A 72,089-nucleotide genomic window follows, 5' to 3' on the forward strand; every position below is an offset into this window, starting at 1 on the left:
AATTGCAATGATTGGTCACTGATGCTCAGGAAACTGACCATGAACTGACCATGTAAAGAGGAGCACACTTTATCTATATGAGAACTAAAAAGTAGCCAGTGTGGTTGCTTCACCGAGTATTGACAAAATGATGGACTAAGACAACTGAAGAGATTCACAGAGTCTCAGTCTCATAAAACAATAAAGCAAAGGAATCAAAATCCATCTAAAACTTTTGGGAAAACAAAAAGGGCATTTAAGTTATGGAGCCCAGTGATCTGAGTTATTTCCACAAAATGACACTGTAGCTTCTCTATGAAGAAAAAAAAAAACACAAGAGTGAAAAGTAAGTCTTACAAGTCACAGCCACCAGTGGCATAGACCTGCCTAGCAGTGCCTGAGCATAAGAGGCCTTTCCTCTCCTCCATTTGTGATGAACAGAATTCCACAATCCCATTGTATATTATTTTGCTCTTCCTAAAGATATAAGTCCTGTTTCGGGACATGTATGCTTCTCATCTGTCCTGCCCTGCTTGTCCCATAACGTGTGGCACTGTTCCTTCAGCAGCCCAATTTCTCTATGTCTCTTTTGACTGACTGTAAGGATACTAATAAAGTAGGGAAGTGTCTAACAAAAAGACCCACTAGCAATTTCAAACACTCTATATCAGATTCCGCCTGAGAGAGCTGTATTCCTGAGCATTATGAATCAATACCGTTAGGATGTTCCCCAATAGATGTAGATAATCTGCTTTCATATTTCCAAATCATCCTCAGGATCTCTGCCCATAACAGCTATAATGAACATACACTCTGTCTTATCATCTCTTACAGTATATCCCATCATACATTGTATCCCTCAGCAATGAATTGATCACCCACCTCGGGTGATCAATGCATTAAACAGGTGAATAGAAGACAATTAAAAAGATATTTTGGACTATAATTGGCAAGAATAAACAATGTAAAAGATGGTAGCAAGGATTAATTTACAGCTTGAAGAAGCTACTGCAGGGCATCCAAAATTAGATTTTAGTGAATGACTGCATCTGTAAATTGATGAATGAATGAATGGTGGACATAAACAATACCATACCCATTATGCAAGGACAGGTAGAACAGAGCAGCGTTCCTTTCCATGTATATGTGTGCCAATCTCTTAAAGCTGTGATTGCTTTATATCCGAATAAGGAAAGGCCGCTTCAGATAAGATTGCTTTCAAGGCAGCATATTCCAAATGAGAAAGGATTCCATGAGTTGGGAAAGACATTTTATTTCCAAGCTTCTAAGAGGGTTCTACAACATTAAGAGCCTTAAAGCAAAAAAAGAAAAGAAAAAAAGGGAAAAAGAAAAGCAAGTTTTTTTAACTATTAAAAAGTAGACAATCCTGAAAAAAAATCTTTGACATCAAAATGTAAAAATGTAGTTGTGATCTCTGGTCTGACTACATTCCTACATACGTAAAACAGATCATGGTGGGTATGGGGTGACTTGCAGCTGAGTAAGTGATGTTCGTTTTCCTTTTGAGTTGTTCAGTCATTTCAAATTCAATTGGAGATCTTCAGAAACCTATCAAAATATTCTTTGGATTACAAAGTCTATCTAAAAAAAATGAACGCAACCAGCAATTACACAAGTACTGAGAATGCACATTTCTTCCTGGGATAAAAGATTCCAAGGTGGCAGTGTTCAGTAAGTTTATACCATTGAATTATATTCAACTGATTTGATTTCAATGCAAAGTAAACAAGGAGTGAGCACACCAGAAAAATCACTTCTTAGTCTATGCATTTTGACTGAGCCATAAAAAACAGTATATAACAGGGAGTCATGAAATAACTACAGTAAAGTAAAAAAAAAAAAAGATAATCAAAATTGTCCACAATCCAAGAAAAAAAAGAGTATGCCATGTGTTTCAACAAAAGGAGAAGGGTTTGCAGTGTGATCCTGTGTGTTGTCTCCCCAAGTATTGCTTTGTCTGAACCTTTTGGTCCACTGTACAAATGAAAAGTCCTTCACAGAAGTTCCAATCCCCAGGAAAGTTGGCGACTGCCGATGTCTGTGACAGAGCACAGAACAAATGGCACCAAGCCTTCAATGTTCAACATGGTCCCTGATCTCATTGTGAGCACATGGCCCAAAGCATCTTCTAAAATAAAGGTCTCTACGGAAATTGCTCTTTCACTCATGAAGACTTGAAATTTCAGATTATCTTAAGACAAAATAAAATTACAGGAGGAAAAATGAGCACTTTCAACTGCCAGTCATCTTACTTTATCCTAATGAAATTTACATAAAGGAAGCCAGAGTAGTGTTGGTTTTGACCACTCACTCTTCCAACTCTACAATGCTCAAGGTAGGGTATCAAGTCTATATCTAGAACATCAAGAGGTCTGACAATCCTCCTAAATTTGTCTCTCATAACTATGAGTTCACAGGTTAAATGTATATTATATAACACTTTGTAAAAATCATAGGCTAATCATAAGCTAGTCTAGATCCCTAATGTCCTTCTTCAAAAGTTATACTTGAGGAAAAGCCAGGATGTAAAACCAGAACGTACAAAAAATAATTTACATGAAGTTACAGAATCTTATCTTAAAAAACTCGGACATATTTGATTTAAATAAACAAACAAAGCAGCAGACTATAACAGATCATAAATAGGGTTATTAAAAGATCACAATTAAATTAGAAATATAAATGGATCATTAGAAACCCTTTTTTTCAATGTTAAGAATCAAACCCAGAATTAAAAAAGAATCTTTTTTTTATTTCAAAGGTTGCTTCTTATATTGAAGCTCATATTAAAGCAACAGTACAATGTTCATAAAATATAAGTGTGATGCTGTAACATTTCCGTACATGTCAGAATACTGATATTTGTATGTATACTAAAATAAGAACTTTAAAATTGTACAAATAGATACATTAAAAATGACATAGAAATAGGGTGCTCCTCACTGAAACAAGACAGTTATATCTGGCACGTATTAGTTTAGGATGAAAGTAGAAGCAAAAAGATTTACAAGAATCAGCAGTAACAAGATTGATGCTCAAGAGACATAATTGTACATTGTATTGTACATACATTGTATGGGTTTAAGCTGGCTGGATATTATATATTTCAAGTTTAAAAATGCACTACAGATAGAGTGTCCATAGTTTAAGGCGAAATTACAGCTCAGAACTGTTGTCCTTTCTAATTTTGTGGAAGCTTCTTTGACAAATTAAAAAATAAAATAAGAGAGACTTAGATGTTCAGAACACATAGACGATTTCCCTTCGTTGTAAGTTCACCGTAGACTTTTCCTTCATTTAAATATTGTGTGTGCCAAGTGGTTTTTCTCTAATGAAGCTGATGAACAACTTCAATATTTGCTTTTTTAGTGGGAAAAGGTACTTCACAGTATTTACCACTTTGATGTCCTTGCAGTTTTTATTAAATGTTTCCTCTCTGTAAAACTCTGCTTGTTTTAAATGAGCCTTCTCTTGTTTTAAAAAAATACCTGTTTACACATCTTCTAGATTCTTGAGAACGCCAGACACAGTTCTTAAGGCCAAATTTGTATCATTATTGTTAAGAGTCGTCATCAAAAGTGTCTTTGGAGCCATACAAGTCTGCTAGTTTCTTAAAGCGAGGTCCCCAGTTCTGTAGATAGTCGTAGTCCAGGTCTGAATCTGTGGTGGCAGACTCTAGGGAGCTCAGGGACCCAGCCACAGAACCCCTGCCCTCATAACCATAGATTTGGATGGAGTCATAGGGAGGGGCTGTGGGGTCATTATCTGCCTCCTGTATTCTTGTGTTGATGAAGTCATCTACATCCACACTGTTGGGTGCAGGTCGCAGCCCAGGTCTAGGCATATACTGATATTCAGGTTTGATGTCTTTGCGAGGAATAAATCCATTGATGCCATCAGGATTCTGCAAGGTGGCAATGTCGAAGGCTTCTGTGTCTTCCTCACCACCCCCTTCATCGTCATAAGTTATGATGTTCTCACGGACATCCTCTTCCTCAAACACAATGAGTGGTTCTTTCTTTTGCCTCCTCAGAGTCACAAATAATACCACAATGACTGTAGGGAAAGAAAAAGAAAGTCAGCAAAGATTAAGCCCAGCCTCCCTGGTTACTCTTCGCAGAGGGGCTCTGCTTCAGATCCTAGAATGCTGAGAAAATTATCACTTTTCCAGAACTCACTAAGAGCTCCAAACTGACCTCTATCTATATGTGCCACCTGCCCTGAGGGTATCATACCCTGTGACCTGACAGGTTGGAATTATCTTAAATGTTTTACAGATTAGTCTCAATGCTATTCGACTGTCCTCTTAATAATCAGTGAGGATTATTGCTTCATTTTTCTACATGCAAATGTGTACATTTTTCTCCATGCAAATGAGTATAGCTGTTTTCCCCCAGATTAGGAATAGAACATTCAGAGAACTCAGAACTTAAACTTTCTAAGATTAAAAAAAAAAGCCTCCTGTCCAAAGGTTCTACTCTGTAATACAGAGTAAACCTTATCATAAAGGATGGGGAAGAGGACAGCTATAAAAACTCTAAGAAAGAAAATATACTACCTATTTGAACATAAAAACAGTGTCTTTTAAAAGCACAGGTGAAGCCATCCTGTCATTTCTACGAAAGAAAGGAATTCCATTAGGCTTGGACACTTACTGGTGAGAGCAAGCAATCATTTATATAGAGCTCTAGACACTTCTTAATTATTTATCGATTCTGTGTCCTCCCCACTCTTATCAGGAAGTTCCAACAATCTTTTGTTGGAAGACTCTCCCACACGTGCAGCAGCAATGAAAACAAGGTTTGCAGAAGCATTTGGCAAATGGATTGAAGGCTTCTTTGAGTTCACATAGTTCTGAGATTGGAGGATGAGAACCTGCACGTCACACAGATTCCACAATGTCGCCAGAACCCCGTGACTTATTGGAGCATAGTCATCATCCTGAAACACTCCTTTTCACATTTATTTGTTTGTTTAGTTTAGTGGGGTTTTTTGTTGTTGTTGTTGCTATTGTCGCTGTTTATTTGTGTTTGTTTTCATCTTTCTCATTCATTTAGGGAACATTTCTTGGTATCCCGTAAGAGACATGAGATAGATCTATTGACTTCTGCAGCATGACATCATAGCATTTATTACTGTATTTTCATTTGTGCATCTAATTCAGCCCAGTATTAAAAGTCCCAAGAAAGTCTTTTATCTTGTCTGGAACACCCATACAATCCAGCATCTTGCCTTAGCTGTTAAACTCTGCTTACAGAATTTGTGCACATTCTCTAGGAATATGTGTCTGGTGTTCTTGGGCAATGTTAGGCATTCTCTAACCTATGTCTATAGAACCTCATGTCCCAATGATAAAATCTACTGTGTGCCTGTATTTTATTGTGAATTCTTTTCTTGAGAAGCTATAAATTCATCCAACATAGAGACTTTGAGCACATATTTTCCTATCTCTCAGGGTTGTCCATAGGGTCTGAGTCCCAGACAACACTCAGTAACTATTGTATTGAACCAACTTCCCTTCCAATTTCCTATGGAAGTGGTCCTATTAATTCTTTCAATGGAAAGCATATAAAATGATGTCCAACTTTCTGGATTTGAAAGTTTTATCATAATACTGATTGGTTCTGAAATGTTGGGTCATGAGCAGCTGATGAGGGCTACCAGGAACAACAGGAGAAACTCATAGGCATCACCATAAGCTGAAGCATGCAGATAGACATTGCAGATAGTTTAGAAGGCCAGAGCTCAGCTTCGGCTGGCTGAGTTTTCTCTTCTTCCGTCATCAGTCCATCATAGCAGCGAATATTCTTTCTCCATCCATTTTTATTACTTATTCATTTATCTGCTTGTTTATTTAGAGAAAGCCTCCCTCAGATAACAGGTTCCTGCCTAAATTCTTTAGCTACAACAACTGTCTCCCGTGTCCCTCCATCTTAGAGATGCAATCTGCCCTACAGTCCGGTGACATAAACTAACATGCTCACCATGACCTTCCTTAGACTCTCTCTGCAAAATGTGTCCCTTCCCATGTTCTGCCTACTATGCAATAGAATTCACGAGAGCCGTCACACCTTGTGGTGTGTTTTAAACTCTGTGAATGGACACAGTACAGTCTTTATAGCCATCCTGCACTGGACACATCCTTTGAAGGATCTGCACTGATTATACCAGATAGCAGGGAAATCCTTACCCAGAAGAATGACAATGCAGGCAAGGATGGCGATGAGGGCACCAGTACTCAGGCCGGCGTTCAGGATGTAGGCCTCAGCATTACAGGACAGCAGTGCTCCATTCACGTCACACCCACAGACCTTGATGGTGAGGGTATTGGTGCTACTCATGGGTGGGATGCCACCGTCGCTGATCACGATGGGCAGGAGGTAGAAGTCCTGCTTCTGTCGACTGAACCCTCCACGTCGGGCATATACCCCTGCAGTGTTATCTGTTTGAAGAAGAGAGACAGGGTGTATTTTCATCGTAGAACCATACCGATCACAGTTGCTCGCAGTTTTCCAGTTTGGAAGACATGTTGTGTGTTACCAAAGCAAAAGTTAGAATGTTTCTCGCTTGTTAATTTGTCTAGATATTTTCAGGAGCCACGGATATAGCATAAAAGGATGACAGAATCATCTCTTCATTTTGGAACAAACTAAAGAAATTGACCTTTTAGGGTTTGTCCTTTGTTAGTTTGTGTTAGTATTTATTAAGGAAATCCGACATCCTTCCACACCCAAATCACAACCCACTCATAAACCACAGGAAGGTAGCTTTAGGAAAGTGGAAATACTTGATTAACCTTGCAGCCCACTCTTGTTTCTTTCAAACTCAAACAAGCCTCAGAAACTAAGTCATTAAACATATCACCCAATAACAATTCTTCTCTCTATAACCCACATTACACAGACCAAAAGTACAAAGCAGAACATTGTGGGTTTTTTTTTCTTTACCTAGACTTAATCATTTTTTCTGGGTTAGGAAATTCTCTTGACCCAAGTGAACCAGTTCAACCCAACATGGAGAACTCATTTCTGTTCAAAGTACTCATTGCACTTTTCTTGTTTATTCTTCCAATCCTTTCTCATATCAAATAATTATTTACTATCACGACAATTGGACTTCTCCTGGCTTAAAAATATATCTCCAAGTCATCTCTTAAGGATGCCTCCTGAACATCTTCATTACCCCTGCTCATTGTGAATCGCCACACTGTATATTCCTATTTCTACAGAAGTACATATTCTACACATCTCTCTTGATTTGTTGACATAACCAAAATGGGATTGGGGATTTCTAGAGAGTGGGGGATTTTATCTGATTCGTCTCTGGCTCTTTACTGTCTGATGTCCAGCAAGTACTGTAACTAGGTCCTAGGAAAAGTTTAACCAAATCCAGATATTGGCCTTCATATTTCTCTAAGTTTTATAACTGTTATTCCCCAATGTTTCCTCATCATGCTCTCTCTGCAGACAAAAATCCAATAGAGGATATATTCCCAAGAGAGGAAAATATTAGTTCACTATAAAAAGAAGTAGAAATTTAATGTGCTCCATGAAAATTGCATAAGAACCTGATATGCTGGTATGGCCAGTCCCATTTTAGGTTAAGAAACAATAATTTATAGCTAAGTGAATGCTACGGCCAACAGTAAAGTCACCTAGCTGGCAAACTTATATTAGGTTGATAGGGTCATAAATTTGTTCCTTTAGTAGGAAAAAATCCAAAAATCTTGAAATAAATTGCTGCATTTAGGCAAAAGAAAAATGTAATTTATTTTACTTGGCCTGTTTGGTAGATCTGATCTCATATAAGGTTGAGCAATCAAGTCTGAGTAGGGATAAAGGTAAGCTGATATTTACTCACTGGCTTTGGTAGTCTTTATGATTATGGTTCCTCAAATTTGCACTGTCAATCTCAACCAAGCCATGGCAGAACAGCTATGCCTCTCATTTTCTTGTTATCTGGCTTTTATGTGATTAATATACTACATAAAACAGTGTGAAAAGTAAACTAGCCAAAGAAAAATTAGTCTCCTGATGTTCTTCTGTTCAGGGTTTCACTACTATGCCTTACTTCATAATTAAATGTATGTGCCTATAACAAATTATTTAAAGACATTGTGTCTTTTCTACTTTTCTGTGTTCAAATAGGATATCCACAAATAAAAATTCACACTCTTTATTCCATGCTAATTACTGGAAATAGCATTATAGATTTATGAAAAAATAAATATTAATAATTCCTAAACATAAGCAACTTGATTAAATGTCTTGATCAAACGAAATATAATCTGGGTGAAATCCCCAGTGAACCCTGATTTGGCATAACTATGCAGGATCTACTCTGGTACCATGATCTCATGGCTGAAGATAATGTGAACCGAGCAATTTTTTCTTTCTCTTTTCATAAACTTTTAGAAACCATAATTTGAGATCTATTTTTCAACCAGTTATCCATGCAAGCTGGCCTTTTCAGATCACAGCAGTCAGGCATCTACACAAGAGTGGAAGAAATTCAAACACTGGTGTGTAACCTAGTTCTGTAAACACAAGCAATATGTGAATCCAAATGAGTCATCTTCTGGAAAACCAGCTGTTCTCTGAGACACTGAAATTATTACAAAAAACCTCCTCAGAATTCCAGGATAACTAAATCAGGTCCAATCTCTCAGTGACATGACAGCAGGATATCTAAAACTTTTTTTAAAATCTCTTCTAGACAGGCTCCAAAGCCACAGAGAAACCCTGTCTCGAAAAACCAAAAAAAAAAAAAAAAAAAAAAAAATCTCTTCTAGAAAGGATGTTTATGCAAACAGAGAATGGTATCAGTTCTAGGGGTAGAAAGGAAATGGACTAGCTTGCTCACCTTTAAAACAAGGAAATCTACTCATACCCCGCATGAAACATGGAGTAGTTACTGAAACCAAATGATGTAAAATGATGTAATATACTCCACTGATGGTCCTCTGGATTAGCTGGTATTCCAGAGGACTCCCAGAATCTGCCAATCAAATGTTAACACCCAGAACCAAGTCCATCCATGGGCCTTAATGAGAGGTTAAGGTTATAGAAATGAGACTTGTCTACCAATCTGACCTAACACTTAAATAATCTAAGCTGCTTAAATCCATAAAATATATTTTCGAAATCCACATTGTCACACCTCCCACAGGAGTAGGAGGAGTTTTTTCCAGATGAATAGTTCTGAGTACTAGCATCAGACCCTATGATGGTAATTCTTGTGATTCATTCAGAACATGGGCAGAAACAGTCAATATGGTCAGGGATAAATGAAAATCGGTTCTAAAAGCACTAATGGGAAGAGAAATGAATTAAAAACAATAGCACAACTCCTTTCTGGGAACATGGACTCATTGTAATAATGACTATTTCCACTTTTCATCTAAATTATTCTAAATAGCTTGCCACCCACACTCTGTCTTTGAGGGTTCCCTTAGTTTGGGTTTATGAAAATAAAGAAGAGGGTAATTGTGGGCATATTCACAGAGAAGGAGATTTCAACATGGAAGCTAGGAAGAATCATAAAAACTGAATATTGCTTTATTTTAAATATTCTGATTTGAGACTTCATAGATCCTTTTCCCACCCATGCAAAGTCTTTAAAGAGAAAAAACACTTAAGTCTTAAGGATCAAATGGGAATACTCTACATCTTGAATCTTCTCTATATGTGTTATTTGATTTAAACAAGAAATTAATATATTTAGAATTATCTTTGTTTTCATTCACAAAAGTGCTCCGTGTAATGCTGGCCTGTTGAGGACGCTAGGAGAATATTAATTCTTTTCTGTAAATTCTCCTCTTTAAGTAGGAGACTAATGAGAAAGATAAACACATTGGCAAGGATAGGAATGTGAATTCTTGGAAATGTCACTAAAGCTTCTAAAGAAACTGCCCTCATGAAAGTGTTTCTACGCCATAAGTAAGGCACTAGTTTATGCTTCTGGTCTAGGTTATGCATTTCCCTGGGATAACAAATGTTTTTTCAGCTCTGCTTTTCATCCTGAATCTCAATATTTCCAACTCTGGATACAGGTAAGTAACCAGTTATACTTTTTTTCCCACTTAGGTAAACCTTTGCAAATGGTGACATTAATTATCAGTATATGACATGCACAGACTGCAGTGTTTCTATAAATGGAGGAAGTAAATTCAGGTTTCAAAATTTTATGTCTAAAACATGGACTCCTAATTGCATGCTGCTTTTAACTTCACAGTTTTTCATTTTATACTAACAAAATTCAAAGTTTACTAATGATGATGGTCTCCACGGCACCTGGTTGGGATGCTTATATAAATGTTATGATGAAGTAGCCCAATGGGAGATACATAAAATGTGACACTAAAATGGAAAATTCTGGTGGAGAAATAGCCCTTGATATGTGGCTTCACTGTATATCAAATCTTTCATTATCCTAAAACTTACTGCCAGAAATGGGCATAGCTGCTGCATTTGAAAATGTGATAAAGGAAGCATGGCAGAAAGGGGCTAGAATATTCTGCTGTGTCCATATTGACATCAGAGGGAAGCTTCTCCTTGCCCCTCTTGATTCTCTGCCCTTCTAGTCTCTGCAGGTAAAGAGCCCTCATTTCATGACCAGCTGAAGCACTCTGGCTATTTATAAGTCCCTTTAGAAGCTTTAGTCTGAGAATCTGTTCATGAGACAATTAAATATCTGAGAAAGTTTAAAGTAGGCCTTGCTCTTAGGCAGATACTTTCCTTCCTTCTTACTCAAATTTACCTGTTTTACCAATTCATCACACCCTTAGGGACAAATGATAGAGGACTTTCATTGGTTAATTAATAAAGAAACTGCTTGGCCCAATAGGTCAGAACATAGGTGGGTGGAGTAGAAAGAACAGGATGCTGGGTGAGAGAAGGCGGGCGCTTCAGGCAGTCGCCATAGTCAGTCGCCATGCTTCTCCTTTCCAAAACAGAAGCAAGTTAAGATCTCTCCTGGTAAGCAACCACCTCTTGGTGCTACAAATATTACTAATTATGGGTTAAAGCAAGATGTGAGAATCAACCAATAAGAGGCTGAAAATAATGGGCCAGGCAGTGTTTAAAAAAATAGTTTCCATGTAATTATTTTGGGTGTAAAGCTAGCTGGGTAGTTGGACGCAGCCCCACCGCTCCATCTACAGACAAAAAAGACAAAAAAGATCCATCCACTTTAGTAAAAACTCTTCCATATATTAAGGAAGTTCATTTTCAAGTCACTAACAGAAAAATATTTATTTACTTTCTACTAGGCTCCAGCTTCCCAAGGACGGGCAATAGTTCTAACATATGGAGAGGATGTATGTGACCAAACAGTCCTTAGAAGTTTTTGGCTTTAATAATTTCAGAAAGCAATATAATCTACAATCATATAAACATTATTATAAAGTTTAGCTTCACATAATTAATTTTACACTTATTTAAGTTTGTAGATTTTTAATAATCTCCTTTAATTTGGTGCATTATGCAGCTTCTTCCTTGTCACTCTGAGTAACATAAATATTCGAAGCTAAAAATAATATTCGCAAGCTCTGTAGTATTAAATAAATGAACTTAAGCAACTTATATTCCATGTGTTCAAAGATAAAGTTATTAGCCATATATATTTTTATTTTCTTGTCTTTTTGGATACACTAGGGTCTCTTTATCTACCTGTGATTAATTTGTATTTAAACAACTCACAATATACTGTTTAATGCTTGTGGTCTCCACAAAATACATAGTTCAGGGACTTTGTTTCATTTACTGTTTTGTTGATGTCTGTATGTCTGTAGTATTCTATGTGTTGGTAGAAGAAATGATTTCATGTGTTTCTACACTATATTGTAAAATGTCATTTTAAGATATGTTGCATTCATTTATGCTATGAAACATTTGTTTAATGATGCAAAGGTATGTTGCATTCCTTTATGCTGCTTTTTAAAATCTCTGTGTAACTGTGCTACTTTGCCTGCCTAAAACACCTGATTGGTCTAATAAAGAGCTGAAAGGCCAATACCTAGTCATGAGAGAGATAGTGTGGCTGACATGCAAAGAGAATAAATAGAAGGAGAAGAGAGGAGTGAAAAAAGAAGGGGAGAAGGACACCATGGGCCAGCCACACAGTCACACAGTCAGACACAGAGTAAGAAGTAAAGAAAGGTACAGATAATAGAATAGAGAAAGGTAAAAACCCAGAGGCAAAAGGTAAAGATGAGACCATTTAAGTTAAGAAAAGGTAGCCAAGCTAAGGTTGGGAATTCCCAAGTAAGAATAAGTCTTCATGTATTTATTTGGGAGCTGGGTGTAAGGTCCCCAAAGAACAAAGAGCAAAAAGGAAAAAATCCAACGATGACACGTTTCTTATTTGATTATTTGGTATGTGGGGATGTGCCTGTATATGCATATTGTGTGAATCTGTGTATGTATAACTGTAGGTGTGTGCACCTGTTTGTGCATGGCCATAAGTGTATGTAACTCTGTGTATATGACTATTGGGTGATATTCTGAAGTGGGTGTAAAATGTGTGTTGTTGAGTTGTGGGCATGCCTACAGAGATCATTAGAAAACAAAGGTTGTCTTACCCTAACATTTGCCACATTATTCCCTTGATACAGAGTTCCTCACTGAACCCAAAGCACTTTTCTTTTTAGTTAGGATGGCTGACTAACAAGCTCCATGATCTGATCATCTCAGTAGCCCAACACTGGGGGTAAAGACATATAAGGACATTCCAGGCTTTTTTTTTTTTTTTTTTTTTTTTTTTTTTTTTTTTTTTTAACGTAGATGTTGAGGATTCAAACTCAGATGATTTTCTTGCACAGAAAGCCCTCTTACCCACTTTATCAGCTTTCCAGCTCCTGTCCATCTACCCTTTTCAATACACCACATACTGATGTGGCATTTTTATGGTCATACTTTACTGACTCACTAGCATAACACTAATTTCCAGTCTATCTCTTTACATTACTTGCTATCAAACCCAATCTGACCTATCCCACCTTTATCTATACTATACACATGACTCTTTTGTCTTCTTTTCTCTTTTTATTGTGGAACAAGGTCATATTCATTTGACCAAGATGTCCTAGAACTCACTGTATAGCCTAGGATGGCTTCAAAATCTCCAGACTCCCAAAGACTGGAGTTACTAACATGCAACATTATGTATGATTGTTGATAATTATCTTAGTAACTGTTTTGTCTTTTAATAATATTATTCTTCTACTATTGTATAAACTGTGATAGAGTCAACCAGGCAATGTTTATTTAGCTTTTAATATGGGTAAATTCTGTACCTTATTGCTTCTACATATGATTTTCTGAACAATTTTTCAACGAGAAACAAAGAAAGAAACAATTTTCACAATAGCATGGAAGTAGAAATAGAAAGAGAAAGTGTTCTAGTTTTCAGTGTATCTCATTTGTTCACAACTGATATATGAACATTATATGGCTGTATGTCAGTTAAGCCAGTTTCCTTTTATCAAGGTTTATCAACACCTAAGGTAAAAAAGTGAACTCCATCATAGTTAAAGAACAAGAAGGCATCATGCTCCAGAGAAAAAGAAACAAAGAAAAAGACAAAAAAAAAACCAACAACAATTAAAATGCTCTTAAAAACCTAAGGTCCTTGTTGTGGAGGGACAGAAAAGGAATCAAAAGTCCACGCAGAATGTTTATCTCCCCACAGTGCTGGCAGAAGTCCATGCACATCCAACCTTCTGCAAATGTACAAAAGCCAAACATAACATTGTATTTTACCAGTATTTTGCAATGAAGGTAATGCTGCAGTGAGGCAAATTCTAAAGAAGATGGCCTTTATATTGCTAATGTAAAAGATGATTCAGGACTGCGGTGGCTGCAATGACTCCAAGAAGAAAAAAAAAAAGTTGTACACTTCTGGGGAAATTATGTTGGAGAATCTACAATATTTAAAAGAATACCCGAGGAAACATGGTTGCAATAACTGCCTGTGTGTAGCTATATGATTCAAGTACCCACCTATGAGGTATCAATGTGTGTATTGTATGTTGACATTGACAGAATATTAATAGTTACAGTTTGTTACATTTCTTGTACTAAAGTCTTCTGTGACATCTGTTTTATTTTTTCCACTCTGAATGGGTGCAAAGTGCAAAAAATAATATACTAAAAAAAACATTCCATAAACAAACACAAGAATAGAGCCCACGAATAGTGGAATACCAACATTTAGAGACATGTAAGCCACTTAAAGAGTGTAAGCCAATTAGTTAAGACAGTGATCAGAGGAAGCATAAAAAATATGTTCAAGATATATACTGGTATGTGTGTACATTCAGCCACTAAGGAAAACAATACATTGGCAGTGGAGTTAATCAAAAGAATAGGAAGAATAAAAACTCCTAGATTTCTACCACATATAATATAGGAGATATTAACTGGTTGTAAACGTTCTTGAACACGGTCAATATAAGTTGTACTTACAAAAAGACTAAAAATATGAAAGGTTGCGTAATATCCATTGATAAAAGACTGAAATTTAAAGCTGATACACAAAAAGAGGAAAATATTGATAGGTGAATAATGTTATTGATTTTGGAGAGAAAACTATTGCTAGGGATAATATGAGAGGAAAATGTACTTTGTTTTTAATGAAAATGACATGATCAGAACCAAAAAAGTGTTGAGACATCAGGGTGTCTGCATAGAAAGGTCGGGTTAAAGGTTAACATTGCCAAGAGTTGAGATTTAAACTCAACTGTAAAATTATGAGTTGATTATTTAAGACATGGGAAAAGACTGTGAATGGCCAGTTTCTAAGAATGCAGCAAAGGGGCTGGAGAGACAACTCAGAGGAAGAGCATGTGCTACTCTTGCAGAGAGAGGGCAGAAGTTGGAATCTCAGCACCACATCAGGAAGCTTTTAATCACCTGTACCTCTAGTGCCAACAGGATACCATATCTCTGGCCTCTGCGGCCTTGGCAGGCAAAATGCACTTTTACATGACTTTTACCTGACCCCACCACATACATAAGCAAAAAAAAAAGAAGGAAAAGAAAAGAAAAGAAAAGAAAAGAAAAGAAAAGAAAAGAAAAGGAAAATGAAAGAAAGAAAATAAACCAAATTTTAAAAGAAGTAAAAACAAGAAATTATGGAAATTTACATAAAATTGCAGATGATAAAAGAAATTAGAATTCTGAAATGATATTACTATTTTATTTGTCAGTGAGAAGGCTAAGATGAAGTTATATGAGCTTAGTGGGGGTGTGAGAATGTGAGCATGAAGTGACTTTCCTGAGGCTTTCAGAAAACGGTGAAACACTTCCAGTGAACACTTTGCCTATTAGAGAGAAATCAAAGTACATTATATGAAAAAATCCATTTGTAATGAAAGGAAAATAGAAAAAGATAACAACAACAACAAAAAAGCTTTTGCTGTACTGACTCCATCCTCAGAACTCATCCTAAAAGAGTTAATCACATAACTGGCAAAGGTGTGCAAAAGCTATGAACTTAAAAATAACAGCCAAATGTTACCCTTTAGTGAAAAGGATCCTACCTAGAAGGCACTAGCATCTGTATTCTTATGCAGACCAAAGCTTATCACATGCTGAGTAGAAAACTGATGCATTGTTTAAGTTGCTTTTCATTAAAAATTAAGAAAAGAAAACAGCTGGAAGGGAATAAAAAACAACAGTGTTTGTTTTAGGGTATACCATGTTATTTTTATTATTTTAATTTTATTTCTGCTTATTTGTGTTTTCTAATTTTCCTACAAGGGCTATAAATTATGCAATAGAAAAAGATCATACAATCTTTTGCAAGTATATTTTACAACAATTACTATGGCTATGATTGAAATGGAAATCAAAGTCATTTTTCATTTTCTCTTTGTTCATTCCCTGAATCCTCGACTGATGAACAGAACCACAAATTTTTCCTCTCTGTGCAGTGTTCTTATTTGACTATAAAGTAAACAAAGATAAAACAGATTTAACTAAAGATACTGCACTTTTCTATATACTTTCCAGCATGCCACAATCACTAAGAAATAACTTCCAAATATATAGGCTCAGTTTCATGACTGACTGGGAGTACGACCTTGGACAGATCACTGCTTTTGGACAGTTCATGTTCTTCCCTCATTTAAAATTGTGTAAAAACATAAAACATCCTTATGGGCTCCTTGCAGAATTGGGTGACAATGGTCCTGCAAAGATTTTATAAGCCAGTGAAGAACTGGCTAAATGAGAAGGATTATTCGCTGTCATTTTCCACCCTTGAGCTTCTCTTATCCATTATTCATCCCTTGTGTTTTCAGAGATGTCCTAAGTCTGGTATTTTCAAAGTAAATGCATCTCAATGGATTCAGGGGACTGGCTCTCTATCTGCCCAAACATCGCCATCCTGATATTACTAGCTCAAGATGGGCTTACATGTTGAAGAGCCACCCAGGGTTCTACTTTCTTTATACCTGCTGCTGCGGCTTTGAAGCTGGGATTCTGTGGTAATGAAGTAAGATGGTATGAAATAAAAGGCTGATTTGTACTAAGAGGGTTTTCCTTTTATTTGTCTAAAGATGCTTAGGATGGCTTTTGACAAACAATAGCAATTTACATGGCATAATGGAAGTAAATACTCAAGGAGAAAGGGACTTGATACTTTTCCTCAGCATGATCTACACCATTATCTCCTGTTTTCTATGGAAAATAGTCACTGCCGAGAAATTTGGTAACTCAGTAGGCTATTAATAGGATGTGGAATGTGATTATTCCTTTTGGATTACTTCAATATGTAATTACTTTTAGGAGCCAGCAGAAAGGAACTCTATTAAATGATAATTATAGGACTGTGTTTGCTTTGAGGTTCTGTAATAGCACTAAACATGGGAGTTTTCATTAACTGTTTGCCATAGTTAATAAAGTAATTTTTCTTAAGAAGTAGCAATTCTCTGCAAAAGTATAGCTCAACAGTAGGATTAGTCTCCTAAAAGAGAAGGTAGGGAAGATGGATTGTGCAGTTGGCTGGCTCATCAGTGGTAATACAATCTCCGTGAAATTATAGATGGCATCCACAAAGTACCGTGGTAAAATAAAATACTTATAAAACTCCCGAGAACAATATGCCACAGTGCAGTGTTTACAGAGGTTAATGGAGACAAAATATGATTTCACATTAAAAAAAAAGACTGAGCAGATGATGAAGATGAAGCTGGCCTGTTCAGTGAAGCCTAGGACAGCCTGCTGTTTGCAGGAGGCAAGCTGTAATACAGAACTTGATAAGAATAGAGCAGAGCATTAGACTTCAAAGGTAATTTGGTGATTATACCCACACACGGGTAATAGATAAGAACACAACCAGAGTTTTCTGAACAGCCAATCAAATCCCCTCACTACTGACTAAGGCAAGTAAAAATTAAACTAATATTAACATTGCAAAATGTGAAAAAAAAAACCCAGGCTGTCAATCCAGACTAGTACTAACTTGGGAAGATGGAAACAGCTAACTATTGTGGCAGGATTCCCATGTGCTAAAATCCAGACACACAAATACCTCAGAAAGCCTTATGGAATTTTTATGCAGACCTTTCTCAACTTAGCTAAGTACACCTGGATTAAGTTCTCACCCGCACTACTGGTCTCCTATACTGGAGAAACATCACTACAAAAGAAAGATACTATATTAATCTCTGTACCAACTAAAGGTATGTGTCCTTGGCTGAAAACTCCTGCCTACCCTAGTTCTTACCCCCACTTGCTCTCTCTCCTCCCTTCTTGTTTCCCTCCTATACTACTACTGATTGAGCATTTGAACTTAGTGGTTCTTGTATACTAAGAAAATACTCTAGCTATCACCTATATCTTGAGCCCTTTTAGTTAACTTTGGTTTTGAGAAAGGATCTTGCTAAGTTGTGCAAGCTTTCCTTGAACCCACTCTGTGATTTAGGAAGTCCTTGAATTTGCGATCTCCCTGAAACATCCTTCAGAGCAGAGGAGATTATATGCTTGTGTCCCGGGTCTGGTTCAATTGTTCCTGAAGGTGCTTACTCCTACACGTAAAGCCAAGAAGGTGAAGGTTAAGGACAAAATAAAAGGATGAAAAGAGCCGGGCGGTGGTGGCGCACGCCTTTAATCCCAGCACTCTGGGAGGCAGAGGCAGGCGGATCTCTGAGTTCGAGGCCAGCCTGGTCTACAAGAGCTAGCTCCAGGACAGGCTCTAGAAACTACAAGGAAACCCTGTCTCGAAAAACCAAAAAAAAAAAAATAAATAAATAAATAAAAATAAATAAAAAAAATATAAAAGGATGAAAAGTAGAGTTGCTATTTTTGAAATGATAAGGGCCATTTTAAAAGTGAACCCTAGCTTTCCAGTAAGGTTGCTTTAAGACACATATCTCTGCGGATGATTTGCCTCTCCTTGAGAAAGCAGTGTATTGGGAGAGAAAAGCCCCTGTCACAATACCTCAGACATTTCCCCCAGTCTCATTCTGCTATATGCTTAATTTTTAAGTCCCATAATTAAATGTTCTAATCAGTTCAAGAAATATTAAAATATGTCAAATCCCATCGCCTCCAGATCCAAGTAACATAAAGAATATTGCTCCACTTTATTATCAGCGCACGAAGTTAAGAGAGTAATATCAGGCTTGACCACTTGGTTTAAAACTCAACTCTACTTTCTATTTGCATGGTTGACTTTAGGCAAATTATTTCATGGTTTTGTGCTTCACTTTCTTACTTGTCAAATGGAAATGGTAAGAATGACTCCTGCTTGTGGTATAATAAAAAGAGAACAGAGTAGAAGCAGAATCTCAACATGATGCTCAGATCATAACTGCTGGCATGAGGGTATTGATGGCAATCATAAGAATGATGGGGAAGTAACAGTGATCTTGCATTAATTTGAGACCTCTGTCCTTAGTCTTTATTCAGTCTTGAAGAAGGAAACAGACTTACACAACAAGGGGCTGTTAAAACATCCCTGTATTGAAGGCCTACCTCTGTTTCCCATTCTGGATGGTTTCATTGGTCTTCACGCTTCATAGGCTGACATTGTTCCAGATTTACATACAGAATTTCCACTGAGAAGAAATGCTCAGAGCACAGTAGTATGGTCTATTTAACAAAATAATCACTTACTCTCAACTTCTTACTCTGCTGCTAACTTTGTCTAGGGACTGTGCCATGTCAGGTCTCCTCAATCAAAGTATCTCCTGACAACCTGCAAGTCTGTAACCTCTCTGACTGACAGAATGAGAATCAAGAATTACATTGAATACTGTCATTTTTTTTGCAGTGAACAAACAGGGCTTCATTTTAACCCCTTCTGGCGATACCACTGTCAGCATTTTTAGATATGGAGTGTTGCTCCCAGTCACATTGCATTGCAACTATGTTTGGAGGGAAAGCCTGTGTGTGAAAGATTATGCTGCCTTACATAGTTGAACTAATCTCTTTTAATGCTTTACTTGATATCAATATTCATAAAGCCATGCTTCCCGGAAGGGTTTATCAATCTTTTTAAAAATTAGATAAATGGAGTTGTTTGCATATTGACCCTGTAAGCATTCCCACTTGGATTTCCTGCTGCTTCATGAATATCAAAGCCAACACACTCACTCACACACACACACACACACACACACACACACACACACACACACTCACACAGAGGAAAATAAAATTAGACTCACTTATTTATATGTATCAAATGAATCCGTGTGTCAAAACAGAAGTGACATTATTATTCCTTGTTTATTCTTCAACAGGAAGGCATTATTAGATTAGTGAAAATATTTGTGTTGAGTGTTATGAAAAGCATTTGTTTTCCATTTCTACTTCTCTGAATGCATAGAAATTTTAGTACAAACCTCTGTTGTCTCTGACTGTGAAATTTGGGTTGTGAATGATTTCAGGGGGTAGGCTGAAGATGAATCTTGGTCCATTGGCTGTGTCGTCCTGGTCATCCGCACTAACTGTAACTATTGGCTGAAAGAGAAAGGTGGCTCATAAGTAAATCATGATGACATCAGCATAGCACTTATGCAAAATTTTCTAACAGGCTAACACCTCTGATTTTAACATCACGTCAAAGCAGGAGTAATGCACCAACAGATTTTGGATGAGTACAAATTTTTGATGATCACAAAAACAAACTCTCTTTCAAATATACATTGCTTCTGGCCAGGAGACGGGGAGGCAGCCTTACTTGGTTGGAGAGTGGCTTGGTTTGATCACTCTCACAGATAAAGCCTTCATAATGGTCAGCAAATTTAGGAGCATTGTCATTGACATCTAGGATCCGGATGGCCACTGGGACTTTGGCTTCCTGATGTCTGTTGTCTGGAAAAAGAGAATTCAGACAGTAGAAAATTAACAAGTAAGAATATACAATGGCCCACGCTAATTCTCAGAGTGAGCAAAAGCTTCTTCCACCTATCCATGAATGAAGTTCTAAGAAACATACAACTATGGTTTATTTAGGAAATGCTTAGACACATTCATATCTTTAGGAGTTAGTTTACAATTCATGTGTTTTGAAGAGTGATTCGATTCAGAAGGCTGTGATGTAATTAAGTATTTATTGATGGTTTGTGATATTGTGGTAATTTGGAGACAATAATGAAAAGTAACGAGTATGGTCACTAGAGAAATGATGCCTTTGGGGCAGGCTTCATGTCTACCAAGACATGAGCATCTTTGCTCTGTAGCATATTGCTCACCACAGTGCTCTGTATCCTTATAGGTCCTTAGAGATGCAGCAAGGCAACCCTGGGATAAAACTCTAAATCTTTGGGCACAACTAAATTGCTCTTCCCGTTAAATTATTCTCCTGAGTACTTCTTACAGAGCTGGGAGAGAAAAAAAAAAACTAACACATGCATTTTTGGCACAAAAGTTATCTCAGATCAGAAGTGTGTGAAATTCTATGGAAGGATTCCTAGAATAAATGTCATGCCTAAACCAGGAAAAACTAAACCACTTTCCTACTTTAGCTGAGAATAATTCTAAAGGTTGCTAATAGAACCTGGTACTGCTAGAAAGTAGTTTATTATCATGATCCCCAAAGTGGGATCCCAAGTATTGCTTCAGACCCACCTGGTCATTTGCTGCTCATAGAAATACAGATCTACTGAATCAGAGGCTCCCAAGATGGGTCCAAGAATCATTGTTATACATTGCCAGCTATAAGATGTGTTGAGAGAGCTTGATATATGGTCATATTCAAGAATTACTGGTTAATAACTATGCAAAGTACCTCAAGTTTTGACTGGCTGTTGTTTGAGGTTTAACATGATGATCGTAAGTCTTAAACTGCTAGAAGATATAAGGAATCTGTGATGGCAATTCTAAGTTGTCAAATTGGCTACGACTGGAGTTTAACTCAAACCCAAATGACTGGGCACATTTGTGTGGAATTTTTTTCTTAATTAAATCTTTTGAAGTGGGAAGACATTTAAGGTGAAATAAAAAAAAATTTAATCCAGATCTTCTGAGTGGAAAGATCCATCTTTAATCTAGACACAGATTGCTGGTGGCCTAAATAAAGGGTATAAAAGAAGAAAGTGCTCTTTCTCATTGCCTGCCTGCTACAACCTTCACTAATAAATTCAATCCTTTACCGGCATTAGAGTCTACATCTTCAGAATTTCTGCATACACTGTAGACCAAATGAGACATCCAGCTTGTGGACCTCACAACTACCGGATTCTTGAGCCCTCCACTCATAGGCAACTATTGCAGGACTAGCAGGATCACAGCCTATAAGTCATCCTAATGAATTCCTTTCCTATATGTATAGAGAGATTAATTCTGTAAATTCTGTTACTCTAGAGAACCCTGACTAATAAACCATCTTAATGAGTGTGCCCACAAATCTTCCAAAGAAATGAAAACATTTCTACTTGGCTAATAACCTTTCTACATGTAGAACTAAAAATAAAATTTAAAGACCAAATCATAGTAGTACTGATAGTAGTAATAATAACAGCAACAACAACAACCCGAGTGAGCTAGGGTAAACCAAATACTACTGTTCTAGAAAGGAAGGAATGAAGAAAGAAAAGGAAAGAAAGAAAGAAGGAAGGAAGGAAGGAAGGAAGGAAGGAAGGAAGGAAGGAAAATGTAACAGAAAAATGACTCCTAATGACATTCTGCCATGTCCTAGATTAGTGCCTTGCTCAACCATCATGAGAGAAATTTCGTCCTGCAGGAAGATGGGACAGAGACCCACAGTCAGGCATTGTGCAGAGAGTGAGAAACCTTGGGATATTGATCCCTAAAGAGTATGTCTGCATCAAATCCATCCCTTCAAGGCCCAGGGAACCCTGCCAAAGGAGAGGCAGAAGCGAGTGTAAGAAGCAGAGGGTTGGAAGGCACTAAGGCAATGAGGCCCTCTAAATCAACCTTAAAGTTTGCACAAACTCAAAGAGACTGACACAGCATCCACAGACCGCAAAGGTCTGCATTCGGCCTGCACTACAGGAGTCTGAATTTATTATGACTTCCAGTTTGGTGATTTTATGGGATTCCTGAGTGTGTGAACTAGTGGATATCTGGTTCGTGTGCCTTATCTGGGACTCTTTTTCTTCTCTTGGTTTGTTTGGTCCAATTCAGGGGTCCTAGTATTTGTTTTATCGTAATATATTTTAGAAGCCTATTTGTTTTCTAATGAGTGGGTGTAGATCCCAGTGGGAGGGGAGGTGAAGAAGGACTGAGAGCAGGAAAAGGAGGGGAAAGGTACTCAAGATCTATTTTGTGAGATAAAATATATTTTCAATAAACAGAGTAAGAAGTCTGAAACAAAACAAACAAACAAGCAAAACATCTCAGCAATTTTATTTTATAGACTAGAGTCAGAAGAATTTAATATTTAGTAATGGCAAATCAAAGTCCTCAGGAAAATACTTACGAATTTCTGCTGCAAAGACAGAGATGTTGAGCCAGGCAGTTTCCTCTCTGTCTAGAGGTTTTGTGGTTTTAATAAAACCATCCTCTGGGTTAATCGTGAAAAACCTGTCGAGGTCAGTATGACGATCAATTGAATACCTAAGCAGAATGCAAATGAGGCAATTAGACCGAGACATTCAGAGCAGTTTAATATTTGCATATTTTCTCCATTTTATATTTAAAGCAATGTTTTTTTCCAACTGATTTCATGACTTATGTTTTCTTTTTAATCAAATTTATTTTTCAAACTTTACACATGAATATTTTATAGAAATCATTCTGGTACATTGGACTTCTTTATTCGGTAAAATGAATGAAAATGCTGTTTAGCATATTTGATTGAGAAGTATAATAATCTGTTGCATATTTCTCCATATTTACTATGATCACCCACCATCTGAATATTTATAAAGTTACATTTGGGGAGTGAGTTTGCATCACTCCCAAATACTCAGAAAGTCACAAATGTATCAAACCTTTGCCAAATTTTGGCATATGAAATATTAAATAGTTTCAAGTTTGTCTAGATTCATCATTAAAGATCATTTATAGCTCTATACATCGGTATGTTCCACATTTAAAGCGTTTGTTATCTCTTGCATGGTTTTTGTTTTGTTTGGTTTGGTTTAGATAACTATAGAGACCAAGAGGTAATTTGGTTCTGAATTCCAAGGTGCAAACACAAACAAGGCTCAGCAGTTCCTCATAAGTCATCCTCTTCAGACCTTCCTGGTTTTGCTGAGCTTCACAGTAAAGGACAAGGGTTTTATCAAATCCTACTCCCTCAGAATTTGTCTCTTTCAGACAAAGACAAAAGGAGTCCCAGAATATTATAAAGAAGTCTTTATTCAGGTATGATCAGGTGTGAGATGCACAGAATATGTATGTTTGAAGTCATCAGTGGTGGTTGAAAATATAAGATTATCAGAGTTAGCAAGGATTCAGGATATCAAAGAGCCTACTATACTAAAATTCTACAGGAAGGGATTTGCAAATGGTATATGTCTTGTCTCTGAGGAACCAGTGTTGCAGGTCAGATCTTCCTACCTCAGACAGTCACTCATGGACCAGCACTTTATAATATTCAAAGCATGAGGTCATGCCTGATGAACTTTGATTCTATGGCTCCTTATGAAAAATGAATAGTTTTCCTTTTTCCTGGACGTGGACTTCAACTTGATCTTGCATTCCATCAAAGCTAGTTAAAGCTCTTCAACTGAGTTCTCAGCAGATAATTTTATGTACAATAACAGAAGACTTGTTTCCTGGCATAAGGCAGCTTCCTATTTAAGTAACCTGATGGCACATATACAATAAGGCAGAAGACCAGGCAAGACATAATTTTAAAGACATAAAAATGGTCCACGGATCAGGTCTTTGCAAAATCTTAGATCCAGTCATATTCCACTGCACATAATGTAAATGAAAACATTTCAAAAAAGCCACTTAAAATTATGATGTGGGAATTCCTTCTGTGTATGTGTTGCTTTTATTGGCTAATGAATAAAGCTGTTTCAGGCCAATAGCTTAGCAGAGCAAAGCCAAGTGGGAAATCCAAACAGAGATATAGAGAGAAAGTAGGCAGAGTCAGTAAGAGGCCATGTATCTGCCTAAGGAGACAGACGCTAGAGCCTTACCAGTAGCCACTGCCTTGGGCCGTTACATAGATTAATAGAAATGTGTTAATTCAAGATTTAAGAGCTAGCTAGGGACATGTCTGAATTTTTGGCCAAACAGTGTTGCAGTTAATATAGTTTTTATGTGATTATATGGGTCTGAGCAGCCGGGAAACGAATGAGTAGTCACCGTTTACAAAATTACTTAACTTCAGCATATTTATCTTTACACTAGAATAGCAATTGTCCCTAACTTGATATTATATGTGAGAATTAAATGAAGCATCCTCATACCTCACCCACATTAAGCAATGCAACCCAAAAGAGCTGCTATTTTAGTTTTTGCTCCTGCTGCTGTTGCAATGTGGAGAAAATATGAAAGTTTTTGAATGTCAGAGGGTAACCTTCATCATGAAGACTAACTCTCTGAGAGGGAGCTGTCAGAAAACACAAATTTACGTTAATTTAGCAGGTAATAGATGTTGAAGTTCAACTAGGAATAGGTTGCAATATTAAGAGAGTAAAGGTTTAATTCTCTGAAAGGCAGAGATAATTAGCTGTTTGAGCGAGACATGGGGGGTGCTGGTGCTAGTGCTGGTGCTGGTGTTGCATTTGTGTATGTAGAGATGCAAGTACCTAGAGAAAGATACTTATATGTACATGTGCATTTGGAGGCTGCAGGAAAACCTTAGGTATTGGTATTCAAGAACTGCATGCCACACTTTAGGGGACAGAGTCTGTCAGCAGCCTTGAGCTCTCCAAGGAAGCTAGGCTCATGGCCAGAAATCACCCAGGATCCACTTGTCTCTTCATCATCAGCAGAATTACAAAGCGTGATGCACCATAACCAGCATTTTCATGTGGGTTCTTGGGATCAGACTCATGTCACCATGCTTCCCAAGTAAGTACTTTACTAAGATGCACCTGTGCCCCTCTTTCTAATTTTAAATAAGACACAGCAAACACGGTGTTGTGTTTTTACAGCACGGAAGCCAGAAGTCACGCCATTGTTGATGCTTGCCAAGCTCTCTATCACTGATCTATATATGCCTATCTCTGCCTGCAAATATCTTGAGGAAGACTAAATAAGCCAGTGAAGAAAAACCAATAAAGGATAAAAATTAACAACATTTACTCTCATAAATTCAGAGTTAGGATCAAAAGAAAAATCAGACTATACACAAAGAATGTGAGAGACCAACACAATTCAATCATAGCGCATGAGTGAAAATCCTACAGGGGAGGGAATACTGAGAGATTGCAAAGTCAAACACGGAACCTTAGGGAAGCTTCAGTGCTTGAAAGGTGATCAAATACTTAAATAAGATGCCAATTAGCAGGCAGGAAGGAGTGAATGTGAAAGAAAGCAAGGAGAGAGACAGAGAGAGAGAGACAGAGAGAGAGAGAGAGAGAGAGAGAGAGAGAGAGAGAATATTTCAGTTAAAAAAGAAAAAAGAAACAAACAAACAAAAAACAAAATCCTAATAAAAAACGTGTTAAATGCTGTATAGAACCTGAGAAGAGAGATCTGTAAATATGAAAGAGGCTCAGAGTTTTGGTGATTTCTGTGAGCTGGTTCAGTCACTACAGTGTGTTGTATATGCACATGGTTAGGGTAGGATCTTGGCTCTACTTGGTTTTGGGATATCTTTAGATAATTAATAGACTTGCAAATTGCCTGCATGCATAGAACAGCTACCACTGAAAACATGACCCAAATAAATGAATTGCAGATTTGTATCCCTGGAAGCAATAAAGTGTAGGGAAATAGGTAATTGCTCTATGTGTCTTTATACTGTTGTTCTAAAAGGTCCCCAACACACCTTGGTATTCTAGGTCAAAAGTAACTTGTATGGAGTCATAACTATTGACATCTTAAAGCAGTGAGAGGCACAGGAAAGGTCTCCTGTCATTACAAAAGAAGATTCTTTTACCAAAAGAACAGAATAGTCAGATGTTTCTGAAGAAACACTTTTACCAATTGCCTATATCTAAAAGAGTAGATGGAAGTTAAAATAGATCTGAATTAAAATCCAGTACCCAAATGGGTCACGTGAGTTTAAGCAAGTCATAGTATCACCATGAACACAGTATTTCCATCAACTGACTCCTGAAGCAGTCACACTCTCAAAGTGATACACGGAGATTCAGAAAAGCTGCCTTTAACATATTGTTTTGATTCTAAGAAAACATTCAAAAATTGTATCTCTTATCAGTAATATTATTCTAAAATGCAATACATAATCTCTCCTGTTGAGATTTTCTTTTTATTTTTGGACATGGGGTAAAGGAATGTCATGAATCCCAGAATGGGCTCAAACTTAACAGGTAACCAAGGAGGACCTTGGGCATCTAATGCTTTAGCTGACACCCCACCTCTGGAGCACTGAGATTCCAGCCCCGCACCTCATTGTCCACACATTTATTCTCTTCTGCAGATCAAACCTAGGGCCTTGTGTATGCTAGGCATAAATTCTATCAAGTGAGCTATACCCTGATTTCCTATTTTCTTTCGTGAATTGTACATTTTCCATGGCCTATTGCAAATTTCTTTGTATTTATATCCTCGTGGTTCCAGATTTTTTTTTCTGTTGCTGCAGCTTTGTAGAGACTTGTTCTGATTTTTTTCTGTAAGAATTGTAGTCATGTATGTTTTTGATGGTGCCTCAGTAAATGTTTATATTGTGTAATTTTCAAATTAAATTCATTAGCACTTCATCATCTTAACCTTTTCATTGTTTACATTACAAATGTTCAATCTCTTTTCAAGTGTTCAGATTAATGGTAGTCAGTCATATTCCTGTGCACCAACACAGTAGAGTTTATTCTACCTCACTGCAATGCTTAATCTCTTTACCAAACTCTCCTCATGTTCCCACACCTTCTAGTCTACGCAGTGTCTTCCATCACTACTTTACACAAAATTTGTTAGAGATTGCAGGTTCTTCACATGAGTGAGATCAATCAAGTATTATTTGCAATCCTTTGCTTTGGTTGGTTGGTTGGTTGGTTGTTCCCCTACCCCTGGCTTATTTCACTATAGTAGTTCTACTCTTGATTTTTGAATCTCGAATACTATTTTATAGAGTGGATGTATGAATCGACATTCTTATCGACAGTGAATAATTCTTTCCCTTTCTTATTTCTGTGCTACCATTTTCCTCTTGCTTTTGTTGACTGGAAGACAGTGGTCATTCTAACTGTGGCAAGGGGAAATTTAAATTGCAATTTTCATTTTCTGGGCTATTTTCAATACTGACCATTTTAAGAATATACATGCCCATGTGCATGGGCACATGTACGTGGACATCCTCATGTGTACACCTGAATGAAGGGGCCAGAGGACAACGTTGGGTGTCATTTCTCAATAGCTGTCCACCTTGTTTGTAGAGACAAGATTTCTCCCTTGCTTTAAGTTCACTAAGTAGGCTAGGTGGGGTGCTAGGATTATAAACACACTCTACTACATCCATCACTGTGAGTGTGAATATGTGTGTGAATGTGTGTGAGATTTTGTTTGTTTTTTTTTTTCAATTTGGTATGTTTCATGTGTTTTTGAGTGTGTGTAGTGTATATGAATGTATACTCTGTGGAGTGTAGAGGTCAGAGAAGAACATTAGATGACCCATTGTATCACTATCTTAGTCCCTAGCAATTTTACATAGTTATTGTTTGTTTGCATTTTTTAACTATAGAAATCTCTCATCAGGTTTTTCTGTAGGTTATTTAGATATATTGAGGATTCTCAGTGTGTACTCAATGCAAGTTTGTTGAATAAGTGCCAGAGGGGGTTGTCATTACTTCTAGACATAAGAATCTGAGTTTCTAAGGCAAATCAAGCATATTAATTTATATAATCAGAAAGCAGTTGTCCACTATGGCCATGCATGACATTTAGTGGAAGAATTCAGTATTACCCAGAACATGGGTTAGCAAACAGCCAATAGCAAGGAGTAGGTAATCAATATTTTACACTATATAGGATGCAGTTTCAAAACCCTCTAACTCTGCTTTTGGAGCATGGAAGCATTCATGAACAATCGCAATTAAAGCTACTATGTCTATTTTATAAAAACAGTTTATAAACATAGTGAAGGAACCAAAGTTGCTCATTTCAAAACTTCTAAAGTTACACTAATCAAAACTGTGTGACACTGGCATAAAAATAGGCATACATATAAATTAACGCAAATTGTTAATCCAGAATGTGGATGTCCACAGACAAGATAATGTAATGAGCTTCTCCCTGATAACACACAGAGGCAGCAATTTGAAACAAATTAAGTAAAAATCTAAAACTATAAAATTTCTTCAGAGGAAATACAGGTGAAATATTTTTGAGTTTGGTCTAAAATAGGCATGATTTCTTATACCTAACAATTAAAATGAAAGCCACCAAGGAGGAAAATAATGTAATTAGTCATAATTTAAAGCAGTTTTACTTCTAAACAGTCAAGAAAATTTAGAGGCAGTTCCCAAAAGGAGAAAAAATATTTGCAAGTCAAGGGCAGCCAGAATATTTAATGGACTCTTGCAATAATACAACAATGGTTAATGCTATTATATAATGGGAAAATGATTTAAACAGGTGTTCCTATTTTCTCTAGAAGATACAGACTGCTACTAAGTGAATGTCTTCCTACTACTACCTATCAGTGAAACAAACATGACATGTGGTTTGGAACTTATTAAGGTGTCTAGAATCAAAAAATTTAATTTAATTTATCAAATTAATTTAAAATAATTTAACTGCTGACACTATTGGAAAATGTTGCAGGTATTGTGTGGAAAAAAAAAAACTTGGCAACTGCTCAGAAATTTAAACACAGAGTTGCTATGTGATTAAACAATTCTAATTCTAGTTATATAGCCAAGAAAAAGACCATACATGTATGCAAAGATTTGTGGACCAGTGTCAGCAGAAGCTGTATCTGTAAAATTCAACACTTAAAATGTCATGAGTGTCTATATAAATGACATATGAAATGGAAATTTTTCATAGGGAAATAAGCAATGAAGAATAGAAGGAAAGGATGTATTTGAGTAAAGAGAGAGAAAGGGAAGGATACATGAACAAGGAGTCTGGGTTTGAAGCTTGGATGAGACTAGCACAGCTCCATGTGAGACAGATATAATCACAACACTGCAACTTGGAAAGCAGAGACTTCAGCTTAAGGACAGAACATGGAAGGATGAGAAGGAAGAGTTTTGCTGCTTTTCAATCATATGATATTTTGGCTACAGGATTAATAACACTATGATGTCTGGGAGCCTAGAGGCAGAGAGAGCCTGAGGAGGTAGATGCAAGAAATAAAATAGAAGGGCAGCTATGGAAAGGACAAGAGATAATCCAGTCTGTGGAACTGGAATTCACACAACTTTACATTTGCGCCCTATCAATGTCTTTCATCTATGGTTTGAATCCCCCCCTCAGTCTCCACATTACAATGCCCTCTTGGCCATCAGACTCATTGCTCAATAAATCTAGTTAATGGTGGGAAGGAGATGCAGATTCAGCCTATTTTTTGTTGAGTGTCAGAAATACAATCATGTGATGGTTATTCTGTTACCTTTGAAGGGTGTTCAGCTGGGAGTAGAACCTCCCTGTGACTTGTTAAAGCTCAGAAATTATTCCATTCTTTTCATTTCATGTTGCAGAACCCAATTTTTGATCAGTTTAAGAGACTACAGTTTATATAACAATAGTGAGAAGATAAATTGGATCATGGATTTACCACACCTACGAAAGCCAGTGATGCTTAAGGGGATACTAAATAAAGATAATGACTATAATTATTTCATAGAAGTTATTTATACTGTATCCCAGTAAGCATGTAGACCTGGCTAATGGTTAAATCAGCTAGTATACACTAGGAATATGTTTCAGAAAGAACTAACTAATGTAGCTTGAAGTATAGCCAAAAAGATAGTAACAAAAATGAAGTGGACTCATATTTGGTAAATCATAACTTAATTTGAAATCGATTGAACCTTGATATGGCTTTGAGATGGAATGTTATGGTGCCCGTGAGACTCTCACCAAACTTTCTGACTCTAAAGTTTCCTGTACATGTTCTTAAGATAAATCTATGGGTACCTTATTGGACTGTTGGCAGCATCCGGGTCTTTGGCATGTACTCTCCCAACCACAGTGCCAGCAGCTGCATTTTCTTGGACTTCATGGATATAACTTGGGGCCAAGAACATGGGAGGCTCATCAGCATCTTCTACTGCAATCTTGACCGTCACAGTGTCCTTGAAAGGTCCATTGCTGATGAACTTCGGATCAATATGTACATTGGCGGCCTCTACCTTCAAGCTATATGCTCTTTTGGTTTCAAAATCTACAGGCTGGTAAGAATGAAGAGAAGATTGAGAACCAGTTCCTCGAAAGAATAATGAAAGATAAAGACCTGATTGGTTCACTGAGTGAAGCAAACAGCTTCTCAAAGAGAGAAAAATCTATGCTGATTAAATATCCATATGGTCAGAAATTCAGAACAATCATTTGCTGAAACATGATGCACGATGTTCATGATACAAAAACCATGGCAAATACAAAGGTAAAACCATACATAATGCCAACCTCATTCTCTACAGCCACCAAGAAGACAGATAATGTCCATTTGGTGGCGACTCTGTGAAATGCCACAAGTCTGGTAATAAAAGAAAATATTATTTCTTAGCCAAAGACAAAGGTACATCTTATTTAACAACTGCCTCATACTGTCTTTTACATAAACACATAATATCCTAGCTTCTTCATACTGATAGCTTCATTTCTTTGGTTAAGTTTTGACTAGATTGCATTTCCCAAAGGCTGCGGTCTTACCAGTACATACATTCAATTATTTATCATGGTTTATAGACAGATTTTTGTAGGTGGAACTGTTAATTAACCTTAATTAACTTTTTCTCCCCTTTTTTATTTTTACTTGTATGTGCATGACTTTCAGGCTTACATGGAAAAAATCTTTCTCCGTCTTCTTCCACTTTGGACATGGACATGCACAAAAGATCTCTCAACTGAACTCAGAGCTGACTTATACTATACCACTAGTGTAGCTAGCTAGCCTGCTGCAAGATCCCCTGCCTCTTCTTTCATAGCAGTAGAATTGCAAGGAGACTATCCCACTAACCCATATTTCTTATTGGTTAAGAGCATCTGAATGCATATCTATATGCCTAGTCTTTGTACAGCAAGTGCTCTAACCACTGAGAAAAGTCTCCAGTCCTACTTCATATTGACATAATTTTGTCTTCCGGAACATCTCAGAGCTATTTTTTAATGTGTCTGTTGTGCTCCCCAATCTTCCTTTGAAAAGATGTTCACTGCTTTCTGGTAAAATGTAATATCATAGCTTTGTTCTGAGTCCATTCAGTATTAGGTTACCTTTTCTTAGGGAAAAATAATTGACACTGAAGACGGTCCTACCTTTTGGTCCAAACACATAAATGACAAATTGCTCCATTTATAGAACAACAAGTATAAGTAGCGCATATTTTTGCACAAGTAAGCAAATGAACTTGAAGGCAGCATTTGAATAGACACAGTCACAGGGAGATTGGTGGAGAGTGCCCTTTACCTCTGAATAAGAAATGCAAAGAGTGGGGAAGGTGAAAAGCAAAATTATGGCACAAATATAAGCCATAGGCCCTGAGAAACATCTTTCTAAGCAGTATGCCAATGAGGCAGAGCTAACAAACATTTGTAATACGCTTGATCGTTTAAGGCTGATATCTGCCTTCTATGCAGTTGTCTTTTGTCTAGTAAATACTTATTCTGAATGGACATACTAATCACAAAGCTTCGACTGACCTAGTTCTACACTGTTCCAGACCCAAGACCATCATCATTTCAGAAAACGTATGCATATTAAACATCCTTGATTCTGTTACCTCCCACCTCCATCTCCGTACAATCAAGGACCACTGCCTAACATGTCAACCAATTCTCCAACAGTCTGTCTTCCCAGATGGGACCCAATAGCTCCTAGATCCTTTTATGTGCATTTAGAAGCAGAAATAAATTATGTTTATGGGTTGTCAGTACAAGGCTGCTGCAATTTCTCAGAAATCTCTGTAATGACTAGACTGAATCACACATTGGAATATGATCATTCTGAGATTAGGTGACGTGTAATCAGAAAAGGTGAAATTTCTGTCTGCTAATATTCCTAGAGCAAAACCTTTTTGAACTTGATGGAGGCATATGCCTAAAATCCAGAGACGGGTTACCACTAGAAAGTCCTGTTTATCTTGAGCAACATGTGGTCATGCTGCACTCTAACCAACTGGCTTCCTCTAGATCATTCTATGCTTTGACCTCCAGGAATTTCAATGGTTTGTCGAGAACATCTTTTCCACTCTTGTGAGAACCTTGCTAAGTACTCTGGAAGCTAGCCCAGCTTCACTGTCTTGTGAAGTCCTGCTCAAGAGTCCCAAATAGTGGTGTGTAGTATAGCTCCCCTTTCTACTGAAGGGGAAGCAGCTCCAAGGAATCCATTGAACCTTGTTGATTTTGTCTCTCTATAACTAGGAATGGCTGCACCAATGGTCACATGCATCGATCATTTTTTTTCCCTGAATGAACAGCAGGGTTAATGACTGGATAACATTTAAGCATTTGCTTACAATAATTTTCCTTTCTCCTTCCAAACAGGATTTGAGGTAGTTCCCCCATGTGGACATTTATACTCACACTATGAATACTTGAAATAAAACTAAATGAGGCAACACACTGTATAAGCCATAAAATCCTTAATGCCCACCCCAGCTTACTAATCCTTACCTCTGAAAATTCTCCCTGAGGGATTTATTCAACAAAAAGTACAAATAGACAATATTGAAAAAATTCATGATATGTGTTAGCTACAATAGAAGGTTATATCTAATCTGGAGAAATGCACAGATAGAACAGAAAATCCAACTGTGAGATTTTATTAAGGAAATCACAGTCCATAGATAGAATGGGATGTAATGTTGTCATTAAAAATGATTATGTGTGTTATATAACAGCATGTAAAGTGTTTACGATGTGACATTAAGTTAACAAATCAGATCACCCTGTGACTAGAAGCAAGCAAATGTGATATATCCACAGCTATGTGTACAAATCACAGACCAAAGAAAAAATTAAAAACAGACATAACATTGATTAGAACAAGGAATGCTTCAAATATCGTCTATTGCTGTTCACACACTATCTCACAAGTTTATTTGGTTTTAAATGAACGGTTTAGATGCTGTGCAGGCGTTTGTTTCAAGTGGGTGGAATTTCCACCTGACCAAAGGTACTGGCAGATGAGTGCATTTTTCTTCCTAGCAGCACCAAGCCACCTAAACGCTGATCTGTATTTTACATTGTTCTGCATACAACTGCACAAAGAGGGGTTAAATACTCAGAATAGTTTTTTTTTTTTCTTTTTTGCCATGAAACTCTGAACCTGAGTCAGAGATATTCAAACATTATTTTGGAAAGGATTTTAAAAACAAATCTTTGAAGTCTGCCAGATACCTAAGAATGACTTTACCATGTGATCTTGGTGGTATGAGCAGTAGTCTTAAAATACATTTCCTTCTTTCCAAACATGAATGGAGGTAGGTCCCCAAATCCTCAAGGTCCCTAGCATCTTCTCCTTCATTAGTTTTATGCTGTCTTCAGCTTTCTGAAATCTCTCCTTTTTACCACAACAACAGATTTTTAACTGGTCCTACAGTGTCCTTTTATTCTAAGGACCAAATGACTTGCAGTCCCATTTTCTTTGAAACCAGTCTTTCCTGATCTCTGTTCCTGCCTTATTTCCTCCTTGTCAATCAGGGAAAGCAATGTTCAGCTGCCAGGAAACAGCTCACGATGCATTCGTCTTGGAGCCATTCCATGGAGATGGAAGCACACATTCTACCATAATTGAGTTTTCAGATAAGGATTGATTTTGCTCCCAGTCACTCCAAAGGTATTTGGTAAGGACTAGAACAATATTTTCAACCATTATCCACACAGTGCGGTGATGGAAAGTATGTGCCTATTCACCTATCCATGAAGAAGCCCAGGTTCTGTAAAGTACCCTGCATTGTAGAGAACATTCTTCTACAACCAAGATTCATCAAGTCTTAAATATCCATATTGTCAGGGCTGAGGGAACTCCTTTCATCATAATCAGATTTTTACTGAACTCTCCTGTTAATCTGTGATTCCCTGTGGCTAGCAGTCAATCTCTTCAATTTTAGATTCCCACCCAGCTTTTACCAAAGCCTGACTGACAAATAATTGGAACTGATTAACTCAGTAGAAAATAAACAAGTGAATCAAGAAGTGAATGAAAATGTCATAAAAAAGAAAATCTTTAAAATGCAAAAAATGAGCCGGGCGGTGGTGGCGCACGCCTTTAATCCCAGCACTCGGGAGGCAGAGGCAGGCGGATCTCTGTGAGTTCGAGACCAGCCTGGTCTACAAGAGCTAGTTCCAGGACAGGCTCCAAAGCTACAGAGAAACCCTGTCTCGAAAAACCAAAAAAAAAAAAAAAAAAAAAAAAATAAAATGCAAAAAATGTTTCTTTGATCTTTCCATATGTCTTTATAATCTTATATTATATGTCTTCCAAAAGGACCCATATTTTTAGTCTACTAATTTCTCATTTCATTGCTTTTTCCTGGTGGGCATTTGGAATTTTGTGGTGCCAATTAAGGTAAATCTTCTCTTCCAAATTAAATAACAGCCTACATTGTTTTAAATCTAAATGTCAGTGCTTTGTAAAAGATTATCCCGCTGCCTATAATAAACAGTGAATTGGGGGAAAGTGCACAAATTAATCATATGCAGAGAGCTCATTTGCCATGTATGAGTTTCATGGGAGTGATTTAAATGTTTCAGGATTTTAGAGAACAGTATGTGTTTATGCCCTCAAAACAGGTGACAACCTTCGCATAACCAACTATCCAATTACTTGAACAGCAAAGGATGGGAGACAGAAATCGCTGATGCCAACGTTCGTGTGTCAGTTTCATGCAGGGGCGATAGTAATATTAATTAACGAAGAAAGTTGACAGCTACACACAGTTCACAGAGCTACTTTTTTTTTTTTTAAAGAAGCACCAGAAAGAACAGCTCTCCATCCTCTCATGGCTGATAGACGTCTTTGGTCATGAAATTCATAGTCAGGAGTGGAAACTGTTACAAATATCTGAGCTCTACCTCAGTTTCCACTTGAGAGTTCATTGCTCTCTCAGTACAGCCACCTTCTTAGTTTTCTGACCCCTGTGTATTTTCACCTACCCAGTATTCATTGTGTCCCAGTGAAAGATCAGTCACCCATGTTCTCCCTGCTGAAAACATCTCCCAGGGCCCCCTTCTCCTCCTCTCCAGCTCCTAGTTTCTTTATTGACTCTTCAATTTAATTTTTCTCAATGTTACAATTCAATCTTTTCTTTCACACCAAAAAACTTAACATTCATGCTATAAAACCCAAGTAGAAAATGAATGCTTTATTAAAACCAAGGTAATACCCTCGACCAATTCACATTTAATGCTCCATGCACTGCTGTGATGGAGAGGTGTTGATTTCTCAAGTGGTAAATCAGGAGGGAACTGCTTTAGAATGCACTGTAATTGTTTCTTCACTTTATAGTGAATCTTATCTGACTTTCTGGCTCAGTTATTTCCAAAATGTCTTAGGAGAGACATGGCTCCCATGCCATCTATATTTGAATTCTGCATGTATTTGTGTGACTGTGACTGAGTTTGCCTGAATCTCAATTTCAAAATTAAGTTGAGGGATTATTGATCATTGGAACAATCTATTTCATATGACATGCTTGTATTAAAAATGAATGATAGGTGGGCTGTATCTGCCCAATAGTCAGTATTGAGTAAATATGAGATTTATATAAAACCAAGCCAAACGAAGCAATAAGCTCTGGTGTCCAATCAATCCAGAGGAGGGATATGTTTTGTTTCTGTTGGTGGTTTAAGTGAATAAGGTGGAAGAATCATTATTGTTACTTCAAGTTCAGGAAGGAAAGAGAAAGGGAGATTAAATCAAAATTTAATGGGACATCCCACAGTCCAGTGGACTAGGGATGTTTAATAAGACCATCGTACAGTCTGTATTAGTTGACTTAGGTGGGCACACCTCCAGGAAATTAGAGTGGCTTTCCAAAAATCCAGGGTTATCAAGTCGACTTTTCTCCTACCAAATAATTTTGTCAAAACACAGGAGAACAAGCCAGCCACTTCAGACAGGTATAATCTTCTATTTTGCCAGCACCTTCCACAGTATCTGTATAAAAAAGACTTCTCTTATCTCCCTAGAGTTCGGGCCTCGGCTGCAAATTGATGAGGTCATCTATCCCTCAGTCTTTCATAAGTGCATTTCTTACCCATCAGTCCCCTGTCTTCTGCAGGTTGCCTAGGTAACACAGATCACCTGACTGGCATGTCTGACTCCTCTAACCTACCTTTTTCAGCTTCACCACACCTTCCTGTGTCTCATAGTCCGTTGTGATTTCAAACAGTTCTGCGCCATCTCCATCAACGATATTGTACGTGACTAAGCCATTTTCTCCAATGTCTGGATCTTTAGCCTTGACTCTTCCTACTTCCTCCCCCGGGACAGCTGCTTCTGAAATAGACATCGGGTACACGCCTGAAAGAAGAAGACATCTACTTTTATTTTCCTTTTTATTTGGCAGCTGTACGACTTCAGATTTCATTGAATTCTAGTAAATTTCTCAAAGGGTTTAAAATTGAACTTTCTATTGGTAGAACACAGAAGAGAAGCAGATGGATGGGAAGAGGGTCCCAGATGACCTGCTTGCTAGAAGAATGTGTTTCTTTACAGGATGATAAAACAATATTGGGGTCCTGGGTGAGGGGATTGGGTCACCTGATCCATGAGAGGAAGGACAAGAGTGATGAAGGATTATGCAAGACTCCACATATGTGAACAGCTGAGTCTTCCTTTTGCTTTTTCATGATATCCCATACATTAATTCGAGGGTTTTCTTGTACCACTGCTAATTGCTCATGGAATCAGAAACAGAAAAAAAATGATCTCATCTTTAAAAGGCTTCCAGCACTTCACATTTACTTTAGAGACAAATGCAAAACTTATCTTTCAAGAATATCCCTTTCTTACTGTTATATTTCAATCTCATCTTACTCTATATGCTTCCTACTAAGTCAAGCATGGAATTCTCTAGAAGCTTCTAGATAATCTACTCTCTTCCATACTTACATGTATAGTAATCAGAAGTGTAAATGATGCCACATTTCATATTTATATTTATCAGGAATGTAAAGGATATCACACACTCCTTTAGCTCTGAACCTCAGTAATAAAAAGAGTCTTCCCTTAACAGAGGTACAAGAAAAAAAACAAAATGTATCTATACATAGTGTGATGTATAAGGCTAAGAAATATTGCATGGTAAGGGATAAAGGGTAAGAAGTGTGTGTGTGTGTGTGTGTGTGTGTAGGAGTGTTTAAGTTACAGAAGTGGGCAGAAAATTAAATGTATTACCATGCTGTATATGAGTGAGTGTGCATATGGAAGTGTGAGATAATTTTTTTCTATGCAGACATATATCACCGAAGACATATCACTGTTAAGTATGTATGGGTGAAAAGGAGACCTGGATTAACTTTGGACAGGTAGGGATTGAAGGCTTCCTTTAGAAGAAATCTGCCCTCGACTGAAGGAACTGAGCAAGACACGTGCATGAATATGTGCAGAATAAGTCACGGCGCCAGGAACAACCAATGCCAGAGAACCCTGGGTGAGAAGATTCTGAAAGTGTCCAGGATAGTAAGGACAAAGGTGAGAGTTGGACCTCTGTTACAGGAGCAAAGTAGGTAGGTGATGTTTGAAAAGGCCTTGAAGAAAATAGACAAGGTGTTGTTTCGTTTAAGGAAACAACCAGATAGTATTCAGTAGAGGAGTGAGATCTAGCACCATCACACGAGTGACACTTTGAAAAGCTGTCTGTTTAAGACACTGCAGAGTGGTGGGACCCACCTTACATTGCTCAGCCCAGTGGTGTTGGCTACATCTGTCCGTTACAGTGCTGCGTTTCTTTTGTGCTTATATTGTAACGATTTTCAACTTAATCTTACATTTCTTTCAGATTAAAGGAAAAATTCAAAGTATCATTTTGTAGAAATTACAAAAGTTTATGAAGGTTTAGAAGACCCGCTATCATGTGATTTTTCTCAAAATGCCATTCAAGTCCATGGCTGTGAAAACACTTATACTGGAACCTTAGGGACATAATTATCTCATGACTTCTTATAAGAAGGGACATTAATGGTCACCCATGAATAATGCTGTTTACCCCCTTTCATTTCCATTTTAGAGAATGAAATATGCAACTTTGACAATGTTGTATGAGCCTCAGTCTTTTGAAAGTTGTATAAATTTCAGTCTGAACAGGGGGATCAAGGTTCCCCCATCTCATTTGGGATCCTCAAAAGCTAATATGTGTCTCATAATACACTCCTTTGATATCTCTACTTTATAGACTGTTATCTTTGGAATCCTTTGAATAACCAAGGGGTCTACTTAATTGTCCTACTTGATTGCCTTCCTTTTGAATCATTTATACTCTTAAGATTATTTATGTGTATGTGCATGTGTCTCTTTTAGTGTACATCATGTGTGCAGGGATGTGCTTGCACAGGCCAGAGCAAGTGTCAGGTCCTCTGCATCTGGAGCCACAGGTGATTGTGAGCTACCTGGTATGGGTGCTAGCAACTGACCTCAAGTCCCTGCAGGAAGAGACTCCATTGGAAAGGATTCTCACTGTGACTATTTTTCCATTACTAGAAATCACAGAGTCGTCATGATTATGTTATAACTCTGTATTCATCTTTGCACATGCACAAATGTGTGTTAAAGCCTGGCTTTGGAAATTTCTTAGGCCACTCATTGTACTTCCATAGAAGTCACTTTTTAACCATTAAAACATAGGCTTTTGTTAGATATTTATAATATCAGTGACTAGTAATTAAATGATGGTGAAATTAGAGGCTATAATCAACTTCAATATTTCAACACAGTTTTATCTAAGGAGTTAGCTTATTTGGTGCTGGAGAGAGATGGCTCATGGTTAAGAGTTTATGCTTCTCATCATGTGTACCAGAGTTTGGTCCCAGCACCCAAACCAAGTAGCTTAAAAACACGTATAATTACGGCTCCATGGAAATCTGACAGCTCTGGCTTCTGAGGGAACTTTCACAGATACTCTTAACCCTCATATGCATACTCAGGAGCACATAATTTAAAATCATAAAAATACAATTTTAAAGATTTTTTTAGTTTTCAGTTATGTATATATCTGTGTCTTGTGGCTCTGTGCACAAGAGTGCAGGTTGGGCAGAGACCAGAAGAGGGCAACAGATCCTCCTGGAGCTGAGTTACAGGCAGGTGGGAGCCACCAATATTGGTATTCTGAAAAAGCAGCAGATATTCTTAACTATTGAGCCATCTCTTTATTCCTTTGTTCTTCTTTATAATTCCTCAACAATATCATAAGTTTTGTGCAATAGTCAAACTAACAATGGCTAAAAAATTATTGCCAATTTTCCGAGGCCACAAGAATCAGCACTAGCTGGGTTAATCCAAACAATAGCAATTATATTTTGCTTATATACTAAAATGTCGTCTTCTAAAAACAGACATGAATCTCTCTCATCCTACAGGCCTGTTCTTGAACATTATCTTATAGTCCTTCCATAGGAAGTTGAGGTCTGGAACAGCAGTAACGTTTTGGCAGGTTTATGAGTACACTGAGAAAGCCACGTGACTTCTGAAGTCAGTTCAGAAAAGGCAAAACAGATGGTTCCTGTGGTCTTGGAGTTCTTATGATCAGAACTCAGCCGCAGGAAGGCTCATGTGGAGAGGAAGCAAAAGTCAATCTCAACGTGCCAATCTTGCATATAATCTTAGAAGTGGGGCTTTTCAGTCACAGAGAGCTGTCAGCTTCCAATGCTGAAATGAAAATAGAGCAGCAATCTTTCCTAAGCTCTGCACACACAGATAAATTAGCACACAGATAAATTATTCCTTTAAAGCACCATGATTTGAGACAGTTTGTTATGGAACAAGAAATAACAGATCAATGTACAGATAGCATGCAGGATAGTAATGTGGACACCGGAACAGAGAAAGGTTAATTGGTTACCACCTTACATGACTAATAACCTAGTAATTGAAATACCAGAAAACACAGAATTTTTGTCTCAAGAATTATAGATATTTTGGTGCCTTCTTTTCTCTTCAGCATCTCTATACCATTTTACTTGGTTTTGTGTGTTTTGTGTGTCATTAAATTGTTACGATGTTTTAGTTTTTTGCAAATATGATGAAAATCGTTCTTGGTTTTCTAGACTTTTCTTTTTGAAAGCTGAGTAAGATCAGAGTGAGTGGAAAGATGAGGATCTGGCTGTCCATGGTAAAGTGCAAAGACCAACCTCAACTACTTACTCTGTGGAAACTTTGGTGGGTTGTCATTGACATCAGTCAGAGTGATCGTCACTTTGGTTGTCCCTGAGAGCCCGCCCATGTGTCCACCCATGTCCTTGGCCTGGATCACCACATGGTACTCCTCCTTGGCTTCTCTGTCCATATTGGGAAGGGCTGTTCTGATGATACCTGCCAGGTTAGCAATACAAAATTACAGATCTTCATTCATGACAAAATTTCAACAAGGAAAATATTTCAGATTCCGGGTAGTTAAGATACATAAATGAGTCTGTGTGCTCCAAGGAAAGTCAGTTTAACATGACAATTTTAACGAAAAGTAGTCATGCCCAAAGCATCTATGTATTTTCAAGCAAATAATAAGAATATTTACATATGTTAATTACTTTTATTTTTCAGTATTCATGCAAGGAGCAACCTCTTCCTGAACACTGAAATGACAAATGCCTATTGTATGTCTCTCCATAACTGAATCTATTCTTCTGGACTTCTAGCAAAAGCCTTCAGGAATCTAGTCCTACATGAAATTATTAGAAACATTCTTCAATCCATACAAAGTTTAAAGAGGAGTCATAAATTGTATTCAATACATTAAAATCCTAATATCAATTTTTAATAAGTGAGCTGATGAGTTAGAAGATGAACAAAGCTTGCACCTGTCACTGACAAACATAATAAATTAATGGTTTAATTATTTATGACCCCTGTACATTGAGATATGATTTCCATGAAAACTATGCTTACTGACATCTCTAGGGATCACATGGAAGTGTTTATACTCAGTGAATAAAATAGTATTTTTAGCATAAATATAAAAAATAAAGTGTTGATCTTTGTTCTGCTTTTCCAAGCCCCAGTGTTAACATGTTTCTTTGCAATAGCCTCCTGAGACCTCAATAACTCCTGGGACCTCATTTCCTTCATTTGTTAAAGGGTTTTGTAGGTTTTCATTCAGTAGTTACTACCCTTGCTTCCCCAAGACAAAGATTAGAGTTTTTAGCATCTCCAAAAATCTAGATGAATCCCTTATTTGTCCTTAACTGAAACACTAACCATGAAAGACTTTATGAAATCATAAACTGTAACTCCTCAAGTTGCTGTTTGGAACAAGGTGGTAAAAAATAAATTAATGCATAGATAGTCAGGAACTAAGCAAGCAAATGAAAAAAAAAGTACCAAATTAGAAAACGATATGTAAAAGCTGAAAATTGTATGAGAAACTCTTCCAAAAATACAGAACATACTATGGAGAAAGAAAACGTCCTTGTTATAATACTGTGGAAGAGCAATTTTGTTGAATTATAGTGTTTACTCTTGTGGAGAATCACATTTGTTATAAATGAAGTGCAACAGAGTTTGAGTTTGTATTGTATACTGGTTCACTTTGTTAGTTTACTCTTTATTTTGTATCATCCATTGGGAACCTATTGCACAAAAGGGGAGATTGGAAATGTGCTGAATCTCCCTGCAACAAGAACATTAGCCATTACACCTAACACTATTGAGTTTACCCAGAGGTCTTCCAAGGATGCTTTGAAAGCTAACTTCTTTGAATCAGTGTTGGGGTCCTCTTCATAAATCCACAGTTTAAGACACTTCCAACTCACAAGATGAATTATTAAATATCTATTGTTATGAGCCGAGGCACTAATAATTGGGTTTTGCTTCATCAGTCATATGCCCAACATGCATATAGGCATTTTGGCCCTCTTGCTAACCCTCCAGAGTGACCCTTTATATTTCTCTCAATTTTAAGAAAATTTCAAGCCAAAAAGCAATGAAGTGAACAGGCATGGACTCCTTACTTACAATGTGTCATGACTCACAATGACAATGCAATCCACTATACCTGTCTGGGCCTCCACTGAGAAGTAAGGTTGTCCTTCAAGAATACTGTACACTAACTTGGCACTATTTCCGTAAGTGGGGTCGTCTGCATCGGAGGCTGTCACTTGGATTACTGATGTTCCTAAAAAGGGAAACAAAGCAATTAGCAACACCCGCTAAACTTTTCAAATTGCATTAGTGTTTACAGGGTCTAATTTAATAGTAAGTCCTGAAGAGAGGCCCAGAAGTAGTTAATATGATATTAATTTCCTACAGCCCAAGAGCAAAACACTCCCCTGACTTTCTTCTTCCTTTTGCTCATTTTCCTCTTCCTTTTCTTTTAATTATCATCATTTAAAAATAAACTTTCTATAACCACAGTGCCTCCTGTCTGGGTGGATAGTTAAAATAATAATATAAACATAATTGTCAAACATTTTTAGAACTATGTGATAGAAATATTCAGTGTATCAGATAATTAAATAAAAATCTCAGAGAGTGTAATAAATATAATTAACAATTAATTGCTTTTCATGAAAGGACAGAGTGCACCCTCCCATCTGTAACAACAAATACATCAGTTTATTGTTGTTTTGCCTATAATAAAGTTACTTCTAATGTTAAACTGTAATTAATTTATGGATATAAATATTATACAGAATGCTGTTCCTTACTGACTCGAAAATTACATTTTATCATCTTTGTTGGGTCTGGTAGCTATGCAATAGAAACCATCAGTGAACAGTCAATGGGATCTAAAAGACAATTCCTAGGTCAGGAGAAGGGAAATCAGGTATAATAGGAAGATGGTATCTTTTTTTTTTCTTTAAAAGCTCCATTGTCACAGTAGAAATCTGGACAATAGCATGTTGAGGTTCAGAGCAGAGGGAGAGAAGATGGGAAGACAGAAGAAGCAATTATCCAGTCTATCTCTGCCAAGTAGTGTTTATCGTAAATTCCATGTGATATGCCAACATTCTTCCACTAGACATTTTTGCATCTTTTTTACTTGGGGGAGATTTGGTATGAGAGATATGACATTTTGAAATCTCTTTCAAAGTTATTTACAGTCAGAGTCAGGAGTCTAATCCAGATCTAGCAATAGTAAAACCCAAGTTCCTTCTCTGATTCTGTCAGCAGAAGCAGGGTTCCTCTTGTCAGGGTATAGAACCTCTCTATACAGCTTAAAGAGAGCCACCCCCTACTTCACAGAGTTGACTGTGACTTCCATGAGAAATACAAGAAAAATATCAATCTTCCAAATTCTCTTTTCAAATTCATTTTTTTATACCACTGTCATTTCTGAACTACTCCTCACAAGCCAGGAAATATTCTCAAAAATGGAGATTAACATCAAAATGTCATGGCATGCCCAAAGAAGTTACTATTTATTTATTTATTTATTTATTTTTAATAAAAAGTTACTTTTATGATTTCATTTAATTCTATCATTTGCTAAGTAATTGTCAACTTTTTTATTTTATATATTTACTTAACCATTATTGTAAACATTAGCCACATTGTATCTTTGACTAGTTGACAAAATGATAACTTTTGAAGGTATACAAAGGATCCAGGATCACATATTTATCTGAAAACAAAGACAATAGTTTTCATGTGGTAGAGTAGAAAATCTGGGCACTGTCCAAGACACAAAGTGTCCCCTGAAGGGAACTATACGTCCAATGGGTTATCAGTTTGGATGCCCCACTTCCTCACGTCTGCTTCTCATTAAAATTTGCATGTGAGGGCAGAACAAACAGCAGACAGGACAAGAAAAGGTGATGGGTGATGGGGAGGAGGAAGAGATGAATGAGCACAAGAGGCTCCACACAGAGAATGGAAGAACCTTAAACTTCTGACGTCACAGCTGACTCTCTTGAGTAAGCTAATCCTCATATTCAGCGCTTCTTATTCTCATTTGTAAAATGAAAAAAAAAAAAAAGCCTGATTGTCTTTACATTCACTCAAGCTTAATGGATCAGACTGCCTCAAAAGATGATAACCATGCTGATAACCATGCACATTCTGGAAATCCAAGCGGAAGTGATACCTGGAGGCAACTGCTTGAAGAAACAATTAGAATTCCATCTTTGAGAAAAGCAGTGTGTCTTTTCAGCATATTGCATCAGATGATGCATGCTGCATGAACTAAGTAGCACAATGACCTTGGTTAAATTAGTCAAACTGTTTCTGCTTTTGTTTTTCATTTATACATGGCTAACGAGATCCACTGCTTTGCAAAGTTTAATCATGGCCAAGTTAAACAAGATAGGGTATAGACACAATCAGTTAACGCAAATCCCACAAGCAACAAACATTGTCATTGCTGTTACTTAATGGACATCAATATGCCCTAGTGACTGGATGCATTTTATCAATACTCTTTGAAAATGGGAAATCGTTACTCCCATTCTACAAAGGAAGAAATGATGGTAAGGGGTGCCACATGACTTAGTTGACACTCCGAGTCAGGATTTGCTAAACTAAAACATATTCTTCCCCCATTGACTCTTAATATCTCTTGACTTTACAGCCTCCAAGCCTATTATGAACACTTGAAAATCTAAGTTTCTATATCTATATCTGTTTCATGTACTCTCTTTCTTGGGCACTTTCCCTTCTGTTTGTTTCTTTTGTCCTATTCTGATGCATTAGTTTTTGTTTTATCTTACTATGCTTTCTTCAATCAATAGCCCTTAGCAGTTTGTTTTCTACTGAGAGACGGAAAGAGGGAGGCTCCAGGCGGGAGGAGATGCGAGAATGAACTAGGAGGAGTAGAGGAAGAAGAAACCATAATCAGGATATATTATGTAAGAAAGATAGCTATTTTTAATAAAAGAAAAATCCGATAAAATAATTTTTCCTTGTTAAGATGCAATAAAGATGCAACACAGGCTCTGGCTCTGAGCTGGGAGGACAGGCACTAGCCTGGCACCTACAAAGACACCAGCTAGAAGTGGAGCAGGTGACCCCAACTTACATACCCACATTGGACCTCTCAGGCACATTGGCATGATAGGTTTCATGCAGAAACTCCGGAGGGTTGTCATTAATGTCCTGGACCTTGACAATGAATTCTGATGGTGGTTCCAGTGGCCTGTTGGTGTCCCTGTCCACCGCCTGAGCCATCAGTGTGTACTGGGCTCTCTCTTCTCTGTCCAGTGTCTTCGTGGCATGAATGTTCCCTGATTTGTCATCAATCACAAAAATGGTTCCGGCTCCTTCACCTGAGAGAATGTATTTAATGTTCCCATCACCAGAGTCAATATCAGAATGAAGCTAGAAAAAGAGAAAACAGGACTTGTAACTTCAAAAGGAACACAATAAAAATTCACAGGCTGATTGCTACATTATGCACATATATGTGCATATACATACACTCACACATATGTCATGAGAGCAAGCCATTTTCACCATCATTTTCTGAATGTCAAAATCCAGTCTTAGATAACTACCATGACCAAGGTCATTAAGATAGGCAATGATGGGGCTAACACATAAGCAAAATTTTCATTCTGAGATTTAATGTCCTTCCTCTCTCTTTTCTTCTTCTTCCATATATATGCATACATACAAATATATATGTACACATTTTGAAAGAAATACATGCATATACTTTGAGCAGATGTAAGCATGGATTTACATAGTATCTTTCTCTCAAATTTTACTCCCATTCCTTCGCTTTCTCTAACTAGAAATCATAATTTTTACCAGTTTCTTATGACCCCTTTATGAGTTATTTATTCAACACTATACATATATAAACTGATCTTCACAGATTCACAAGTGTTCCTGGCTTAACTTCACGTAATACTGGGCCAAAGATTACATGCTATTCTTGTGGCTGCCTCTAACTGCAAGTTCTGTAGCTCATTCACCATCAAGATTCAAAAGATTTCCTCATGACATTCCGCTTGATATTACTGTCATTTCTTGCAGAGATCCTCCTCAAAAGATGTTTATACTGTCCAGGTTTTTGTGACTACAGGCAATTCAGCTCATCAGACTTTTACAGATCATCTTGCCTAGTAGTCAGGGTCTGCCATCTGGGTCTGTTATCTTCTTAGAAGAGTCTCCTATGACCACAAAGGATGGTGTAACAAGAGGGTAAACATGTAGTCCTCAGACCCTTGAAATAACCGCCAACATGGTTGGATTTTTCACATTTTCCAGAGAGCCCAGAGACAATTTTTATACTGACATGTCAAGAATCTACTGTTACAATAGTCATCTTTGCTACCAGCTCTACCCAATTCTGTTCTGTGATTCAGAGCAAACCACTAATTTCTCACAGCAATAAACTCCTTCGATTCCCTTTAAATCTTCACGATTTATGAGTTCCTTTGCCTTCATTATCTCCCCTTGTGGAAAAATATAAATGTTACTTTACATTGCCTTATAGTATTAAAAAATAGCTAAGAGATTTTAAAATGCTGTTTCATATATAATTTCAGCAAAAATATTTAGCATTCACAACAACAGAAACGATTACTAATAATCATTTAATATTAATTGATTTAATTTGAATACTAATATCACTTTCTTACTTCAGCAGAACTTTTGTTATTATTATGAAACTATGTCCTACACAGCTTGTATGAGGTTCACAAAAGAAAAACAAAACTAACCTGAATATACTACTTTTTAAAATGGTTGTGCCGTTTTAATTTCCCAAAATATATTTAATTTATTTGCAGTGTTTTAGTGATATATCAAACATTTCAGCTCAGAGGTGAACACAAGACCACTTAGGTTGAGGACTCCACCGCTTCTGGAGCAGGGAGAGCAAACAAAATTTACTTCAGAACTTGTTAGTCAGAACACCCCACCATTTCAATGGAAAGTGGCTGATGTATTTCTTAGGAGGTTGGCTATCTGAAGTTATCTGATGGACTTTAGTAAGCAAGTAATATTGCCAAACCTTCATGCTGCTTTCTTCAAGGCCTGTGTTCCCCTCTGCTACCTCTCTACAACTGTTGTTTTATTTTTATTCCTCTGCTTCACAAATATCAAAAGTTAGAGGTTCAGCCCCATGAACAAGGAACAAAGAAATAAATATGAATGTCAATCCACTGAGAGGTTCTAGGGGTCTCCATGCATTACATAAGAAAAAAGAGATGAATTTCATAATTAGACAAATACCTGAAATTTTTGCTGTGCAGTCTGTTCGTCATGTTTCTACTTTGTTTCCACGCTCTCCAACATTTAAAAGTTTGGTAAGTCTTCACTAGTTTTACTTTCACAAAGATAATCTATTATACTGACAATACTATTTATTAGGTTCCACACAAAAGCGGTTTGGGAACACAGCAAGAGCTATCAAGGGTCCGGTTGCTGAGGCACGCAAAGCCAGTTCCTGACACCCAAGACTGATGACTTCTCTCTTTGCACAGAGCAGCATGACACAGGCTAAATTTCTGACATGAAAACTGTAAGTCTTTTTGCTTTGCCAAATTCTACCTTTTCAGGGAATTTTAAAGCATTCAACCTTGAATGTCACTGTTCAAAGGTTGTCAGAGAAAAAAGTCAACTATTCCTCCTACTTAAGGGAGATCCATCTCAACACTATTTCAAAAGGAAAAGAAAAGATTTCCCTGATCCAGCTGTTCATCACACACACACGCACGCACGCACGCACGCACGCACGCACGCACACAAGCGCCATCTAACCAGGACTCCTTTCATGAGCCTGAATTTTCAAGATCAGACAGGGGGTGATGCCAGGTTTTCCTTTTCCTTCTTTCTCACTGTGCTTCTCTCTTGTAATAAAACATTTGCTAGATCCAGAGAGAAGAAAACTCATGTGACTCACCAAGCCCTGTCTTCTCTGCAAACTTCAAGCCTCAACACATGCTGCCACACACTAAGACAGCGACTAAGCAAAGGTCATTTTCCCAGTACAATTCCTGCCCAGCTTTGCACACTGTTCGAGCTATGTTGCCTGGCCTTTCGGGGCTGTCTTTTTCCTTTCTCTTCCTGTAGACTAGCATAACACATCAGCCTAGGGAGCCTACTTGTCAATTTTTTCCTTGCATTTCCGCTTTATCAAGACTATCTCTTTGCATTTTTCACTTTATGTATACATGAATAAAACTATTTAGTATATTTCTAAAAATCATATTCCCAGTTCTAAATTATGTTGAGATTATCATGCACTTTCATAGAGTATAAAAATCAGAGATATAAAAATAGATTGCTGTTTTCATACAAAAAGGACAAGTAAGCCAACTTCATTGGCATCCTTGGTGTTCAAAGGTGTGTTTCTCTATCATCTGTGCTTACATTTCATCCTCTGTGTTGAACCAATTCTATTTAACTTTCAGGCTAGACATTTTTAGATACTTGCCTCTATTTCTCATAAGAGTTAAGGACATAAATTCATAATGTTTAAAATGAATTTTATTACCCTTCTCATTCTACCTGGAGTTTTTCTTTCTTTTTTAATTGAATGCACGGATGACTCCTTTCCCTCGATTATTTGAGGTCAGTTATTGCTTTAACCTGATTTATCCTCTGCCTATCACCACTTCTCCACACAGGGCAGACTCAATTTGTGGATATAAAAATGCCTGTCTCCTAATAACTAATGTCAGTATCATCTAAAAGAGCCACACAGTGTATCTTAATAAGTAGTAGAAGGTCAGTTTGACAAATGTATTTTGGACTCTCTACATTTATATGTTTGATGGGGTGGCATAACAAATACACAAGCTAAGGAGAAGTACAGATCTAGCTGTTGTATAACTGTACGCGAAGGGAATGAGGATAAAATCACTCCTATTGTAATGGCACACGTTCATTCTTATGCTTGTTTTTGGGTTTAGTACCAAGACCTGAGCGTTCAAAGGTAATCAAATCCCTTAAACAAAGTAGAATGAAATCTGATTAAAGAGACAGGCAGAGGTAAAACAGGAAAGAAAGTTACGATGAAAAGGCACAGGGAGGCATGAGAACATTCAAATGGGGTCGGGCAAGTTGGGGTTAGGTTACAATCAAAGAAATTTCTCCATTCTGAAGAATGGCTCAGTAAATGAAGGCAGTATTGCTTTCAACAGACTACAAAGCAATTTTTACAAATTGAGTTCTTATGGTCTGAGAAGTGAATATTAGAAGCGTTCTCAATGTGGTTAAGTCTATGGATGAGGGGAAAATGCTGAAAAAATATTTATACAATATGGTTAATTTTTTAGTGGTAGCCAGTCTTTAGTGCTTTCTAACTTGGCTTTTGTTAGATTGTTTTTGTTTTTATGGTGTCTCGCTTTTGTCTGGTTGCCTGTTTTTATTTTTGCTTAGCATTTGTCCTGGCGATGTCCTATGGCTCTGATAATGAACACGTACAGATATATCAATATCGAATGCAAACAGCCTTACCCTGCCCACCAGCACAGGGTCAGGCCCAGTGTACTCTTCTATCACAAAGAACTGGTTCCAGACCCAGCCTCTCTTGGAGCGCTGCAGCACCTGGCCCTCTTTGCCCTTCTCATGGTGCCCATGGAATGGGGGCCGCAGGTGGTTTCGTCGCTCCAGAGCCAATGCCTGGCTGTGGTATAGCATGCTCAGGCACACCAGGGCAGCTTGTAAACAGTAGTTCTCCTTCATTTTTGGTTATGTGGTAGGCACAGGAGAATGCAGCTATCACTCCGTACGCCACCAAGAATGGCAGTCTTTCAGACAGCAGCCTCCCAGATGTGTCAAGTAGACCTCCTCTGGAATGGAGTATCTTCACTGGTTGAGGACATCACGTCAGGGCTGCCCACTTTCCCAGTCAGCTTCTGCAAGCAGAGAGATGTTGGGTTAGCTGCAGCCTTCATCATTTCATTCCCAGTTAGCAAACAGGTTGGCATGAATGTCAGTTTATCTCCTGTTAGCTCTGGGAAAGCTGACTGCCTTCCCTGAACCCAGCTAGCTCACTTAGGAAATAGAGATAAGAATAGAATTCACTGAAAGTTCGCTGCAAAGATCAATTGAAACGTGAATATAAGGCCTCGAACAGTGCCTGACACACAAAAAGTTGTCAATAATTAATCATTACTGTGCTTGGCTATGTTCATGTGCTAGAGAAACTAAGAATATTAAGGAATCCCAGCAGAGTATCACAGTGAGAATGTCAGAGACTGGCTCAGTTAAGGGAGACTTCTTAGAGGTTTGATGTTAGGAATAGGGAAGTAAGACTACCATGAGAAAAACCCACCAGAATTCCCCAACCGTTGCCTGTGGCCAAGCACAGACTATACCAAGACTTTAGCACAAACAGAGAATATAAGGAAGTTATGTCACAGACTTTGCCATGGAAGGGAAAACAATGGTAATGAAAATAATCAAGGAAGAATTAAATGAACAAGGGGAGGGGAGACATGTCTGCAATCCAGCACTCGGTAGACAGAATCAGAAGGATCACTCCAAGTTTAATAAGTTTGAGTCTCTACCAGGGGACATGCTGATACCCAAAACCCAGGTAAGACTCCACCCACGGACCTCCAACACTCCTCAGTGCCTGCCCAGCTTTCCCCAATAGAACCCCCGCCCTCATCACCATATCCTGCCTTCGACTTTATGTAGAAACACAAAAAAGTCAGGATAGTCACAGAAACCTGTACAATAAAAGAACTTCTGGAGGTATCACCATCCCTGTCTTCAAACTGTACTACAGAGATATTGTAAAACTAGAAAAACCCACATGGCATTGGTATAAAAGCAGACAGGTTGAGGGATGAAACTGAATCAAAGACAAATCTACACACCTACGGACACCAGTTTTGTTTTGTTTTGTTTTGATTTAAAAAAAAAAGCCTGAAATACACAAGGAAAAAGAAAAACATTATCAACAAAAGGTGCTAGTCTAATTGGATGTCAGCATGCAGAAGAATGCAAATAGATCAATATCTATTGTCTTGTATAAAACTCAATTCCAAATGGATCAAAGGCCTCAAAAAAACAAAAACAAAACAGATACGCTGAACCTGATAGAACAGGAAGTGGGAAATAGCCTGGACAAGCTTCTGTAAAGCAAAGGACACTGTCAGGATAAAACAGCAGCCTACAGAATGGGCAAAGATCTTCACCAATTCACATCTGACAGAGGACTAATATCCAAACTATATAAACAACTCAAGAAGCAGGTTGTCAAAACACAACTGATCAAATTTAAAAGTGGTGTACAGATCTAGAGAGAACTCTCAATAGAGGAATCTCAAATGGATAAAAAACATTTAAAGAAATGTTTAAGATCCTTAGCTCTTGGAGAAATGCAAACCAAAATTAATTTGAGATTCCATCTTTAACCTGTCAGAATGGCTAAGATCAAAAACACAAGTAAAATTTCATACTGGCATGTATGTGGAGCAAGATGAACACTCCTCCATTGCTGCTGGGACTGTAAACTTTGGAAATAAGCATGTGGTTTTTCAGAATATTGGGACTCATCTACCTCAAGACCCAGCAATATCACTTCTGGGTATATACCCAAAGGATGCTCCTTCCTATCACAAAGACACATGTGCAACTATGTTCATAGCAGCTTTATTAATAACAGCCAGAAACTAAAAATAACCTGTAGGTCCCTTAACCGAAGAATAGATAAAGAAAATTTACATTTGCACAGTGGAGTAATACTCAGGTGTTGAAAAAAATAACATCAAGAAATTTGCAAGCAAGTGGATAGAACTAGGAAAAAGATCATCCTGAGTGAAGTTAAAGAAAGACAAACACAGTATGTACTCACTTATAAGTGGATATTTGTAGTAAAGTAAAGGAAGATCATGCTACATTTCACAGACTCAGACAAGCAACATAACAAGTAGGTCTCCAGTGGGGACATATTAATCTCCCAGGGCAGGGAAAATGGAATATAGATCTCTGGTGAACTAGGGTCAGGTAGAGACAGAACAGGAGGTATGGAGTGGGGTTAGGGGAACATAATACTGGGAGAGACAACTGGAATTGGGGTGGATATTTCCAGGGTAAGGTAGAAACTTAGTGCAATTGAAACTCCCTGGAATCTGTGAGGGGGACCCTAGTAAAACCCTTACTTATGGAGATAAAGACACTGAACTGGCAATCTTCTGTAACCAGGTAAGGCTTCCACTGGAGGGATCGGAACACCAACCTAGCCACAAAACCTTTAACCTAAAATCTGTCCTGCTTGCAAGGCATGTTGGGGTAAGGGTGGCACAGAACTTGTGGAAATGACCAACCAAGGACTGGTTCAGCTGAGACTCATGCCACCAGAGGTAGTCCATGCCCGACACTGCCTGGAGAGCCAGGAACCAGGTTTTGGATAACTCCAAACCTAAGATAGAACCAAACATGACTGGCCAAAAAAAAAATCAATGAAATGATTCCTAATACTCTGCTATACTACTAGCAGACCAGAACCTACCCTGACAGTCATGAGAGAGGCTTCATTCATCCCCTGATTGGAGCAGCTGCTGACACCCACTTAGGCAGAACTCAGGGAATCCTGCGGTGGAGTGGGATGAAGAACTGTAGGAGCCAGAGGGATTAAGGACATCACAACAGAATCAACTAAACACAGCTCACAGTATCTCATAGACTAGACTGACTATCTGGGAGCCTACATGGGTCTGAGACAGGTTCTCTGCATATATGATATGGTTATAGAACTTGGTGTTCTTGTGGGATTCCTAACAGTGAGAGCAGGGGCCGTCTCTGACTCTTTTATATGCTTTTGTGACCTTTCTCTTCATACTGGGTTGCCTTGGACTAATTTAGTATGAGGTGATGTACTAGTCTTAGTGTAACTTGATATGCCATGCTTGGTTGATATCTCAGGAAGGGGAGTTCTATCCTTTTCTGGGGGGTAAGCAGAGGAGGAGTGGATCTGGGGAATTAGAAGGGGAGGTTGGGACTGGGAGGAGAATAGGGAGGGGAAACTGCATTTAGGATTTAATATATAAGAGAAGAATAATTTTTTTAAAAAAAAGTTTGAGGCTAGGTTGATCTAATCTGAGCTCCATAGTAAATTCCAGGCCAGCCCTACCTAGCAAGATGCTATAATTAAAATGAAAAGTATTTAAAAGGTCAAGCCTTTATTGAGCATTGTGGATCAATTAATTAAAGTTATAGCGATCAATTAACACTACAATGTCAACTGATAGGTCAGTTCTCATTCACTCACAGGGGGATCTATAAAAGCTATAGAAGTCAATTAAGGCTACAGCATCAATTTGCTTTTTTTATCGTCTGGAATCTCCCTCATCAGCTCAGCATCCTATCTTGCTAGACAGTTTTAAATAAGATGCTTTCCAGCTTCATTCCAATCACAAGAAAAGTTGAACAGGAAGCCTGTAGCAGGTCCTATATTCAAACCAAAACCCAACCATCATGCTACTATTAATCAGCAGGAAGAAGGAGCCATTGGCAAAGTTTTCCTTCCAATTCCTTGTATATATCTGACCTACAATCTCTCAAGTTCCTAGACTTCTTTTTTAGAGTTTTACTACTCTGGTATGAGAAATAACTTCCTCTTTCTGTAACATTCATGCTTACTCCCCTTTCTTAAAACTCGTGTTTCCTTATATAAAATTATCTGCTCTTTCTTTTTTTTTTTTTTTTCTTTCGAGACAGGGTTTCTCTGTGTCTTTAGAGCCTGTCCTGGAACTAGCTCTTGTAGACCAGGCTGGTCTCGAACTCACAGAGAACCGCCTGCCTCTGCCTCCCGAGTGCTGGGATTAAAGGCGTGCGCCACCATTGCCCGGCTATCTGCTCTTTCTTGATGGCATCCAGGGCATAGGTTTAATATAGTTCTCAAAAACACATACACCCTCTATTACTCCACTACCCAGGGACAAACACTGAGTAGGACCTGGGATTCTTCCTCTTTTCCCATAGTAACAAGATGCAAGCCTGTCACCGTTTATTGCTCATGGAGAAGACAAAAGGAGACCAGTGAGGTGCTCCGAAAGGAAGGAAAAAATAAGTGTTACAGGGGACAATGTAGCCATTTGGCTTAGTCATCTAGGATATATGTGGGCTGGTAGAAACCTTTTTCACAGAGTAAATCCTGTTTCCCTTGGTAGTCTTTGACTTGGCCTATCCAAGCTTTGGGTTTCTCTGTCATATGCCAAGACAATAATAACCAAAGAGGCTGCAGACACAAAGTTAAAGGTGTCTGCTATGAACCGCATAAAATTGCACAATAATATTGCCCTAGTTTCTTCTCAAAAAATAGGAGTTGTGAAGCCGGGCGGTGGTGGCGCACGCCTTTAATCCCAGCACTCGGGAGGCAGAGGCAGGCGGATCTCTGTGAGTTCGAGACCAGCCTGGTCTACAAGAGCTAGTTCCAGGACAGGCTCTAAAGCTGTAGAGAAACCCTGTCTCGAAAAAACCAAAAAAAAATAAATAAATAAATAAATAAATAAATAAATAAATAAATAGGAGTTGGAGCCTTTAGCATTTGTTGTTTTGCATTGCATGCATCAGAATACATAAAATTCTTCAGTTAAATATATTGTTTTTAACTCTTTTATCCTTTTCTCTTTGTTTGTGTGTGTATGTGTTTGTTTGTGTGCGTTGCAATGGTGCACATAAATTCTGATGCTCACAAAGGCCAGAAGCCTTCAGTTGCCCTGAAGCCAGAGCTCTGGGTGGCTGTGAGGTGCAGGAAATGAGTACTGGCAGCCCAACTAAGGTCCTCTGCAAGAATGGCAAGTGCTCCTAACCAGTGAACCATGTCCGCAGCCCCAACACTGATCTTTTTAATAATCCACCAAATGCTGCTTATAGCAAGCCCAGGGCACTACATGGGAAAGCACAGAAAATTCTGTCAGCAGGAAGGAGATCTTAAAGTGAGGCAATAGGAAGCAGCAGTGAGAACACCAGGGAACACCTGCAGAAACAAGGTTCCAATACTAATGTGTCCTTGAACCACTTCAGTTCTCCTCTGTAAGGTTTTGCCTTCCAATTGGTGAAATGAAAGTCTTGAATGAAATTGTCTATCAGTGGCTTCCTTCTTCTTGTAAATCGTTAGGGTGTTAATGAAAGATTATGGGAAGGTGTTTCTTCTGATTCAGATTTTGCATCCTTCACAGGCTGGTAGCCTCTTAATAATCGAGGTCATATTTACTACACATGTCTCAGAACTAAGCTCAAAGAGGGCATCCCTAACAGCTCAATGCATGAGTTCAAGCAGACAATTCTACTTCATACTTACTGCTGCCCATGTGGAGATTCTAGAAAGAGGAAAGAACACATGCTGCAAGGTCCCTGCCCGTTTTGTACCATGCCAAGTATTAAGTGTTCATTCACGAGGCGATAAATTATTCTGGCATATAAACTGTGAAGTGTATTTGAAAGAAAGGGTTTAATTAAAGTTGATATTTCTGCACCTCCTTTTTTTGGGCTGCCATTTTGCTGTAAAGCACAATTATTTCTGACACCAAAGTGCTGAAACTACATGACAACTTTTCTACTTTATTAAAAAAAAGTCTAGTTTCATGCTAATGAGTAAGAGTTCGATGTGACCAATAAACAATTGGCCTTACTCTTTTTATAAAGGGATACTATTATAAATTCTCAGTTGGAAACAATAGCAAAACTAATCTTTAAAAAGTAACTAATTGGTCTCATGATTTTTAATCATTTATATGACCAAATACAATGGATTAGTTACCTTGATGATTAATCCTTAAATTATATAAGGTGGATTTTAAGTCCTTTACTCACTTTAGAACAAAAATCTATTGAATAAATTATTTTTTCATCAGCCATCTTTCTAAAAGCATCACAATTATTAAGTCAATAGGTGTATTGATTAACATGTTAATCCTAATATTCATAGTTCCCAAACTATGAATAATCTGTTTTAAATAATATGAACATTGAAGTCCAGACAAATTAAGCACAAATCGTACTCCTGTAGGGTTCTGATGATAGCTATACTAAGATTTGAACCCAGCCCTTCAATGTCTATATTGAATAAGTGAACCTTCTCTTCCTTTTTTCTTTCTGTTTTTAAAGTGATAAAAAATGAAAAGAATAATCTAGGACTTATCAGAATGCAAGATATAAGTTCACATTGACTGGAATCAACTGTATGGTAATAACAAGACTATGAGAAACAAATTAGCACTTGTTAATGTGATCTGCCTCAACTGAGAAGGACTTTTCATGAGTTAACTAAGCACAAGAACCTTACAAATGACAATTGTACTGTCATCTCCATTACTGATGCATGTGAACTAGAACACACAAAGATGAAGTCATTTTTCTAAGGTTTCAGAGACAGTCAAAGGGAAAGAAAGGATTGGACCCTGAAGGATGATGATTTTCAGAAGAGGCAGGTGTGGATTCCTCCCCTTACCTGATTCAGCATCCCTTAAGAAAATATCTAAAACCAAACACAGATTGATCCCTCCATATCTTCAAAATTACCCTACCATGAGAATAATTTAGGGTTGGGGATCCTGAGGTGAGTACATAGACTATGATAATAATAATAATAATAAAGCATTAGTCAAACTGGAAAGTAAAAGAGAAAGCACTTCATAAAAGTCGCCGTAGTAAAAATGGACCCGAGGCCATAAATTATCACCACCACGTCTTACAATGCAGTGTGGCTAATCTTTCTTTCTTTATCCTTAAATTTCTATTTCAAAAATTTTAAAGACAGACCTTAAATTTTGTATTTAGGGAGTTTGGTTTATCTAATTCTGGGATTATTTTTTCTAAGAATGACCTGAAGCATCTCAAGAACGGATTGATGAATAGAGTAGAAACATAGCACGGAACTCACACAAAAATTAATGGGAGGCTGCATTCCTAGCGAGACCTTGACATGGGTCATAATTAGGGAAATATATCAATGCTCTAATTAGTATTAATAATGACCCCCAAAGGCAGTTCTTGCGCAATCTTTCCACTAAAGTACTTTCCAGCAGCTGGCCAGGATGCTTAAGCTTTGGGGTTCCACTAACACACATAAGAAGACTTTATTTTATGATGGGAGCACGTTGCTTAGAGGGAAAAAGAAATGTTGTAGAAAGTCACAGGAGTAATAACATGACAGGAAAATGGATTTGCAAAATCGCCAGTTCTAAGTGGAAGGCTCACCCCTCTATCTGGAGAGCAGCTAGTCCGTCATAAGTGACTGTGCCCTGAGCATAAAACACTCCTGCTGTGCCTGCTTTTGTCTCCATAAAAGAAAATGACATATATGGGTGTTTAAGTATATTTGGACTCCTGCTGGAAATTGTTATCGGGTAGAGAATGAAAGACAAAACCGCTTAGCAAAAAGCAAGCAAATTTGGTTTTCAGCCTTCTCCTCCCCCACAGAGCTGGAGGGATCAGACACACTGACCCCTTCTTTTTATTTCTAGCTAGCTAATTTACAGATAAAGACAGGTTATCATTACGCTAAGAATATTATCAAGGTTCCCGCTAGAGCTCGGAATCCTATTTTTGTATCGGCAATGTTCCCTTGTGGGTGAGCGCAGGGACTCTGGTCTCTCCTTCAACAAACACAGCTTTGTAACCAATTGAATTCTATTATGCAAATTAATTCAAGAATATTTTATTCGCTGCTCAGATCTCATCACTCAGTGCAAAGCTGGTCTCTCCTTTCAAATCAAATCACAGGAATTATCCCTTGTCTGTGAAAATCATAGAGAAGTGAGAGAAGAAGTATTACAAAAATTGTTGAAACATAATTCTCTATCTCAGACTTCTGCATGTGTGGTAAGGTCTAAATTTGGAATAACCACTTCTTTTTAGGTGCAAAGCATACAGTGGTCGCTATAAAAGGATCATGATATACATTGACTCATTGTCCAGTGCTAAAATCAAATATCAAATCAATAACAATGAAGACATTTTCTAAACTTGAATGAAATTTCTATCAAGGCTCAAAGATAAGTCTCACTCCTTCCTTCTAGATACATAACGAACTACGAAAGCACAGTTTTGGAAGTAGGAATGGCATTTGATAACCTGTAAGTTATTCAAATCGTGGTCTGAAATCTGGTTAAATTCCTTACAGACTCCATGAAAATAAGTAGTAGTGGTAGCAGCTCCATCCTTCTAAACATCTAATTTTAGTAACACTGGACAGTGGGGGAAGCCTTGCTATACAGCATTCCATTGCATTTTCAGCATAACTTGATATATCCTACTTTGGGGGTCTCATGGTCATGAGGTTTCTTGGGAAGCTCAGCTAAGACCTCATGTCTCCCAATAATGCAATCACACTTCAGCAGTAAGATGATTAAGTTCAATGTCTACAAAAACGTTGATTACTCATGCTCCATCTGGTTCTTAAGACAGTCGTTCTCACTGTAGTATTTTCTAAATGTTAGTCATTAATATAAATAAATTACACCAATGCATACAGGAAGCAACACGGTGAACAGTGCCTGCTCGGACTGTGGATAAGGGCTACCTACTAATGTGTGGAAAGAAGTGGATTTCACGTTCAACTTTTCCTTGGCACAAAGTGACAATGATAAGCAGATACTTAATGTGATGCCATTTGTGACATGAAAGGCATCCATGCAAACTTCCCTCTTTATCTCCACTAGCACATATGTAGGATGTGATCTTTATTTACCCCCTCGTTCATTCAGGATAGGGTCTTGAAGGAACACAGTCATCAGTATATTTCTGACCCTTATGTTTCCTCAAATAGTGATAGACTATGGTCTAAACAGTAAATGAAAGATCAGCCCGGACAACACTCTACACAAAGCACGGAGGAATCAGCAACTGCTGTCAGCTTGGCACACGATCTTGTCCCTCATCAGTCATTCCTGTAGTACCTGCCAACCCTAGCCCCTCCAAAACAAACAGCCACACTCCCAGCCCCCAGTGCCGTATCTACTCCTCCTCTGCACTATGGTTGTTTAAACCATTCCTGCTACACTGACAAGTAACCATAAACTAATCATGAATCATTGCAACTTGTGTCATCTGTATCCAAACAGGTTAGGAAAACTCAGATTTCCCAGAAACTTGAACGAAACACAACAGAAGACATTTGAAATTAGTCAGGCTAGGAGACACCTGAAGGAAAGAGTAGGCACAAACTGATAGGCAATTGTCCAGGTTTCAATAAATTCAAGGCCATAAGCAAAGCAATTATAAGTAGGAAGAGAAACTATAGCATCTCTCCAGGAACCATGAAAATAAAGAAAATTGTAAACTTGTTTCTCTGAAGACCTAGGTGAGCGTCCTCCTACTGCCATCACCATGGGGCCAAATACACTGATCAGTGCCCTACCTATGAGATGACAATCTTCCTCCCGTGCATGAGCTAGCCTGAGTGTTTTGCCTTATCACCCCAACTGCAAATCTAAAACTGTATGGGAATCTGAAAGAAAAAAAAAGAATTGGCAGTTCTTTCCTGGTCTAAAGGGAAATGTTGCCACTGTGAAGAGCATTAGTGCAAGTGTATACAATACCCTTTTTATCTCTAAATTTCCAAAGAAGATTGGGACAAGATGCAAATACTGTAGGGTACATAGGTCCTGTCAGTACAAGACTGTGCAACTTAGACAAAGTACTTCTTCCTTGGGACCATGTTTCTCCTCTAAAATAGAAGGACAGAAATAGTTCATTAAATGTTTCTGTCTGAAAGAGTCTGTAGGCCAGTGTTGGAAAACCTTTCCCCAGATGACAGTGTTCAACCCTTGGTAATGGTGTAGGGTCAGTCAGCCAGGAGGCCTGCCCTTGTGGAACTCCTACTAACAGAGATTTCGTTGAAATTTAGAGATTAGGGCCCCCCAGCTCTGGACAAAAAAAAAAAAAAAAAAAAAAAAAAAAAAAAAAAAAAAAAGACAGCCTCAGACAGGACCAGTCTTGAATCTAGGCATGAGGAGTTAGACTTTCTTGGTTAATGATAACAATACATTACTGATTACTGACCAGGATACTAATGGCGTCCAACTTCTCAGAGGAATGTTGGAGAAGTGGAACTAAGATTCCTCAGGTGTGGCCAACCTGAGCCTAAACTCAGGTGTCAGAAGGAGCGAGACAATACGGCTACGTTACAACTTCTGGGCCGTGTGAATCAGCACCAGCGGATCTTCAGGCCAGCGTATTAAAAATGGTAAACATTGTCAGACCAGTCACAACAGGGGAAAGCAAGATTTAAAAAGAAAGAAAGAAAGAAAGAAAGAAAGAAAGAAAGAAAGAAATGATTTGACAAGAGTCCTGTGCTTGTCACTCATCCCCTGGTAAGCACAAAATGCAGTCTGTGAAGGCAAGGGGGACCTTTGCTCCCCATTGCTCTTATGCAGATGATGATTTCATACCAAAGAAATAACAAAGAAAATTAACAACAGAATATAATCTAGAAGCCCTGATGCAGTAGAATACCCGTGCCAAAAGATTCCAAGAACTCATCTTCCGTGTGTGAACAGAAACACGGAGCCAGCACAGGCATAGTTGAGCGTGATGACTAACACGTGGGAGATGATTAAGAGAAAGCAGACCAGCAATATCTACAGAAACTCTAACCGAAGTCACATAGGTAAATTTGAATTTTCAGAAAAAAAACCACATTTTTAATTATCCATCCGATAATTGTAGCATGTGTAATTGTAGTATGTATGGATAATTATTTTAATTTTCCACGAGATAATTGCAGTATGTATTCAAAATATAAACAACAAACTTTTATTTGGTTTCTGCTTAGTTTCGCTGTTTTGGTTTTGGTTTGGTGTGTATTTCACAGGTGAGAGGAGCTACTTTTTAAGAACTGAGTAGCCACAAGTACAAGGAAACACTTGCTAGAATAAGGTATGTAAATGAAAGACTTCCTGGTGTTGAGAGTACGCAAAGTAAGAACCAGAAATTTAAGGCTGTGCTAACAGGTGGAGACGTTTTCTAGAAAACATTCAGACGGCCTTTGGAACTCACATATTCAAGAAAAGGCACTAAGGAAGTAGACGGGGGTGGGGGGGTGGGGGAGGATGTGGAAACCTCAGCAGAAGGACTGGACTAGGAGCAAGAACATGGGATTTTAAACCCTTTGGTCTTTAAAACCACTACACTTGTCCAAGTTCTTCAGGGAGTAAGTATCAGGAATGTAAACTTCTGTGTTTCAGGTTGGGAGATTTTGTTACATTGTTAACTTCCGGAACTTAAGAATCAGATGATAAGCCAGGGACTTTCAACTATTAACTATTTTTCCCCCATTTCCTTAGAAAAGAGAAGATACTGAACTATAGAGGTGATAGGTGACATTTAATACTAGATTAAGTGAACAAAACCTGGACTCCCCACTTCATGAGGAGAGAAAGAGAAAATATCAATGACATAAACAGAAAACTAGACAATTTTCATAGCATAGATGTCTCTTGCCTTAAATGTAGTTTTCTGTTTATGTTATTTCTATGGAAATAAGAAACTTGGATTTCTAAAGAGAAATCTACCCCTAAGTAACCTAAGAGTACTCCTCTCACTCCTTTCAGGGGCAAAAGGAACAAGAGATACTAATCTACATATTCTCTTTGATATTCGAGGTCCTGCACAGTCCAACAGTCGGGTTTTCTGTTAGAAAAATGGTGAGCAGCCGGGCGGTGGTGGCGCATGCCTTTAATCCCAGCACTCGGGAGGCAGAGGCAGGCGGATCTCTGTGAGTTCGAGACCAGCCTGGTCTACAAGAGCTAGTTCCAGGACAGGCTCTAAAAAAGCTGCAGAGAAACCCTGTCTCGAAAAACCAAAAAAAAAAAAAAAAAAAAAAAAAAAATGGTGAGCAGAATGACTGTGGGAAGCGGGGGCTTCATCGCTTAAGAGGACTTGATGAAGTCTTGCAAACTGACCACTACAACCAGAGAAGGGAGTGCCTGAAGTCACCAGTGTCCGGAACCAGACTTCTGTCAGGAAGTATATTCCGTGACCCTGCCCACTGAGATCCACAGGCATCATTCCAGCTGAACCAGTGTGTGGATAGCCTTAAAGAGTGAGGAATGTAGTCAAGCTGCTTCCAATTACCACAGGCCTGATTTTCACCAGAGTGTGGGTGGGCTGTTTCAGTGGTCTCTTTCTTAATGTTCCAGTCTGGACCACCCCATAGTGCTCCGAGCAGTCTAAATAAACCCTGGGACATACTTAAATGGCTCTTTTATATGCCCACATATATTACAAAGGAGGTCTCACCCATTTGTTATAAGAAAGTTTCATAAATATCTCATTGTTGTTTCAACAAACCCAACCTTTAAAACCCATTTTTCCAGTAAATTAATGCTATTTATCAGGGGGAAAAATGGGATAATTTTTTAAGTCATGACAGAAGAAAAGCAATGGGATTGCAGCAAAACTCACCAGTGCCTCCTGTGTTTATAGAGCATTTGCTGAAATGTGAGCCTAGCACAGGACAGACAGGACTTTTAAAGTCAATGTCAAGAGTTTTTAGTGGGTCTTCCAAAGGTATAGTCATTTAATTACATTTTCTATATTCCCAGGTAATACCACTGAGAATTACTGACATGAATTTTGACTTACCTAGAAGAATAATCTATTGTTCTAAACACATTTCTGGCAAAAAATGTGTATGCCTTATTTTTAATATATTGCTGCAATAACTATTGCAAATGAACATTCTTTCTTACTTTTCCCCTGGGTAGAGGTGACAATTTTCTTTCCTTTGGATCATGCTTTCCATTAATCTATTCAAATAGGGTATTTCAACAGATTTCTGTCCCCACAAAAACATGTAGAGTACATTACATTTTTCATAAACTTAGATGATGACCAGTTCCTCATTGTATTCCTTCATACTTATACAAAGGACAATAGAACAAGCCAATTTTGACCAATTTTGCTGTCATGGAACTGAATATCTAGGCTTTCTACTCTCAACCTTGACTAAACACTAGAATTGCCTGAGTAATCAATGAAATTCCTTACCATAGCCTAAGTCAAACAAAAAATAAATTAAGTCCAGAATATAGACTTTTTGAAGATGCAAGGCAAGGGGATTTCATTGTCTATAGATCTTGAATTTTAAGCTAAGCCTTAGTATTATGTCTTAATATACTAGTTCCACTTAAATCAGTGTTCAGTCATTTTATGTAGGTAATAAGTCCCTGCAAATTGTCTTATTAGTCAGTCTTTGCCTTAGATGTGAAAATTACCCTCTGAAACAGATAATGTTTGTTTGGTGAATGAAGGTACACAAACAAAGCTTTATTGGGCCACTAAGATATGCCACTAACTCACTGTCATGTCCCTAAACACCAGTCTTCATGTATGTGAAATAAAGGGCTTTGTTGCTTGGGTGACTCACCAAAGTGAATCATTAGATAAACCTAGGTAGGAAAGGCTCCAATATGTGGGGATGCCTGAGCTGATTCCCTGCACATTCCTCGGAGTGTGGAAGGCTAGATTCAATAAAATGTCTTATTGAAAACCATCTCTGCTTTATTATAAAAAAAATAAAGGAAAGCGAAAGCATTTGTGATATCTTGATACCTAGTGGGCTCCGTGTCTCAGCAGGTTAAGAAATTTCTGCTTCAGTGCCCATAATCTCCTGGCATAAGCAGGAGGCCTCCACTCCGGAGAGGGTAGCAGCCCTGACAGCTGACAACTCACTTCCCTCCAGCCAGCCTGTTTTCTCGGATGAAGAGCAAGATGAAAGTTGTCTGACCTCCCTTGCTCTCTAGTTAATTTCACATTCGAGTAAGATAATGGGTGAAGAAGCTTTTATAAAAGCATAATGTGGGTTATGTAGGTGTGAATGAGGGTAAAAAAAGCTGACAGCTGTGACACCTTGGACATCTTCAGCTAATTTTAAAGGCTTTGACTTCTAATCTTCAGCAATTTGGATTGTGGATAAATGTAAATTATCTGTTATTATTCCAGGACAGATGTGTGTTTTTCATTTTTCTCAGATAAAAATATAAAATCTAGATACTGCATATAGGTCCCTATTATAGCTACACACTTCATTTTTCTTTGTCCCAGAATTCATGGATACTATTGTGCTCCCATCAGAGGACTAGGACGCTGACCTCAGTTCCTCCGTGTGAGATGTTGTGTGGTGGCCACAGGGTGGAGGTATGATTCCAATAGGAAAACTGTCACATATGAGTCATAGGCTCTAAGAAGACCCAAATCGCAAGGCTCTCTGCAGAAAATCTGGACCGTTCAAGATTGCCGTGATATAAGAATGAAGCTATCATGGGAAGAAGCAAAGCTGATGGGAAGTTGATGTAAGGTATCTTGTCCAGAGGGGTGTGTGTGTGTGTGTGTGTGTGTGTGTGTGTGTGCAGGTGCACGTGTGTGTGTTTCTTTATAATACTTCTGTTTTCATTGTTGTTTTATTTTTACCTAACACAAAACATTTTAATGAACGTAATATAAACATTATGCAATGTTACCTTCTACCTTTCTCCTTCCCCCACCTCAGGTCTCTTTCATGCAAATCCCCACAGAATAAGGAAGGACCATTGCGTAACAACATTATGAATCTGCTTTCTTATTCTTTGACCTACACCCGGAGGTTTTTTAGAAAATACGTCATCTTCCCCAACTTTACATGAAAAGTTTAGAACCCTTATAAGAGCATTGATTTGTTGAGATGTTTGATACCTTTTTTTTTCTTACAGTAACTATCACTTGTGCTGTCTTTAGATAACCACCTAGCTACGGTTACGACTTTTGTGATAAATAGTCTTTGTATCTTAAAGAAATTAAGACACCGATATGGTCTTGTCATTTGTCCACCCAGCCCCCTGCTCATGCTGCCCTTTCTTCTGAAGCTTCGAGATTTCCAGCTGGCTTTATGTCCTTCGGCCTGAATTCTCTTCACACTCCTCATATTACAAAGTTGGCTGGCAATGTACTTTTCTTAATTTCCATTAACCGAAAACATCTTTATTTGAGAAGGATATTTTCCCTGAATAAAAAATTCAGAATTGGCAGCTTTTTTACTCTTTCAGGTCTCTAAGGATATTATTCTGCTGTCTCTGGCCTCAAACTTTTCTCATGAGACACTGGACATCATTGAACCTCTTTTTCTCTGGATATGACATTTCATTCCGATTTTCAGTAATTCAGCTATGATGTATCTTGTGTAGTTTTTTTTATATTAATGTATTTATATACATCTGTCTGTAAGTCCCCAATTTGATATGTTAATTACTTGCCCTTCCAATAAAAATAGCCCAGTCTCTGACAGATTCTCTATCAGTTCTGTTAATATTTTCCTAGCAATCTACTCTCTCTATCTAACTGCTATCTGTTCTGTTACTTTTTATTTCTATACACTCAGTACACCTACTTATTCAAAACCCAAAGTATGGCCATTGCAGATCATTTTCTTGACCTTATAGAATGGCCTGCTAGAGCATTATCTCCCAATCAGTTTCTTTTTACTGCATTTCTTCTATGAAACAGGGAATGTGACGTGTGGTTTGCTTCCATTCTGAATCATCAGTTTCTCTACAGCATCTCTATCATGATAGTGTCATTGTTTCTACTGTCCAGATAAAGAAACAAGGGCATAGCACACTTTAATTTGTTTTCAGTTGGCTCCCTAGTACCCAAAATGAATTTGAAGCTATACATGACCCACTCAGAACACCTTGCTCATCTATCCTTTGGTACTTTGCAACGATATATTCTATTGCAATACTCCTAAAGTTTCCCTCTAGTAGGTACTCAGAATTCAGCTAGCTCCTTTTCTACATTATAACCATTTAAGAAATATTGGTGGAGAATGGAATTTCTGAAATAGTAAAGTATAAAATTGTGATGAAACATATTCTTTGTGTCCAAAGAGCTCATGGGTTCCTGGAATTCTTAGCTAATAGATGTTCTCCTACAGAACTTTATATATTCCACCCTAAGCAGTGCCCATAGTGGCTTAGAAGAATCCTCCATTATACCACATATGTTTTCCATCTTAACCCAATCCTTGCAACAGTTTCAAATGAATAAAGCATGACTTCTTTTAAAGACTCTTTTCCTGGACCATTTTCACATTAGAATAAAATCTTGCTGTGCATCCCTCACTGCCTAAGTCTCCTAAGAATGTGCTAATAAGTAACAGATCCAAGGAGTGCAAGAAACTGTAGGAAGTCAGCCAGATGGTAAGTGCCTTTTAGCAAATGGAGCCCAGCAAACAGGAAACAGTTCTGTGAGATGGCATTATCCTAGAGATTGGGCATGTTCTTCACAAGAGTTGAGTGGTGATAGCAGCCTAATGTCTCCCAAGAAGGAATATATGTGGCCAGATATGGATTTGGCCTTTGGTTTAGAGGTCTTACAGCCTACTGACCAATTTTAACTTCTAAAGATATTTTTCTAAAAGGATACATTTACAATCTATGACACCACTGGTTAGAAAATGCCCTTTGGTAATACTTCTTAAGGGAAAGCTCCACCGAGTTACAGTGATCCTAATCAAGCAAGAAGCAGATTGCAAAAGATCAATAAATCATGAATTGCCTATCTGAACTGGCTGCGTTCCTGGCAAAGTATTCATGATAGAAATGTGCACCCTTGCAAATGAAGCCTGTCTAAAATAGAAACCACTAAAATATAGCTTGGTCTCATGGTTTGTAGGCTCCCACTGCTTCTCAAGCTAAACATTTAAATTATGCTGACTTTGTGTATAATCAAGGTATCCTTCATCTTTTCTATTCCTAGATAGCTGCAAAATGCCTCTAGAGTTTAAATCCCGCTACCATAGACTAATCCAGATTGTTCTCTCAGGGAGAAGAGAACACCAGTACCTGAAAGTTAGTTGTATCAGTTAGCATTCATCCAAAGAAAATGACTAACGGGTCCAGAGAAAATTAGCTGATCAAATTAGTATCACATATTATTACTAAGACAAGTGAAGATACAGTCAGGATTAACTGTAATGAAACATCTAGGTTAAGTTTTGAGATCTTTTTGTATAATATGCAACAACATGGAAAAAATCTTCAAGCCATGGCATAGAATGAAATAGTACAATCAAAAGAAGACAAATTCCACATGGTCACATTTGTATGAAGAATCTAAAAGACTGAAGTTAATAATATTAACAATAACTGTTGTTTGGAGATAGGAGGGGGAAAGAGGAACTCACTAATTCATTAATCAACAGATAAATGTCAGCTGAGTAAAATGAGCTTATTTCTAGAGATCTGTTGTACAACATGCATCTATAGTAAGCAATAGTACAAATACAGTTTAAAAACATAAGGTTTTTAAATAGAAACTACTGGGGTTTCTATCATGATAAAACAATTCTATGCGGGAGACCACCAAGTCCAGTCGGAATGGGACTGATGGAACAGGGGACCAAACCGGACTCTCTGAGTGTGGCTGACGGTGGAGGGGGACTGAGAAACCAAGGACAATGGCAATGAACATGAACTCTACGGCATGGACGGGCTTACTGTGAGCCTTGTCAGTTTGGTTGCTCACCTTCCTGGACTTAGTGGGAGCTGGGAGGACCTTGGACTTAACATAGTGAAGGGAACCCTGATGGCTCTTTGTCTTTGGAGAGGGGTGGAGTGGGGGTATGGGTGGAAGGGAGGGGAGGGAAGGGGGAGGAGATGGAAATCTTGAATAAAAAAACGAGAAACAAAAAACAATTCTATGCAAGCAAAATATACTTAAATAAAACCTTTCTCCTGCATAATTAAGGTTTAAGTGTTATACTAATTGCCATATAGTGAGTAGAGCATAGGCTTCTTGACATAGAGGGCTGGAGGTGTCACCCTGAGAAAACTCTTAGTGAAATATGACAATATCTAACCAAGAGTCAAAGGAAATAAATGTTCCTGGGATGAGGAGAAAACACAGCAGAAAAGTTGTTAAGCATATTTTAAAGAAGAAAACTCTTCTTCAATCAAATATAAATTAAAAAAAAATGGCACTGGCATTGAAGCTTGAGACTACAAATGAGAAAAGATAGAAATCAAGTTCTACAAAGAATAATAAATGCCTTACTGTGATGCTGTGCTTTTCTTTCTCCCCTAAAGCCATGCTGCAACAAGGAGAGCTCCAAGGGTAGACATTGCATTTGCAGAAGAAGAAGAACAATTCTTCTCCTTACCAATTACTAAAGAATTTGAATCAGCTAGTTGGTTTGCCTGAGAAACTCAAAGATTTTATGGTGAGATTGTCCACCATGTATGGGGCCAATGACAAACATCCCCATTAATATTTCTCCTTGTTCTACAGTGTGGTTTTGGATCTGAACGTTCAGCCTCCTTTGTATCTTGTTCAGTGTCTACACAACAAAATTTCAAGTATTACACATAAAAATGTATTACGCTCAAAGAAAATTCCCCTGAACCTTTGCAGCAAGACTAATTGAGAAAATTGTCACAAATATTCTCGATCCAGCTATTTGAAGATGACTTATTTCTCTAGAGTTGGGGACCATGTTAAAATGTCAAGTGTTAAGTGTTGACTTAGTTTACTAAAATAATAATAAAAAAAGACTTTTAGGTATTCTAGCAATAACCATCACCAGTTTGCAAAAAGCATTTTGTCATGGGTTTGAAAGACTCCTGATCCTGATCACAAGACTTTAACAACAAATAGTGGCGGGGGACTCAGAAAGCCCAGCTATATAATGGTTCAAACACTATATCGTATCTGCTCTTTCAAGAGTCTCCGATAATAAAGCTCAAGTTATCGACATGCACGGGAAACAGAGACTCGGAGTTAGAAAATTAAATTCAGGTAGTCCAATTTAATTCCTGCACTAGAAAAGTTTCCTTTATGTTCTTGTTCCTTGATATCCAGTTTTTGGGATTTATACTGAAAAATTATCACTGCTGTCAAGATGAAATTCAATCTTAATTGGTATTCTATATTTTTTCTAGTAACCCTATTGGAAATTAAAACAATGAATGGAGCCATGTAAACCAACCTTCAAGCTCCAAATTATGATAATTCTAAATCTCAGAGTCAGTATCTTTCCAACTCTCATCTCTGTGAACTGAAGATGCTTTGTGTCATCCCCAAAGAGGCTGCCACACAATACAGACGAGATCACATTTGAAGAAAAGCTAACAGTCTGGGAACTTTTTACACTCATCGATCTAAGGACAGAGAACTTAAGTTGGACTCTGGTTTCCCTAGAGAAAGCAGAAAAGCCCTTCCTATTGACAGGTGACCTGGGAGATAAAAGACCAGAGGATGGAAGGATTATCTTGGCTGCTAATTGGTGGAGGAATTAGGGGCTTTCTTTCATCCTCTAGGTTGACACCAGTTTTCAGAAAACACTGACACTGTAATCCCTGAGTCGAGGTCATTTACATCACATTAGGAGCATTGCCCATACTGGATTGGAGAGCAACTTCTGAGGTCCTTTCGGGAAGCAGCACTCATAGATATTCACATATTCTATTCACAGGTCCTGCAAAGCGGTAGAAATGTATTCATCCCTAAAGTTTGGGCTGTTGGGTTGGGGACCTGGTACTATAAGGTAAAAGAGAGAAATGGGGAAGAGAGGGATAGAGAGAAGAGAAGAGGGGGTTATCTCATGACGGGAACTAGAAAATTAGAAGATGAGTGGGTGGTGTGGGCTGGGAAGCACACCAGAACTTAGATAACTCCAAATGCAATGTGGAACGTGCTCTGCTGAGGCTGATGCGGGGATCAGAGGAGGAGCATACAAACCAGGCTGCTATCCGGCAGCTAATCAGACAGCACTTACCGGGCAAACAAGGATGTGTGAATTCTGACATATGTGAAGGAACTAAATATTGTAAGGAATAGTTCTCCAGGCAGAGGAAACAACATGATCAAACACCTAAAACACTGAAAATAGATCGTGTGTCTGGGTGACCACCAGAATTCAGGCCTAAGAGCTACAAGTACTGAATATTCAAGCAACAGGAAAGGGGTTAGGCAATGTAGGTGGACAGGCAGTGAAAAACACACAGGGATAATGAGTGATAAATGAAATAATAATGGAAGCTCTATCTGTTTGTTGAATATAAGTGAAGAAATAACTATTCTGGAGCTGGCAAAGATGAAGTAAGTCGGATATCATGCAGAAAAAAAGGCAAATGTCCATCATGTTTAGGTCCCTATTTGATGCCCTATTCCAGTTATCCAACGTCCATTTGGGCAGTATCAGCATCTTAAACTAAGGATGTGTCTTTGACTGTTTGAAGTTAGCAAAATGTCCGTGTCTTACTTTTTAAGAGCTAGTTCAGGAGCAGAGAACACTTTGGAAGAATGAGCATTATATTGTACATCAACCATGTTAGACTTTGAGACAGAAGCATGAATTATATTTAATCCTTGCAGTCTTGTGAAAGAGCAATTGTTATTCCTTCCTTGACACACGGAATTAGAAAACTTTAAGTTCCCCAACTTCTGACCTGAATTTGACCCCAGTGACAGAAATAAGCCCACACACACCTATGCCAAGCCTTCATTCTCTAAATCTCTAGTAAAAACATTCAAAGAAAAGTGTCTCTTGATATAACAGAGGTGATGCCTATGCTAAAAAGAAAATTAATTTCATTCTGATTTCTCCTGATCTGTGCTGTATGTATCAAATCATGGGCCTCTTTGCAAAATTAAGGGCATTAGTTATCCTCCCATTCAGTCTCAGCGGCATTAGACTTGCATGCAGACATTCCTAGCTAAGATGACGAATATCAAGTTTTTACAAAATCATTCATCAAGGGGTGAGACCTAAGCCTGATTAGCGTTTCAATAAGAATGCTGGGACTAAATAGAGAATAAGCAGATGATCACAGCAGTAATTAGGCACCTTCGAGACAGCCACGCTTTTCCTCAAACCAATTGAGTTTGAGCAAATGAGGATTTTTTTCTTCCTCTCTTTCTTTTCCCCCTGCTGTGAAATGAACTGCATTAAATAACTGACGAAGTGACAGCGAGCCTGTTAAAAGAAATGCTGGCCCATTAAGTAAGGCTTAATTAAGCAGAGCAGAGGCTAATCACTCTTCCATCTAATAAGTGATATGCCCAGGTTTAGCCCATCCCGCTCCTGAGGCGTGGTCTGAAAGGCCTGGAAGGACACCTTGCCTGGAAACTCCAAAAGGCACAGGTAGAGTGACAAGGACTGCAAAGCCACACAGAATTCACAATGAGCACGCAAATAAAAACCATCAAATATTAATATTGGGCTCCTGGGTGTTCTTGAGATTTTTTTCAGAAAACTTAAGTTGAACCCACTTTTCTCCTTAGATAAGCCATTTGACAAGAGTGATGAGAAGTCTGGCCCTGGAACTGTGATCAACATGAGCCTCTTCATAAAGATGAAGCCCGAGGTGCTGGATCTAGCACCGTAC

At 38.0% G+C, this 72,089-nt stretch overlaps 1 protein-coding gene across 2 annotated transcripts; it reads right to left on the bottom strand.

Annotated features, from left to right (window-relative positions):
- Nucleotides 1-3,559: 3,559 nt before the first annotated feature.
- On the bottom strand, nucleotides 3,560-50,454 carry Cdh11 (cadherin 11). 2 transcript variants are annotated; one of them, XM_038312703.1, is made up of 11 exons: nucleotides 50,227-50,454; nucleotides 45,840-46,134; nucleotides 42,875-42,994; nucleotides 41,029-41,196; nucleotides 37,004-37,191; nucleotides 30,645-30,898; nucleotides 22,894-23,030; nucleotides 20,191-20,324; nucleotides 19,853-19,970; nucleotides 6,191-6,442; nucleotides 3,560-4,056 (listed from the first exon to the last, which is right to left on the bottom strand). In XM_038312703.1, the coding sequence occupies exons 1-11, from the start codon at nucleotides 50,452-50,454 to the stop codon at nucleotides 3,560-3,562; spliced, it is 2,391 nt and encodes a 796-aa protein (XP_038168631.1). The 2 variants fall into 2 exon arrangements, with proteins under 2 accessions (XP_038168631.1, XP_038168632.1); XM_038312704.1 differs by lacking the exon at nucleotides 50,227-50,454 and having other exon boundaries at nucleotides 19,853-19,987; nucleotides 20,220-20,324; nucleotides 45,840-46,037.
- Nucleotides 50,455-72,089: the final 21,635 nt, after the last annotated feature.

Source organism: Arvicola amphibius, chromosome 15 (assembly GCF_903992535.2).
Source record: "Arvicola amphibius chromosome 15, mArvAmp1.2, whole genome shotgun sequence".
In the NCBI taxonomy this organism is placed as follows: domain Eukaryota; kingdom Metazoa; phylum Chordata; class Mammalia; order Rodentia; family Cricetidae; genus Arvicola; species Arvicola amphibius.

Bases quoted from the DNA above. Each gene is read 5' to 3' on its own strand.
- Cdh11 (XM_038312703.1), bottom strand. From the start codon at position 50,454: ATGAAGGAGAACTACTGTTTACAAGCTGCCCTGGTGTGCCTGAGCATG. The intron at 37,192-41,028 runs GTAAGTAGTTGA...TTCTTCTTTCAG, and splicing joins CCCACCAAAGTTTCCACAGA to GCGTGTACCCGATGTCTATT. The intron at 20,325-22,893 runs GTAAGTATTTTC...CTCTTTTTCCAG, and splicing joins TGTCTTTGCAGCAGAAATTC to ACAACAGACATCAGGAAGCC.